Below are 72,089 nucleotides of genomic sequence, written 5' to 3'. Positions count from 1 at the left end.
ATAAAGCCCCACTATCCTCAAAAAGGAACCTGAGGAAACAGTCGTACCAGAAGGAACAGAAGCCCTACTACAATCACAACCAAGTTACTGTTAACGTCCCTTTGTTTGTGACAGTAGAGGCTTTTAACCCCCAGACACTCAGTCTTTACTCACCCTTTATGGAGCAATCCTACTTATGTCAGGAGTGCTAGAACAAGGTAATCAGTGGCTGCAGCCAGAGTGACCTGTCGTTAAAGATGGGACAAATAAAAACAGGGGGAACTGGAGAATGGGGCTAATCAGGAGGGATAGGTAGCAACATTGGCAGGTGTCTGGCCGGTTAGGATGAGCAGGGAAAAATGTGTGTAGGGTGGGTGTTGGAGGTTGGATGTGGGTACGGGAAAAGCATTTCAATTAAATTAGGCATTGGAACAAAATTATTAAGTAGGCCTAATCAGAAATGCATACCCTTACACACACACAGACACAGACAGATACAAACACACACACACACAAAGACACACACACACAAAGACACAAAGACACAGTCAGCCACACACACACACACACACACACACACACACACACACACACACACACACACACACACACACACACACACACACACACACACACACACACACACTTGTGTTTCAGTGGGTACGACAGATGCCGTATGGACTGTTGTATTCTCAGCAGTAAAGGAGGGCCCTGAGGGTCTCTGCTGTCTGACAGTACACAAGGGATCAGCTGTGATACAGTGACACAGATCATTCATGTCACACACAATGCTGTCCTAACACCACTGTGCGTGCGTGTGTGTGTGTGTGTGTGTGTGTGTGTGTGTGTGTGTGTGAGAGTTGTGGGATTTCATTATCAAATACTCAAAATACTACAGGAGACTTGGTTATGTCATTAGTATGACGTTTTCATGTCCGCCTTCACAGTGAAACACACTAATATCTTTTCTTTTTTTTTAGTTTTAAAAAAAAATAAGAGTTCTAAGAAATGAATACATCAAAAGTATATTTTTGTTTCACACTGCTTGGTCAGTGTCTGTACAAAGAGGGAAAGCTGGGATGTGCTGTGGGTTGTACTGCTCATGTTTGGCCAGTTGAGGCCATGCTTTCCTCAGGGTAAGCAGAGTGTGACTCCAGCCTCAGCATATATATACCTTCACTCTGGCCCACTTCTTTCCTTACAGCTGTATATATGGGTCATGCAATTGGACGCATTTTCATAATCATCTTGCAGTTTATACTCTTTGCGCAGCAGTGGAAAGAAGAAAGTATACATTTACTCATGTTGTGTATGAAATTTTGAGGTGCTGACTCTTTTAAATTAATATTACCAGTGTGTTCTTTTACTCCATTACAACACTTGTTTATAGTTTCTACTTTAGGGTTTTATCTGCAAAACATTTTCTTGGCCAGGCTCAGACAATAAGATGTTTTGTACCTTAAAATGCCTCTCTTTAATCATTCAAGAATATATGTGTACATTTACTTGTACTTTACTGGAAATATGTTTAGATTTAAATTACCTTTAAACAATACTTACAAATCTGAACAATCTCCACATTTGAACGAGAACTGCAGAGTTTATGATCTTTTGCTATTTAAATTTCTAACCTCTTAGAATTCCGTCTTTAGTACTGTTTTTAACTCCATGGTCATTTAAGTGTACCTAAGGAAATAATACTAACTTGGTATTGGAATTTGAAATTTCTCAAAGCACATACACTTGTTATGCATACGTCTACCTATATGTGGGATGCTGATGTGTTTCTGCTTTCTTCCTCTCCTAAAGGCAATGGTGGTCCATGTGCTGGGTTGGTCAGCCTCTTTCCAGGTGCAGACCTTCTACCCTGAAAACCACCATGAACCTGTCAAAAAGGTAAAGCCAGGGAGATGTGTGCCCTGTGAAAGGGATATGCTCACTCTGCTAGTGGGTGCAGAGACGATCCTTTGTTTTCTGGCATGTCTCACATACTTTTAGAGCCCAGATAAGCCCCAGCACCATGAAACACTACTTTATGTTTGGCCTTGGTAACGTACCAGAGAGGGCAGAGTGGACTCAGAGGAGAGACCAGTCAGTGAGCAAGTAATATGTCCTCAGTGTCGCACCATATTAAAGGGCCAGATAGGCTACATATGGAGCTCTGGTTATGTAATCTTGAAGTATTTAAGTATCTGCTGAAAATTACTCCAATAACCAAACTCCTAGTTTAAATGTTTCTCCCTTCAACTCTTTCATTGTCACTTATTTTTCTGTTATTTCCTTTCCTCTCTAAGGAGAAGGGGTAAGCTGGGATGGTGAAAGGCAAGGGGGGGATTGGTGGGTAGGGAGGTGGGGGCTTGGCTGTTTCCTGAAATCGGATTAGCAGCTACTCTACTCTTAGATTGCAGCGACTGGGGCTTTAGTTTAGCCCAGCTCAAGACCACCCAACAGGTAAACAGGTACATTACTGTGGAGCAAAAAAGAAAGTGAGTGGTGAGGGGATATAGGATAAAAAATACTCATGAGAGATGGATACAGAGTGAGTGAATTAAATACGAGACTAGCTGGCAGACTGGTGAAAATGGATTCCTCGGTTCTGTTAATCTGAAATTAATTCTAAAACCTGCTTGATAAAATTGTGGTAATTTGCAATGAAACAAACCATAAAGTTGAAAAAAATAGCTTAACTTACTGTTACTTACTTTTGAAAATTATTCTGAACTACCAATTTGGGAACTTCCTCTTTTTTTTTTTTTTAACCAACTCTCTGGACCTTCACAAAAGACCTACATATCTCACCCCCAGCCCTCCCCGCTCACCAAGATATCTAAACCTCACACTGTCATGCTGTTGCCACTGCATCCCACAGAAAACCTCCTGAAAATTAGTTTTTGGCAAACGGCTCGCAAACACACTCTCCTGTCTGCTGCAAGCCACCAAGGCTTTGTTAGGCAGGCCTGCTCTGAGCCCAGAGCCTTCAAGACCCCCATTATGCAGCAGGACTCAGCGGGGCAGAAAGAGCAGGAGTGTTTTCGCCAGTCATGTGGGCACACAGGCATTATACACTCTTCAGTGGCACTGTAGATATTTTGTAAGTACCCAAATCCTCACAGGAGGATTTTAAGTTTTTTCTCCTCCTTTTCCCCTATTGTGTTTTGAAAAGCTGTGTGTGAAGGCCCCACTGCGAAGGTGACAAATCCTTTGACATAAATCATTGTGTAAAGGTTAAAGGAATACAGTCAAGTGCTCAGGAAGAAGAGCCTCTAATTGCCTGCTTTGCTCCAGCTTTGCTGAGCAGTGTTTTACAAATTAAACAACAGCTCCTGCGCACTGAAGAACATTTGTCTATGTGTGCATGCGCCTCAAGCATGTGTGTTTGTGTATCTTTGTTTACATGCGCCCTTGTGTGTGTCCACTTGTCTTATTGTTAAAATAAGCTTGTTCAGAGCTTGTGTCAAGATCCACAGATGCGCATATCAGCTGCAGCTGGGCAGGAAGAGCTGGAGTTTTTACTAATCAGTGATAGACAAACTCAGGGCTCCCTGCATCTCAAACATCACTGCTTCTGTCAGGGGCCCCGAGTGCAGAGCAGGCGGGCTGAGCAGCTCTGATCAGCAGCATTGTGTTATTTTTTTTCCTGTTGAATCACACCGGGGAACATGTGTGTGTGTTTGAGATGCAGGGATGCATGGTGCTAACCCTCCCCTGAGTAGTAATGCATGAACTGTTAGCAAAACATTGTTGCTGCTGCTGTTGCCTTCTATGTTAATAAGACGTGGATTGGGGTGGGGGGTGGGGAGTGGGGGGTGGACAGATGTAATTCAAGGTTGACATCACAAGATTCATATTACACCTATAGTGAAGGATATCATGCATTTGGCAGACCTTAGGCAAAGTTTCAAAGTCAATAGTTAATAGTACAGACACCCCTGCAGCCACTTACAGATGATCTTACCATTAGGCAGTCAATGTCAAACGTTTGAAGTTATATTCTTAAACATGGTATTTTGTAGATTCTTTTTTTTTTATATAAAAAAACATATATATTCAATAATATTTTGATACAGAACCTTTGCAGCTCATTACAAGGCCCCTGTATATATAATTACTGTGCCTTTTATGCAGCATTTCAAGCTGTCAAGTCGCTCACTTCTATGTCACTCAGTTATGTCTTGTAGAGAGAAGAGTTCAGGATGTGTAAATGTATTTATGAATGCATGGTTTTGTGAAAGTGTGTACTTGGCTCTCTCCTCTTGCTGTCTAATAACTGGTAACCCCAGCTGTGAGTGAATGTGTGTGTGTGTGTGTGTGTGTGTGTGTGTGTGTGTGTGTGTGTGTGTGTGTGTGTGTGTGTGTGTGTGTGTGTGTGTGTGTGTGTGTGTGTGTGTGTGTGTGTGTGTGTGTGTGTGTGTGTGTGTGTGTGTGTGTGTGTGTATTTGTCTGTCTGTATAAAGCTGAGGCTTGCCGGGGCACTGAGGCGAAACTTGGCCCCAGTCAGGCCAGTGCGCAGAGGGCAGAGACCAAAAAGCCTCCAGCCGTGCTTTCTCTCTCTCTCTCTTTCAATCTCTCCCTCTTCCACTGGGATTTGGAAATAGGTAGCCCGGAAGATCTAACATGTATTTATTTTGTACACAACACTTGGGGATTTTTTTGCCCTTTTGTAAATGCAATACATGCAGCAGTAAATTTTTACTCACCGTGCAGCGGCCGGCAAAAAATAACACATCAACTAAGGTTTGTCTAACTAAGATCACAATATTCAAGGAAGCTTCCTACTTTAATGACTCTTTTTCCCAACAAGTCATTGAAATTAAATTAAAAACTGTTTGTAGCTGCCCTTCAGAACGACACAGTAGCCTTTTCTGATCTTAGATGCATACCAGCAGGACAATGTCATTTATCTGAACCTTCCAAAACAGTTACAAATCACCGCAGCAAAAATGTCTTAAAAGGTTTAAGGTTTAGATACAAAATCAACCTGGTTATTGTCAGGAATAATTACATTTTGGTTTATAATTACAGTTTTGAAAATATCTGCAATTACTGCTTATCTGTTTGGGATAAGCAGTAATTGCAGGTGTGGTTTTGGATCTCACTTCCCAGAGATCCAAACTGTGTGATGTCGGTCAGTTGGCAGTTGCCTTCTTCTGAAGGTTTGCACTTTTTAGAAGAGTCTTCATCTGCAGTTATCGCTCTTTTCTTTGTTTGTTCGGTCGGTCATAGTAACAGTTTATTCGTAACACTAGCAGAGACCGAAAAATTCACACACAAGTGAGTTAATGAGCGAGTCAGTTGTGTTATCTCAGCCTACCCTCTCCGATGGCCAAGCCACTGCTGAGTGATAGGAAACAGTCATTAACTGTATGTTGCTTGGGATTTTTCCCAGGAATGTCCACAGACACCTAGCGCGTAATACTGCAAATGCAAGAACTTAAGGCCAAATCGCCATTGTCTTACCTCATTGGATGATAGAAAGTGCCTTAACAGACATTCATTTTAATTTAAATGAAACTCTTCAACATTATCACTTGAAGATTAGTGGATGACTGTAGTCATGGTTAAAATAAAGCAATGTTGACTATTGGAAGGAAACAGGAAACAAACAGTTCAAAGTCTGAACCCTGACCACCTCCCTCTGCGGCTCTATAATCATATTACACTTTTTTCTGCTTTGCTCCTGACGAACAAGAGTCATCATTCCTATGGTCTCTAGAGGGTTTTGTTACTTGAACGTAAACAAATTGTTTTCTGGGCATTTGCTGAAATGACTGATGCTGTTTCTTTGGAGGGCGGCCTCCTTTTTCTTTCATCTCAGTGAACAGACATTTGTATGTCCCCACTCTGTGTCGCCTCCTCATCTCCTTCCTCTCAGGACCTTTCAGTAGCCTGAAGAGGAAAACCAGCATGGAGCCAGGGCCACTGGTTAAGCATTTTCATGCTGGATTTGAAATCAGATTATATATGGGCCTGCTCAATTGACTTAATGGATTTAAAGAGACTAGATCCTATTAATAAAGGAATAAAAGAGATGGAGGAAAGGCGAAAAAAGGGGTGACTTTGTCCCCTGAGGCTGTGGCCCCACCAGTGGGACTAGAAGGCTAATCTGCCATGCAAATTAAATCCTGCCTCTATGCACTGGCCCCTCTAATGTCCTCCATTATACACCTTTTATTTGTTGTGGTCTGATATTGCAGATATGGTTCCAGCAACAGTCAGGGACATCAGACTGATATGGGAGTGATTACTGAGGGAGATGGAATTCGTGTCCTTTCTCATCCTGGCAAAGTGCTCTGTGCCTCGGAGGAAAAAGCATTGGGAATAATCCAAAATGGTCTTCAGATTGGGACTGACACTTGTTTGGTATCAACTTTTTTTCACCGCCTAAAGAATCCGCCTTCATGAGTTCCAGGCAGGATTATGAAGCAGTTGAGACAGAGAGGTTTAATCAGTGAGAGTGGCAGTATTTGGGCCATAACAGAGCTTACCGCACCATTTTCTCTTTTGTCTTAATGAGGTTGTACTTTGCTTCATTCCTTGGAAGTCTAACCTCTCACACTGTGTTCCTGTCGGGCTGTCAAAAGTAGCTGTAAAAACACATATATGTCACATAATGCTAATCCGATTTTGCACAGGGATCATGACAAGGATTATATTGTACATACAGTAGCCACAAAGCTGTGAAACTTCCAGTGTTCTTTTTGTGTTTTCCTGCAGCAAAGTTCACCTCACTCTGAGTCTGGCACACTGTATGTTTCCAGGGCAGACAATTTCTCTCTGATTAGGAATTAAAGCTAAACAAGGCTCAGTGAAGAAAAATCCTAAGAACTCGTTCATAAGTAGCTTTCAAGGCTTTTCTTTGAATAATCGCCGCAAATGAGTAGATGAAATACTGGCTCAAGTGTTTGTTTGTGCATTGACTAGTTGGTGGGAAAGTCTGTTTTCTTTGCTTGAAACAGAGTAGTTGTACATTCACATTCACTCCAAACTCCTCACATACAGCCGCTTGATCTGGGCCACTTTGGGTCATGTTTTCAATGCACTGGGGATCACTTTGGCTTCATTTTTCTATTTTCAGGGTATTGTTAGGTTTAGGCAACAAAACTACTTAGGAAAATATTGTAGTTTGGGTTAAAATAAGTGAGGGTGCACAGTAACTCACCTGGTAGACCAGGCGCCCCATAAACAGGGGCTAAATCCCCACCACAGCGACCTGGCTTCGATTCCAACCCGTGACCCTGCGCTTTATGCTCTCTCCCCCATTTTCCATCAACCTTCAGCTGTAATTTCAAATATAAGCCCCAAAAAAATCCTTGAAAAAAGTATGCTTGTTGCATAATTCATGTATGTGACTGTAGTCAAGTGTTACATGACATAAGCCAGCGTTTTTTTTAAATGAGGTCTCGTTAGTGAAAGTCGTGTGTTTGTTTGACCCATCCTTCCACCGCAACCTCCCTATGTGGACTTTTTTGGACTTGGCTTTTTACTTTTATCATCCATATACTGCCTGGAGCATCTCATACAGACACTAAATAGTGCCTTTTGCGGCTGAAGGCCACTGACCAAGCAGCAGTATTTGAAGACTTGGGAGTGAGAATGGGTTGAATAGATACCACTAATTTCTTCTGTCTGGCACTATAAATAATACAGGTTTAAAAAACACAAATACAAATGAATATCTATATTAAAGTGTTCCATATAAAACAACATTTCATTAAACTTGTAAATAAAAGCAATGTTTGGCACACAAATACATGATAACATTTAACCCAAAATAATATATAATAAGCCCACAGTCCACAATAAATGCATACATGTGTCCTCATAAATATTTCATTATTGCAAAGTGTACAAAATATTAGGACCATATAAATTATCTTCAAATACTGCATGTTGCTGTGTCAGCACATAAAAGGTCTAGCCTCTCATCTTCTAGTCGCCATGACTGAAGTCAATACAAAATTATAACTTTCACTTAAACCCCCTCTCCCTCACACAAAACGAGAATTTGGACCTTGTATTTTCTACTGCATGGTGAAAAATATGTTCTCTTCTTTCTATTGGCTACTTTATAGGCATAGAATTAGCATTAAATCTGTCCAATCACAATTGAGAAAAACACACGACTGAAACTGAACGCTTCTTCAGCCTGTTAGAAGTGTTTGACTGTTTGACCAATCACTGCAAGAGAAACTGCTTCTGCAGGATAAACATAAACTAAATATAGAATATATCCTGTGTCTCTGATATCAGCATCCTGCCAAATAAAAATGAATATCCACCTTTCAAACAAAGGTATGCCTGGGAGTGTGGACCTCATTTCAAGCACAATTAACTTGAAATGGAGTGCTGCAAGATCAATAGTCCCCAGTTGATCCAGAGGGAGCTGTCAGTCTATGGAAATGGCACACATATGGTAATATCCCCAGCTTAACAACAACTTAGAGGATTTACTGTTGCTGTTTTCAGACCCACATGAATAACAAACAGTGGGCCACCCCCTGGGAACCATTTTGTTTTATCCCAGCTTCAATTAATCTTTAAGGAGGAGGATACCATTCGGGAGAAATGGCAGGGGGGATATGAAGAGGGCGTTAGGAGATGGGAAAGGTATACTGCTAATTATGAAAATTACCAATAGACGATCTACTCATGCAAATTCAATGATGTGTGCGTGTGTTCCAGTGTTCTCTTCACCTAACTAGCTCTTCATCATCTCTTTTTCTCTCCCTCCGTCACACAAACAGACAGATAAAGTGTGTTTGCACTTTCATTTTCTAATTAGGACACTTTTGTCTCAGTGAGAGCTGCTATTGACAGGCACGCAGACATTAGCAGGATTATATGAGTTCTTACACTGATGAGTGTGATGAGATCTCAGGAGATGTGTATGGATTTTACCTCCTACTGACTGCACTTTTCTCCTCTAAGCCTCAGGGCCAGAAACCTGTGGCATAAAAGACTCTCTGAAAATAAATGAGAGCGAAGATAGCTGGCAAGCCGGTAGTTATATGCTCCAGTGTGGTGTCATTAAGTCAGATTCGTTTAGCAGAGTTAGGTGCGGACAGACCAGCACGTATAGACAATGCGGTGTCACCTGAGAGCGCGCTGGGGCTTAGGTCAATTCAAAATTGATTTACCTCAACTCTGCGATTGATGAAGTCCGTTCAGGTTAAACTGCAGAGTTCTCGATTGGACATGCACTTTGGGGGAGTTGCTATTGGAATTGACTTCTCTGTGTCGCCCTCAGCTCAAGCCAGGTGGGAAATTGAGTTACAAAGCACAGTATGAGGGGGATAGATGACCTCTGTGACAGTTATACAGTTTGTGTCTGCCTTTCATAACTCCAGCTGAAGAAAGTCAGTTGATTGAACTGAAAAGGAGACTACGGTAAAAATCCATATTACTCCTTTCATAGTCTTGTAATCTTGCAGCAGGTTGAGTCCTCTTGAGAACAAGCACTATAGAAATGGTGCCATTCAAACACACGACTGGGGAAGCCCTGCTACTGGCAAATCACAACATGAAGGGGCAGCCAGAGGTATGTAAAACACTGGAGATGTAGGCGGAGACACGTGACAGGCGCAGAGGCAATTCCCAGTCCTGTTTTCCAGGGAGAGTGTAAAACTTAATTTAAATTGCTACTATGATTTTGTCACTCCCGATGAAGGAGAAGTGATGTTGGTAAAGAAATAAATTCATGAAAAAAAAAACATCACAGCCCGGGGCCTGTGGCTCTTCCTGACTCCAGCTTTTATCATGTAAATAAGGCGAATGGGACTGGGTTAGGGGGACAATTCCCCAGCCGCCACTTGAGCCAAATACAACTTTCCTGCGCTTTAGGCCTACAATGAGGAATGTATTTGGAGACCTCAGTTTTAATTTAACAAGAGTGGCAGCTGAGGGGGCACCAGGGACCTCATCTCATGACTGCTACGATCGCTCGGGTGGAAGGAGGGGAAACCTCAACCTGGTGCTGTACATTTCAATGTGCAAGATTTCTTCCACAGCTCCATCATGTGTGTGTGTGTTTGTGCATGTGTGTGTGTGTTGCAGCTGACTGTTGCACTCTCTCTGTAACACCTCCTTGGTTTCCCAGGGAGGAAACACGCTTCTTGCTCCACTGTAACATTTGATTCATTACGATCTGAAACAGCACATCAGTTCGCTTATTATGTCTTAAAAAATCCTCCCAGCATCCCAAAGAGCAAGGGGGGAAAATCCACCAAAGAGGCACTGCCTTGAAATTGACAGCTGTTATTGTGCTGTGCCATCTGGTGCATTTGCCAGGGAACAGAAAAGGGTTAATATTCTATGATGTGTGGTAGCAGTGGCACAGCCTCTTTTGCACCGCCAGAGTGAAATACCGGGTGCCAGTAGTCTGTGCACCCGATGGAAAGAAACCCTCAACATTAGCATGGCACCATATCAACCAATGTGGCTAGTTTAATGGGTCAAATACGGTTGGGAGGGTGCCAAAATAACAGACGTACCAGCAGAATCTCTAACAGGGTGGAGAATCACAAAGAAGAGTTACAGCTCCGCTTGGCATTATGCAGCTTTTAATCAGAATTCTCCACAGATAAAGCAGAGCAAACCGGGAAATGTTATTTTTCTTTTCTGTTAACCCTACGACTGGGGAATCTTTGTCTATTTGTGCCTCTGTGCAAGTATGTGTTTTGCTGTGTTGGAGCTGTCATTATTCATTGACCACAGATGTAAATGGATCTAAACAATGGGACGCGCGTGCTGTGGGTAGCGATCGCCCCTGGAGAGGACAGGGCCTGCTGAAATTAATAGGCCTCCCGTGGCTAAATAAGCAATGGCGAAATAAGCTTAAATGTCCCCCAATCGCATGACAGACAGGGCCCAAGAATCCGAACAGCAGGTAGTTATTATATGAATTGCTGGAGAGGGACATATTGCAGACCCAACATGCCACATCAAAACCATCACACTGCACTTGATTTGAATCATTGTGTGTGCGTAAGAAAAAAGCTCATTTGCTTAACAATGTTTCCTGCTATTTTTGCTTTTTGTTTTTAAATATCACAACTAATTCTTTCACAGCACACAAGCATTACTGTGGAATGCCAAAGCATTATCTGACATTATGCAATCAAATGTTTTTGGGGGGGAACAGAGGTAAATCATGAAACATCAACTGTCTTACTATTAGAAAACACCACATATTTACACAAAAAATAACACATTACAACAACATTATTTGCCTGAAGCCCTAATATTGAAAAGGCGCTTAGGAATATGGGTATAAATATGCTCCTTAGCTGGAAGACACACTTCTTTTAGCTATCAGCTCATTTCTAATTCCGAGTGCTGGTTCACAAAACGATCCAACATTTAAAGTGACTGGCAGGGGGTAAATTAGTGCTCCAAGATGAATTATCATACAATTAAGGACTCCAGAATGTGCCAAAACACAAACCACACAATATGGAGAAAAGACCTACTTTCCCCCTAATTCATCAGAGACAGACCAGTGTCCCATTTTTAAAGGAGCAGGCTTTGCCTTTTACACTCATGCTTGTTTGCTTTTCTTCTGTTCAGCAATGCAGAGATGAAAAGCTGTCTAATTTTCCTGTATGTGGTGACAGTTTTATGTTATTTGATATTGTGACGCAATATTTCACATGCATGTAATATAACACTGACGTTTCAGCTTTTCATTCATCATAACACATGTTCCTCATACTGTTGCTCTCTGTCTTCTGGCTTCTGTGTGGCGATAAAGGTGGCTGTATTGGGGATCTGAGCTGTGTGGAGTGATGGGAATGCTGAGGTGGTCAATAATCTATTACGGCACACAGCCCTCAGCAAAGTGACAAATGTCTGTCAGAGAAATGGGCCCAGAGAGGTCAGAGCTGGGCTACTGACCTCCGCCCCCCCCTCCCTCCCACAAGAGGTCTGTTTTTGTGTCGACCCATCTTTATCAAAACTTACCAACACAGACTTTAAAAAGAATTCAGACAAATACAAACCAGCAGTTCATCCTGTAGTTTAGACCTTGAGGGCACAGCTGCACTCAGACGATCAGAAACATGGATCCTTTTTTGAAACACATACAGAGATATGAATACCCAGGTTTCTCATCTCATGTTCCATGTAAACGTAACGCCCTGATTAAGATCAAAGCTGTCATATTAATGTAAATGTAAATGTACTAAGTGATAGCACTGAAAGTTCCATGACTATGAAATAGATCAAATTATAATCTAGAGGCAGTTCTTCTCACAGTTGAATATACTTGATGTGTATGAGTCCTAATAGAAATATCTGGAGCAAATCCTTTTGGACTAGTAATAATTGAAGCTTGGATCCAGTCTATGATTTGGGTTTTTTGGCTTCTGTTCGAGTCTTATCGTTTTCCTGCCTCCTGCACATTTCTGCACAATATTTTATATTGAAATGTATAGATGTGTTACGTTTTCACATAGCTGGCGACATTGTTTTATTTCATATGGTATTGTATTTGAACCGGCACGTGACTTAGCACGTTAGATTCCGGGAATTTGGTGCTGAGTATATAAAAACTCCCTCACAGCCTTTTGGAGTCACCCTGAGAGGAGTCAGTAGTCTTTGTGTATTGGCAGCCCTGCTTCCATGTTATAATGATAGGAATGGACGTAGACCATTTAAGTATCAAATCAATAGCAAATTAAATTTTTTAGCAGTGCAAGCTGCACTCAGAATCACCTGTAATTATCCTTGACAGACTGGTTACACTGCTCTCGTGTCACTTTGCTCCCAATAACACACAGACCTACGAACAGCAGTTGCTGATTATAATTCATATCTAATTAAAATAGTGTCATTTCTATTATTGTTTTTTTCCTGTAGGGTCATCAGCATACTTCATTCAAATATGTGCTCTATATATGTTCTTTATACTGTACGTGCAGATAAACAGCACATATATTCAAAACGCTACCTGAACACCTGAAGTAGGTTATGCAGAAACGCTTGCTTCTAGCCTGGTGGTGTGGTTTGGAAAATGGGCTGGGACCTGATTTAGATAAAAACATGATGACCCACAGGCGCTCTTATAATGAATAGTGTGTCCTCTGAGCCTTTCGTTTTCCTCCAGCTTACTACATTTGTCATCTTCATATGAATAAACAGGCCTATTTAATCTCTCGGTCCTTTCATGGGATTTTATGGCACATATACGCTAACAGCAGGCTACGCGTAGCCTACAAACATGCTTGTTTTATCTTGTTTCCATTGAATGGTTATCAACAGAATCTCCATTGCAAATGAACTGCAGAGGGACGCGGTAGCGATCCGTCATTTTCTGGATTTATGTGGAAACTTGTGACAGTGTTTGGAATTAGATCAGACCTCTACACGTGATCAGTAACATAGTTTTTGTAACACAAACTTCAGTAGCAGTTGTAGCTTAAGCATAGAAATACCTTAAAGGTTCACCCAAAGCTGCTAAGAGAGGCAGGAACCTGGCAGTTGTGTTGATGCTGACCTGTCAGCTTCCCTGCGCTCACTTCTGCAACACATCTACTGTTCATCAAGTGGAAATTAACTGCACCTGAATGACATGCCATGCTGGAAATCTACACATTGGCTCTGCCTTTTTAATAGACTTCCACCTCATTTGGCCTCTAAAGCCTGTGAAGCCTCCCGTGGGATGGCCTGAGGCAAGACCCACACACTCACACACAAATGCATGCACATCCCGAAAGCCAGAAGTAGGTGTGTGTGTATGCCAGAGGGATAGACTTTCTAGAAAAAGAAAGACAAATGTAAAAAGGAGACACAGACAGAAAGAAAGATTTCTTGCAGAAAAATAGTGGAGATGTAGAGGCATAAACGGAGACAGGAACAGACAAAGAGACAATGGTAGATAAAGGAGAAAGCAAAGAATGAGCTTGTGCTGTCCATGTCAGGCAGCAGCGACAAAGCCTGATTAGGCCATCGCTGCGCAGCAAAGCAGGGAGTGAGGGCTGAACAATGCAGCCTGCTTCTCCTTCATAACAACAGACCTTCCTGTCTGACCCTCTAACCTCTGTCACCGGCAATACGTGTCACAGCCGCGACAACACCCTGTCAGACCCACACCTCCCACCGTCCCTCCCTCCAACCTCAAGTCCGTCAGTCCAACCTTGTCAGCTGATGAACCCCAAATCATTTACTTTTTAAACAGCAGTTATGATAAAAGGAGCTCTTGTGTTTATGGCTTTACATTTGTCTTACACTTACAATGTTGCAGAAGTGTTTCAAGTTTTGTTGTTGCTATGGTCGTTATTATTTTGATCAGTATCTAAGGGTTGGAACTAATTTGAATTCAAGAATAAACTAAAATGTATTTATTTACATTTATGACTTTGTATCCCTAAAACACCCGTATACATATATAACATTATTAGAGCTGAAACAATTATTCCATGTTAGTTGGTTGAGAAAAAAATGTTATTTTGTTAATCAGAAACCATTTAATACATTTTTCGAGCAAATATGCCAAACTATAATTCTCTGGTACCAACTCCAAATTTTTTTTAAATTTTTTTTACCTTTATTTGATCAGGGAGTTTGAGTAAAAATCTCTTTTTCAGGCACACAGACATATAGCAATTAAATGGAAACAAAAACCTAATTCAACATTCAAAACATCTACAGCCAGATGTGACGGCTTAGCATCGCTTTAAATGTGTCCACTGCAACCAGCTCCCGGAGATTCAGGTGGTTTTGTAACGGGTTCAAATCAGACGGAGCAGCAAACTTGAGTGCTTGCTGCTTTTATCTGAGTTATATCATCATATATTTAATAGATTTTGCATTCAGACTGTTGGTTGGACTTTTTTGCTGCAATGTAATATACTGTATAATGCTAAAAATGACAGAAGATGGAGATTGGTGATATTGTTGAAGGAGCATGGGAACAGTGGAGATGCTGTCTTCACCACTATTGCCGTCATTGCTGTCAGCTTTTCCCGGTTAGAATTTCTTCAGTATTCATAATGTTATTAATCCAAAGAGGTCTCCTCTCTCTACCAAATAAATAGACCAGGTGATTAAAACTGGTAAAAACTCTGAATAATGCTGTTTCACGTTGAAAATCAGTGTTTCTCCGACACTGTTCGGTTCGTCGTGAAGGGGCTGTCAGCTGCAGCTAGTTTGCTCAGCTTGTTTCTCTGATATCTTAAGATCCAGATGTCTGATAACTAAAATTCTCTATCCAGTTAAAATAAATAGTTAAAAACAACCAAGATCTAAAAGGTATATTGTAAAAATGTGGATTACAACAAGATAAAAAGTCAAGTACGGATTTCTCTGGGTTTAAACATTGTTGGAAATATTTGGGATCATGTAGTACACAACTAAACCAATGTATAACATAGGTCTAGTTGTATTTGGACATTTTAATGTGTAAATTTCCCTTTCCCTAAATATGCTTTGTGATACATGATGTGCTTTTGTAAATGGACTACTTTTAATGTATAGTCCACTGGTGTCCTTGGTGGTGATGCTGTATTTACTGATAGTGTTACTAAATATAACAGGAACACACACAAATAAGTGTAGTTTTTTACCATTTAGATTGTGGAAAACAAAGAAGCCAATAAGGTTATCTAGAAACTAGTTTAGTATACTACTAGTTTGGAATATGATTATCACCTCTTGCCATTGTTTTGAACCATAAACGAGTCGTAGTGAAGTGGGTGGTTAGTGGGTGTACGAAGCTCAGGATAGTGGAGACCAGGGTTCCCTAATCATGTGTGCAGGTGGGTTAAGCCAACAAAATCAGCTTTGTTAACTTTAAAAAAAAAAATAACATGGTTAAATTTAATAAAGGAAACAGGTCCTGTCTCATCCTTTAAGTCCCTTTTGACTTTTCCTAAAATTTTTACCAAGACCATGATCTTTTCCTAAACGTATCTAAGTACCTAACATACCAAAGCATAGGAAAAACAAATTATATACCCTGTCACTGAACTAAAAATTGTCACTGAATTTTTTGCATTCCTTGTGAACATTTTGTGACTTGGAAGATACAAACATTAAAGCACTTCATTAGTGACAAAAACTGTCATTTGGACCCCATTGCATATCTCTCGAAACACATTTCCTAAAGCAAATTCGTAACTTGTACAGTAAATGTAATTTCTGGGAAAATACATTAAACAAAGTCCATTCAATTCTTAAGGAAACCTCCATAGATAACATACTAATGCTCGTTCGTTTCCACCGTTTTGTTTTGTATTCATTCTATGTAGTTTGATGTAATTCTAGCAGATGGTTACAGCAGAGTTAAAAATCTGCCGCAAAATGGCATTCCTCTATCAGAAGTTAACAGTTAACGATTAAAGCGATTCTCCAGTTAAACCAGATCTAATTAGCTTTTGCCAATTTCCCCCCTCTCGTTCCCCTAAACACTCCATCTGCTGTGTTGGAGCTTCTGATAGTGAACTCCACTTCGAGGAAGAGGAGCCTCTGCAAAGCTCTCTCTCTCTGTTTTTTTTTTTTTTTCAGAGGCTGGTTTGAAGTCATCTTTTGTCTCTTGTTGGGGGGTTATTGTCTACATATTAAGTGAGGTTCTGTGAGGGTTTCAGCAGCATCTTGACTCCCCTAAGCTGAAGAGCAGCTGAGGTTAAGTGGTCTCCTCGCTCATGGCACCCATCTTCTTCTTCACTATGACAGCTGGGGACCAGACCGTTGCCATAGATACACTCTCCACCCCCAGTCGACTGCTCATTTGAAGTTAACACACACACATAAATACATATCTTTTTTTCTGGCCCTTTGATCAATTTCACGTGATCTTCCTCTCTTTATATTCTCCTTAAGCAACTAAACTAAAACGTGAACAACACTGAATCTGAAAGCAGAAAGATATTTTCCTTTCATGCACTCTAAGGTTTAATTGTTATCTATTAGAACTGATTATGAAAAATGGAAAGTCAGTTTTTGGAACAGTAAAAATAAATTTCAGTCACTGTACATGAGTGCTTTCTGTTTGTTTTGCTCAAATTGAAGAACTTTTCACTGAAGGTGGAAGAATTCCAAGAGATAAACCAGTGATCAGGAAAATAATTTCAAATATTATTTTCCAATAACACACTCCACAGGGCAATTCTTGTGTGCCAGGCTACAAAAGACACAGGTCCTGTTCACTGATTGAACAGACTGGAATTTGCTTTGTATGCAGGAACTTCTCTGAGTGATAAATTAAGTTTGAAAATGTATGAATACTATAGGATCATTTATTGCCAAAGCCAGCGTCATTTATGTTTTTTCAACTGTATCAAATACATTTAATTACTAATTAGTATAAAAGATGGTGAATTAAAAACAAACATATGAGTGATAAGATGACACAGGAAGTAACCATTTATTATTCTTTAAATAACACTTATAGCAGTGGCATATTTAAACTGCAAACACTGTAGTTGCAGACGCATATTTAGTCTTAAATGCATGGGTAAACTCATTAATATATTAAAGTAACAATATAGCAGGTTTGTTTATTATAAAAAGCCTTACTGGGCCATTATGGGTTCCTTAATTCAATATCTCATACCTCAAAAAAGTCTAAATTACTGTTAATGTACTGTTTTATGTAATGTTTTTATTTGAAACCCCCCCCCCCCCCCCAAAAAAAAAAAAAACAACATAACATCTAACAAAAAGAAAACTAGAAATGTCAGAAACTAATTAAGGTTGCGGAATAGACTTATAATCACATATATGGACCAAACGCCTGTGACATCAGCGTACATTAGACTTTACACATGGTAGGCACAAAACTATGTTATTTTTGTGTCATAATTCAGTCTAAACTGAACCTGGTAGATTTAGCCACTTAATCTAGATTTTTCTCAACATTTTGACTTAGAGTTTAGCCACAATTTTCGTTTTCTGATTTACAAAGCCAGCTTCCAGTGATGTATAAAACGAGCCAGCATGGACTATGGACAATATATGAGAAAATGATTCATGAAATGATGTCAATATTTCCTTACCCAGCATGCATCTCTTTGTCAGGGTGAACATAGACACAAACTGTGTTACATTTTTTTCAATCCTGAAGGCTGTATGTTGGTTGTATAAATGCCATGGGAAAATGTGAAACAATCATTGCACTATACTTCCAATGACAGTGACTGTTGTCCGAGCAGTGAACGTCATCTACATGGGTAAATGAATGTATTAATATGCAAAAGTGAGAATGGACATCAAGTTCACAGTAGATAAAAGATTGAAATCTGTAAATATTCTCTTCAAAACTCTTGCAATACACCAATTCTACCTTTCTACAAAAAATATGATTTAAAACTTTCTTACAAAATATATTTGATTGATTAATAACTAGTTCAAAAGTCATCACCCTGCCTGAAAGGATTTGCAAAGGTAACATTTCAATGTAACATTACCCTTATGCTTTGTAAGATCTCCTATATAAATGATCATGTTAACAAACTGCAATGTGTTAATGCTTTTACAAAAATGGGCTTAAGTCCTTCGAATTATTCATTATGAGTTTAATTCAACAATATAATATGGTATGCACATATTTATACCAGCACATTGGCAGCCCATTACTGCCGCTCTCTATAAAAGGTCCCATACAGTCGGAGCTGCTGGATCCTGATACTAGACGTGTCCTCTGACTGTTTATTCATTACAATAACACTGTCCCATGTGACTGCATCCAGGGTCAGACTGTAAGAGCAAAAAGCAAACTGTTTGGATGGAACAACAAGGAGGCCCCACCCAGGACCCCAGACCAGCAGGCTGAGATTAGGGGACATTTGTTCCACAATATTGCTGCCTCCTGGTTTTCCTAAGGCTGGTGCGTTTGCACAGAAGGTGCAGGCAGATATTTGGGCAGCGGCCAAAGCCTTTACTCGCTAGCGGGCCACCTCGCTAGAGCTGCAGGTGCTGAAAAGGATTCCCCGCTGCTTCCTAGTGTCGTCTGCGACCCTACAGGCTGATGGAACAAATGCTGGTCTAGGGAAAATAAACTTATCTCATTTGGATGACAACACATAGCCGCGGGTTGCTGTGTTGTGTTGCACCAGTTTTGAGAAAAAAGTCAGTTGGGGTCAGTGGCTCATCTTGCGTTGTGAAGCAGAGAGAGCAGTCCTGATGCAATTCAGTTTATCTCAAGATTTGCTCTTCATATTGATATGTGAACTTTAAAAAAAAAAATATATATATATATATATATATATATTGTTACCGATTGCTAATGCAACAAGAGTAATCAAATGGGAAATAGTAATGATTTTACCCTGCACTTTGGGAGCCTTTGGTAGGTAACTGGGAATGTTGGAGGTTTTCTCTCTGGAGAGGCTCTCTCCTGGCTGACCTGGCCCTGACCCCTGAGGTGAACCCCATCACACAGAGGTGTTAGTGTGGCACCCAGCGTGATGGATCACCCCTCGGATCCCTGTGATCTAACAATTGCGGCCAATCATCAGGACTCTCACTGTTACTATAATGATCGGCAATGATTCGAGCCGGGAGTATTCAGATGATGGATGGAGGCTCATGCCGGGTCCTGAGAGAGGACGAGTCAGGCTGGATAAAACCAGGACTCAATGTCTATTGACAGCGTTTGGTAGGATGGGTAGTTGTTCACATCTATATCATAATGAAGTGGAGATACTTAACCCTGGAGTACGTGGGGGTCTCTTGGTGCCTTAGCACTGATGTTTAAGGTGACCCCCCTCAGGGAGACGCCCACACACTGGCTAACCCTTTTTGCCAGATGATGTGCTAATTTTCATGACCTTAGATTGAGCTGGGTTACTCCCACCACTGCTGAAAAAAACTAAGATGATGAGCTCAGCACGGCATATAAGGGATTGAGAATGTATTTACATGTCTTTAACTTGAATTTCAAATTGATGATTTGAGTCATTAACCAGAAACAAATCCATCCCGCACTGTAAATGAAATCCATGCAATGATTTTCTAGTACAATCCTTTCTCTACAGAAGATCAAAGTAACACAAACGCTAATGTATACAGCATGAGCTACATTTGTGTGAAGAAAAGGCCTTTCTGCAGCGATAAAATGTTTGAAGCCGGTTTCTCTACTGTATCTTTATATAATACATGCAGCGTCTATGTCTGGCCTTGGATTTGCGTAAAGGCTGTCACAAGCTCACATGAGTGCATGCATCACGGAGCAGGGGTACTCATCCAAACCCCACCCAAAAACCCACTCCCCCGGTGCGGGGAATTACTGGGCCTCTCCTAGCTCCTGGTAACCCCTTCATTATCCACACACCAATGGGTCCGGATCAGATTCAGCCTTTCTGCAGGGGAGAAAGAAATGGAAATTGGGAGGCTAGGGCTGCAGTCCATGCATGTGAACAATGCCTCAATGTTTAAGAAACGGCCTCATGGATGGGAAGTGATATAGGGTTCTGTTGTGCTTGGTCCAGAGCAGGCTTCCTCGTTTTTCATTTGGTCATTTTTGAGAATCTGCTTAAATGGTTCCTCTGGATCTTCGGCTATTCAGTTATCACATGCGCAAACAGCAGCATTGCATCACAGAGGAATAAATATTTCTACATGCTCTATTTATTTTTTTCCATGATCGGCATGGTCTGTGCTCAGCCATCTTCCTCTCTCTGTCTACATCTCCTTTTCTCTCTCTATGTCCTCTATTCATTTTAGAATTAACCTCCTAATGGACCTCATCTGTCCAGAGAGAGCCTATTAACTAAAGCCCCACTCTCTTCCAGGGTGACTGCCGCAGAGGGCTGCAGACTTCACCTTCATGAACCTGTCCCCTTACTGCCCATCAAATGAACAGCCTCACACATCAGGAAACAAAAATCAAATGTGGAGAAGAGGTAACAAAAGGATTTCATTATATATAATTAATTACCTACTGGCCCCTTCCGAACCAAAGAATTAGAGGGCTTTAATTGCTTTATCACCTGGGCCTTGTGAGCTCAGCAACTCGGCAATCAGCCTGATTTGTTTTAAATGAGCTGCCATGGGATGGGGTGGAAGCTTGATGCTCTTTATCTGCCCTCTAACACCTATAGGTGAAGTGCTGGACTGAAGGGGTGTAGAGTGAGGCTCCTGAATGGCAAATTGAATGTCTGTAAATGGATGGAAATCAACAGCCTCAATCCCTGATGCTCCCTAACATTTTCTGCTGGCCAAAACAGTCATCAAGACACAGTATGTTAAAGGGCCCCCCTTTTTTGAACAGAGGTTTCCAAACACCCAAACAACACACAAACTCCCTCAGGATGTGGCAGTAGCCCTGGGATTTGAGCACCAGTGTTACTGAAGCAATTAGCATATTCCTGTATTAAAGGAGGGGAGCGTGACAGTGTTTTCCAGGATGTCAGTATGTATCATTAAAAGGCATATTTTAATTAGGGACATGTTAGTTCGTTACACTAAATGGATTAACATTGCTTGTCAAGGGTAGAGATATGTTTTACATTTAAGTCCACTGGGGAACAAGGTCTCAATTTAACAAGACATCTTAAGTTGAGATGGGTCTTCTTGTTAGTGGGATTCAAAAATGGCACTTAGACAGTTTAATATTTTGAAAATGTGTGAAGATGCCGTATCGCTGGGTGGCTGTTTGTGTGTAACTGAGTGTAAGAAGTCAATTATTATATTGCAAAAGTCTGCAGGCTGTGATCTGGAAACAATGCATTCAAAGGGCAGACAGTCTGTTGTCATTTGCATTGTATATCATTAACAAAAGACTCAAATTGGTTTAGTTTTACATTGTAATTTGTAAAACAAATCATCTCAAAGCATATTTGTCCCTTTCAAAGTTTATGAGGAGAGATTTTAAAGCGAAGAGGTCGACAGTACGCTTTTCTGACGATGCAGCGAGTATAGGTTCTGCATGACCGTTTGGATCAAAGAGTGGTTATCTCTCCTATTGAGCTGTTCTCACCTCTGTCTTCTTTCATTATAGGTTGGACAACAAGAATTTCCTTCCATTAATCAGGACCTAATTCCCGGGTCAGCCATCACAGAACTCCTAACGAGCCAAAATGCAAAAAGAAGTGTGGAAATCAGTAAAATAAGAACAAGACAAGCATCTCCTGAATGTCATAGATGCCCGAGAATTGATTTCTTCCCTGTTAGTGGGGGGAAAAATGGGTGAGAAACTACTGCTTAGCCAGAGGTTCTACTAAATTAGATTCACTTTTGTGTGTGCAGTCAGCAATCAGTCAGCAAAGTCAACTTGAACTGGTTGTGAAGTAAGCACATATTCATACAAATTGGCTTTTTTTTTTTTTTTGCAGTGAATGAAATAATCCCCGACCTGACCACAGTGGATCACACTGCATACATTTAGGCAAGTTGTTTCCATCCATATATGAATAATTCCTTGTGTATTTCAAGAGTTTCCATAAAGAGAGCATCAAAGGATTTTCGAGACTATCAGGATATTATTGAGATCTGAACCCTGCAGCTGTGTTTTTACATTTCTTACACACCTGCTGTGCTAACAACACCCCTGCAAGGATTATAGTCAGAGGATTTGCAGCAGGGAGGTGTAAAAGAAAACCAAAACAAAGTGCCTCAATGCTTGACATGTGCTGTACACATTCACAAAATGCACACTAAAAGACACGATTAATTCAGACTTGTACGAATGTCGACAGGATGTCAAATACTGACAAAAATGGAGCATTTAAAAATCAAATTAATAACAAATATACATCCAGAACTTACAGACCTCTGTGCTGTGCCATTTTCTATGAGTAAAAGATTATCTTCAGTAGAATATCATCACTCCTCTCTTCTGACTGTCACTTAGGCCTGTCTAGGTATAATGTCCTGCCCTACTTTGCCAGTTCTTGATTAAAATGTTGACTTTTTGCTGGGTAATAACCTGATTAATGTAATTGAATGTAAAAGGGCGTAGCTCAGCAGCACTGCTGATCACTGGAGATGGATTAGGAGAGAAGGCTTTCAAATTGAATACAGTTCTCCCTCCTCAGCTTGTTAATTGTGCCGTTTACCACTACCTGAGTCAGTGACCACTGCTATTTAGTCTCTCTAATGATGATGCACAGTCCGACTCAACCACAGATAATTAAAAAAGCCTTCCCCACACCAACCCCCCATCTCTCTCCGTCTTGAGTTTGGTATTGCATTGACAAGCCGCACTAAGGCTAGATATTGAGCTGTCCGCATCGCAGAGTCTTGGCTGCAGGACCACGTAGCCTTCTAAATGCTCTCGTGTTGTGTGTTTTCTAGAGAGAAAGTTAGGTATAGATCCGTGGTGTTTGGCTGTGATTGTCGGTAGAAAAGTCTGAAGTTTCATCATGTTCGTCCTGTCAAGATGGTTTTCCCTCTTTGTCTCGCGCAAGCTAAAACAACTGCTTTTGTGCGATCATTAATTCTAACATGAAAAAGAGAGGAATTGTGCTTTTGTTAAGCTTTAGAAATCATTGCTTCCAGTTGGACTTGTTTAAGAAATTGTGATTTATTAAATCCCCCTAATACAGTACCTTGTTTGTAATATGTACCTGGACAAATTTTGAAGAAAAAAAACAACCTGATGTTGTTCATGAAACATGTCCACATTAATCTGGGTCAAATGTGTTTTTCTGTGCAGTGCAGGAGCTCGCACACTTTGTAAATCTTTCAATAAGTTGCTTTGGAAGCATTACAAGCAGCACGTTGACATGGGCTTCTAGTTGGCGGGGACAGGTGACATTTTCATTTGTGGCACCGTGCAAAGAAATACTTAACCTCATTGTCACGACCAGGCAGTGAAGAGCAAGTACAAGCTCTTTTCATCTCTGCACGGTGTTGGTGTTTTTACTTCTTCTCTCTGAAAGAACCCAGCGGTGAAGAAAACGGACAATGCTAAACGCTAGTTGCTCCTGCACTATGTAATCTTTCTAGCACCAACTTTCGTAACTTCACTTTCTATGTTTAGGGCTACAACAAAAGATTATTTTCATCATTGTGTCATGTACAGATTCTTTTTTTGCATTTAATTAATTAATCATGTAGTCTGTGAAATCTTAAAAAACAGTAAAATGATTACAATTACTGAGGCGATATCTGCTTTAGTCCGACCAAAGAGATTCAGGGATATAAAATACAGAACCAGCAATATCTGAGAAGCTGGCAAGAGAAAATATTTGACTATTTTTTTTAGCTATAAAAATGTATCAATGATCAAAATGGCAGATAGTGGAATAATATTCTATCAATCAACTGTTTCACACCTAATTCACTTTATCCTCAGTTCGATGAAACACAAACCACATCAATTCATATGAACTGTTAGTTCATTACAATGATGCAAATTAAAATATTTGGCCCATAATGAGATTTCTGCCACATCTATTTCACTTTCACACAGGGGTTAAGATCAACATTTAAAAATCAAGAACGCCTTATGTGTCTTTTGTCAACATTCACTTTGATTAGCAAACTAACTGGATCTTAATCTTAAATGTACTCTGTTGCAGCAGCTCTAGAATGAGGAGCTTTTTTGGGGGGGATTGAGGATAAAGAAAAGCAGTCTGTGACTTTACACTGCCTGCCGTCTGGAGCAAGTGCTGAAATAATTAGGGGAGAGAAATCTTTGGCTTGTGCAAACTTCTTTCCACCATTGCAGAACAAAATAATAAAGAGAATGTGTGTGAGACAAAGGCAAGAGACCCCCACGGTGCCTGGGTCTCTGCTTCCTGTCAGGAGTATTCCTGCGGGGTTTCACATGACAAAACGCAGAAAGTTATTTTGTCCCTGTGCCTGTCACGATACACCCTCATAACCGCAGCTGTGTGATTGTGTGCATATGTGTGTATGTTTGTTTGGTTGTGCGCTTGTGTATGTTTGTGTGTGTGTGTGTGTGTGTGTGTGGGGGGGGGGGGGCTGTGCTTTTCTTTTTTTGTGCTGGCATGTTGTCTCGCTGTCTTCCCTGTCAGCTTATAGCCTGGCACCTGCTCTCATGTTCCTAATTAGTCTCATTTAATTAATTATATTCTACAGCACATCTCCTTTCTGTTCATATGCAGTGTCTTTCTGTAGGTCTCACTCCTGTCCCTCTTATTCCTTACACTTTATATGCAGAAAAACATAATGGTCTTTCTATGTTGTCCATTTAAGTGGTATGGGAGTTTGACGAGAAGCAGCAGAGTTTGTGTTAAAGCTAAAGTTGTCTTCTGGTTAAATCGAGCACTTGTTAAATACTGAATACCATATCCTTTTCGGTTAAAAAAGAAAATACTTCCTTTTTGTTGACCATGTTATAATACTCTCTCAAAAACCTGCACCTGGTAACTATTTCCACCAATTTCTGAATGTGATGCTAAATGAGCGTTTTTGCCTGCGAGACAAGCTGACAACCAGCTGACTCACAGACAGAATCTCTTCAGTAAGCTGCAGGAAAACAAGTCAAGTTTCAAGCGTGGTGAGTAAACAGAAATCAGGAAAGCACTTTACCTGTGACAGTCGGCCTAAGCACCTCTTTCTTCTCTGTTAGCTTTTCTGTTCCATTTGTCAGGTTCACTTGGCTTGTATGCCAGTGTTGTCTATTAGGTGTATTTTCACCGTGCTTAGCACTACAGTAAAGGACTGAATTGAGAGGAATGAGAGAGTGAGAGAAATGAGTGTATTAGCCCCCAGAGTCCCTGGAGTAATTACTTATCACTTGGCCACAACAAATGCTTAGTTAGCAGTGGGGCATATTTGTAGTTTTAATGATTTAATTAAATATACTTAAATACACTAAATATACTAAAACACCTATCCTAAAATCACCTTTGTGTTGCACGAGGTGTGATAAAAACCAAGTTACTTTAAGAAGGGGGCATCCAAGGTACACAAGCCCATCAATGAACGACAGTGGAAACAGCGTTGAATTTCACTTCCTGATGTCAGAGAAAAGGTGCAGGCAGCCTCCCAGCTGCCCCTCATCCTGTGTTTTCCACTACAGGATCCCGGGCTTAAAGAAAAGATGCTGTTAATAATTCAGAGCCTTGATGAACACCACCCAACACCGCCACAAAAGACAAGATCAAACTTTTGGCAAAGCCAGAGCCGCAGCGGGCCGATAGTGTTTCCCTGCGTATCACACTGTACGTTGACCATATGGACATCATAATCACCCGTGGGATGAATCAGCAGATTCTTGATCTGGAGCCCAAAATCACACGACACCTTAATTAGCTGGTGTTGATATCGCCCTTCACAGTGCTAATTTGTCACCGCCAACAAAACAGCTTCTGGCAAGCACGGTACTGCTGAATTTTTGTCGGCACCGCTAAGGAAACAGAGATGGAGCACTTGAGGTGACAAATATGCCTACTCTGTAAAGTGTCCTGAGATAACTTTTGTTATGATTTGGCACTATAAATAAAATTGAATTGAATTGAAATATTTGGGAGTAAAATCCCCTCTGTCAGGAAGCTCTACTTGGCAAAGCATTTCTTTTATCAACAAAGATTTCATATTGCATCATGTTCCATATCAACAGCCAATTATGAGGAAATAAGCACGAGTTTGTCTTGGTTATATATCCTGAATAATAATATGTAGCTGTCATTAAATTATTTGGAACTGTGTTTATTCCCAATGACATACGGTCCTCAATAAGGTGTAAATAATTGCTGCCCTCCTTGGGAGGCATAGCCACCATGAAGCAGTGAGTTGAAAAGGTCAGACGTGTTCTGCACGCCAGCTCTAAACTGGTTTATTAGCATCCCAACGACATATTCAGGAGATCGTCTGAGACATAATTACCTGGATAAGGTACAGATGAATACTGTATTTGGGGGAGAAGGCAAGGTTGGTTGGATATTGGCTTTGTCTCCATTAACCTGGAGCGCGGTGTTAAAGGATCTGTTTGTGGAAAGAAAATGACAGGGAGTCAGGCTGACGGGGCTGGACTGAGACAGTTAAAGGCCCCTCGCTGCATAGGATAATTAATAAATAAAATACCAGGGGAGCCCCTGCCATGCCTTCCTCTATGACAGGGGCTGTCTCCAGTGCGCTAAAGCATTAAATGACCAATTTCTGTCAGACTAACTTCCACCACGCTCTCTCTCCGTCTCCTTTTCTTTCTCCCTCTCTCTTTTGCTTGCCCTCTCGTCTCCACTACGCTCACCCCTCTCGCCCTCATTCCCTCCCTCGCTTCCTCGTTTTCTGAAGTGGGGCTACTTTGCTCTCTTTGCACTGAGTTTTTCAGCGACTGATGGCTCTAGTTCATTTCTGCTGAATTAATTGGTCCCTGAATGAATTCTGTTGACAGGGCAATTCATCATGTGTTTGGCCTGACAGTGACTGGGTGCCGGGTAGGGGAGGGGGTTTAGGCGTCGGGGATATGTGTGTGTGTGTGTGTGTGTGTGTGTGTGTGTGTGTGTGTGTTAGGGGGGTGAAGCGGTGTGGGGAGCCAGTCAGAGGTGGTGGGGGTCGGTGATTGTAGCCTCCCACTTTTCTTTCTCCCCTCTTTCGTCTTTTCTTCTTCCTCCTCCGTCCTGCTGGAGCTGCAGAACGCTGGGCACTCTTGTTGCACTGTTTTACCAAAACAGTTGGGACTCAAACAACGCCCCCACCCCCCCACCCCTCCCGCCCCCCCAACTGGGCTTCTGTCAGACAGAAGACCCTCTCTCAGCTTGAAGGGGGCACGCAGGTCAGTGCTACCCCATTTTACACATTTTGGCCTTTTGTTAGGCCCCTACACACTTCCTCCCCAAACTCAAATCCCTCCTCACCGCTTGATGTGCACTATCTCTCGCCCCACAGCTCCTCAGCCCTTTTGGAGAGTGACATAATCAGGTAGCGAAGCATATTTAGTGCTTAATTACACAATGTGTTGCACAATGGCCATTCAAAACGATAATTTAGCTCCTGAAGGGAGATCGCTCTGCACTGCTGACTGATCTAACTGGGATGGGAATGGTATAATAGCATATAGTTGGCAGATGAGGCCTGGGTTGAGAAACGCAGCAATTGCATTTCTCCAGACAGCTCTCCGGCTGCTCATTATTCTAATTGCGAACTATGCTACAGTACGCGATGCATACAGTGCCCGAGCATCCTTTGAGCTTCAACATGGAGGAAAGCTCTTTAGGCTGTGTTGAGTCAATCAATGCTCACTCATTACAAACATCACAAAGTCATGTTCTTGTCGCCTGGATGGTCTCACCCGCCAACAGTGAAAATAACCTCATAATCATTGTTCTGTCAGGATCAGGATCATCAGAGACCGGGCTTGAACTCTCTGACTCCCCTGCCACACTGAAATATTCTTAGAATGAGATGATGATTTATTTCCACAAGGACATTTTCACAAACTGTGTATTTTAATTTTCAATGCCGTTCATCCTTGGACCAGGATAATATACATGCAGGCGCTTCTTCAGGGACACTTCAGGACTTTTATATCTATTTCAGACATATTCACTTATCAAGATAAGAAGCAACTATTTTCAACACATAAAGTAGCTTCACGTTCTACCTCTGGACTGCTGTAGTGCTGCCTCTTCTCAACCCAAATTCATTTGGGATTAACAGAGTTAACGAAGGCTGCACTGTGAACAATACACATGTGCCTGTGAAGCTCACTAATTAACGCCGCTTCTAATGAGGGCTTGTTGATTGACACAGCAGGGTTGGCCTCTCCCCTCGCCAGCATCAACTATGACAGCCACATGATGAGGCTGATGACAGGCTCCCATGCAGGCAGATGACGGGACGTCCCTGCTAGACCACCACCACTCCTTGTCTCTGAACAATACCACGCTTGTGTCGTGCCTCGAGATTCCTGCTCTCTGGTCATCTCGTTGACATTTATACAAAGAGAAATCATTATGTATTGAATTTTGGGTGTTTTCACTGGACTTTGTCATCGTCACCTGTCGACCACTGGTGGAAAAAGTAATACAACAATCTAGGTAATACTCAATTACAAGTAAAAGTCCAGCATTCAAAAGTTAAGTTAAGGTACATATTCATCAGCAAAACTAAAAGTCCACATTATTGGATTTTAATATCAATGTACAGTTAGTAGCATTTTACTGTTATAGCTGGTCCAGGTGCAGCTAGATTTAACTGCTTTATATACGGTTTGGCACTTTTGTGTAGTGGTTCCCAATCTAAAGGCAAATCTGGTAAAGAAGAAAAAATAATGTTCTGCTACAGAAATTTGAATTCATTTGGGGATTGTTTTTCTCTAATCTGTACTGCTGGTGAAATATTGGATTTGACTTTGAACAGTTATTTGAATGAAATCATCTGAGAAGGGGGCCCTGCTTTTTTAAAAGGGGTTTATTGTATTTTATGAGCCTATCATGTTTTTTTGAGCAGAAAATCTTCATGAAAGGTAACTAGGAGCTACAGTGATTAGATCAATTCAGAGGAGTAGAAATATAAAGTAGCATAAAAGGGAAATACTCAAGTAAAACACATCAAAATTGTACTTAAGTTGAGTAAAGGTACTTTGTACCACTGATGTCCACCATCAAATTTGAGATGCTTATAAAGAAGTGAAATAAAAAAATATATAATGCAATAAGTTGATGTCTGAATAAAACTTTTAACAAGGGATTGATTCAGACTCCATCTACCAGCTCCTTACAATGGGCTTATTTCACTGTATATATTATCAGTGACAGACATGAATCATGCCAAAGAGGCCTTGCTGTAGGGCATCACCAAGCCACGTTGACAATGAGGGTGAAGTGTTTGAGTAAATCTTGCGCGAGACCCATTGGCCCCCGTGGCAGGGCCTCTCTGTGCGGGGTTTGAGAAGCCCTGAGGATGACAGGTGCTTTTCGTAATGCCTAACTGATGAGAGCCAATCAGTGCTCCCCATTCTGCTGGTGTGTGTCTCTTCTCCTGTTGTTGTCATCTGGCCCACTAAAGTAAAGATGAGCTTGACTGACAGATGCATCCGGGTTCACAGTTTATTGGTTTCTACGAGAGAGCCAGATATGCCAATTTAGACAGGGTAGTGACAAAAAAAGTTCCCATCTAAATGGAATAATTTTACCACTGGGAATTCTCAGCTGGGAGAGGAAAGGAGTGTTAGTGTGTATGTGTGTGCGTTTTATCTTTTAACAAGGCCTGAATGACAAACACATAGGACAGTTAGGGGGCTGACAGAAACAGCAGCTTTTGATGCTTCACAGGGGATCCATGAAATAAACAATAGGCAGAGGAAGCAGGGAAAATGAATTACAACAATTGTGTGTTTCAGAGTAGAGAGTGCAGAGAGGAGGTGAGGCAGCAGTAGTGTGGTATAGCAGGATGAAACGATGCATCATTAAATATACTGTAGTCAGAAGCCGGTGCAACGCTCTCCTGCCTTCCCAACTGTCCTACTACTTCTTTGTTTGACCCTCTTCTTTTTTTTTAGCTTTCCTTCTTTCTCCCTCTGTTCTTCACAAACAAACGCATCAACATTATGCAATTGTTTTCCTTTTATGGTAGGCTACTTTTAACAGGAATCATAATGTATATGATTTCTACACACAAACAACGTGCTCTGCATCTATCATGTGTTTCATATTTGAGAGCTGTAACCAGTATGAGTGCCTCCTGTAGTCGTGACTGTTCATAAAACCAAACATCAATATACCCGCAGCAGGAACGCTCCCCGGGAACCTTGAACTCTGAATCATTTTCTTATGGGGTTAATAATGAGGGGACACCGAGTCAACGACTGACATATAAAAGAATTTATTTCTCATGTGCACAAAAAGAATCGGAACAGAACTGAAACAGAACAATGATTGAGGCCACAAGGCTTTCTGTATAGATTTTCATCAGAAATCCTTTTTTATGCCCATGACACATCTCCTGTATCATCTTTACAACAGCAGAAGACCCATTCCTTTAGAGGTGCTCTGCTTCCTAAAGCAAAGACTTTGCCTGAATGACGGTGGCTTGCACTCTGCGCCAATGTTTCATTTTCAGATATGCCAAGCTACATGTAGACAGAAATAGGCAAATCCCAAGTGCAATTTGTAGAGGATAGCTTCTCCTGAAGAGCAGGACTGTTTCTCCACTATCTGGTGCCCTCAGCAACAATAGTTAACCCTGGTACCAGATGATGTATTTGCTTTGTGGGGAATTAAAGTGAACTTTATCTTGGATGCTGGACACTTAAGAGTTGTATTTGTAGAGAGAGTGAAGGGGGAAGGAGGGAGGGAGGAGAGATGGGTGACTGGTAATAAGTGTGGTGTGTTTCTATACATGGAGGCACAGATGACTGTAATTTGGATTAACATAATGATCACAACATCTACATAACAGCAAACAGGACGATATCTTTGATTGTTGCCAAGGACTTCAGTTTGATCAAATCTTCTTTTAGGAGAGTAAAAGTAAAATGAGAGAGAAACCATTTCACACTGGAGGTCTTTTGTACGTGTTAACTTTTATGCTGTTCTCCATGGGGATTACTTCATCTGAGCCCAACAACAAAAGATGATACAGAAAGCCATTTAACTCATTGCATAGTGACATAAAACATCATCATGACATTATCATGAAAACAAAATAAAATGACAAAGACAACCTATGTGATGTTAGCATCTGAAACCCGCTACTACAGTGTATGTAGCCACAGGTTAAACAGTAGTTGTGCCTTTCCTCAGAGCACAACATTACATTAAGACACAAATGTAATGCATGTCATTTTCAGTCTGTATATCTACAAAGGGAGCCAGTACATTAGTATGATACTGCAATGGTGTGTGTGATATTATTTACAGAGAAGAATTGTCTTCACATTATTCACAAATCATTCTACAAAGCAGCATTTTGTTGCAACTGATGTATTGTATTGAGTCACTTTTTCACCTTGTTCATTACAGTCATCGCCTGTTGAAAGTCACGACATACATGTTCAGTGTCGACTACTTATTCGAAAGATAATACTGCTTTATTTATGCATACATATACTGTAAATAAAATATTAAATATCAAACTAAGTCTTTGGCAAATGTAGTTAAAAGTACATTCACAAAATATTTTTTCCAAAAAGCAAACTGAATCAGTCTTTCCTTTCAGTCCCTATGGAGAGTAAATCAAGGAGGGCGGTGAATATGTGTGTACGTAAAGGCAATTAATTTTGTTGAACAGGCATGGATTTACGTTGAAAAAACAGGTTTGTAAGGCAATTGTTGAAGCTAATTTACAGTTGGTTCGCTCAACTGCGTACAGCTTTCTAAACTGTGTAGGCATCTAGTGGTATGACTAAGTAGCTGAATGGATTATAACCCAGGAGGATTGAATTTGTTCACGTACAAACTCCTCCAAAACTTTACTCAGAAAAAGATGTCCCCACCAAAACACATCTGTCTGCTTTGTTTTTTTTACGCCTACACTATCCAACATAAAAAAGTATTAACATTTGTCAAAAATTTGTAGGTTAATTAAACTTAATTTTATGAATGTACCAATAAATTAAATAAGCTGAGGTTATAGTGCAAAAAAAGAGCAAAGGACGATCATGCATGGACATGGACATGGCTGGAAAATGAGGGAAATGCGACTGAAGGAATCTTTGACAGCCTTTTTTTACGTTAAAAAATAGTGACAGAAAAAAATAATTTAAAGTATTTAAAAGTCTGGCGAGCACATTTTGTTGTCACCATGTTTTTAATACTTTGGAAAATGATTTACATTTTTACATCTGATTGTTTGCCACAGGGAGTGTGATGTTGCCATTGGTCTATGTAGGGTCAGTAAACATTGTAAGACATGCTGTGTTTATTTGACAATGTATGTAAGACAGGAGAAATGGGAGCAGGAGACGTAGTCAAAGCACCAGAGTAAAGCTCTCCCTACAGTGTGGAGCCAGGATCTCATCAAGTGTCAAAGGGGCCTCGCAACACTGGTTCAAGTCGCTGCATCATCAAGCTATGAAACCATTGTCATCTCCCCTGGACTTTCTCTTTAGAGCAGAAAAATACTGCAGTTCATCACATATAAGGAATGTGAGGATCCATGAATAAAATAACAACAACAACAACAGCAACAAAGAAAAAATAAAAACCCACAACATTTTTTTCCACATGGTATTCTTCACACTTTTTTTCTTCAATTTATATTTTATAATATATATATTTATATAATCTCTTAAAGTCATTCTGGAAATGTCCGGGCCTGTGACAGAGAGTGAGGGCATGATGGGTGAGTTCTGAACGCCCGCGGGCCCTTTTGACCCAAAGTGTGTGACGCTGAAGCTGGGCTAGATGCGCCGGCGTCGACCTCGCCGATCCTTTCCTCCACATCGCGTAACATCACGGGGCTTTCCTTTAGGATTCCACCTCCCTTCCCTTTGACCTCTGTGTTTCTCAGACGGGGACAATATGGAGGCCAAAGCCCTGGCCCTGCAGTTTGAGCTGGTCTCCATGGTAACTAGTGGCGGTCGTAGGCAGTGGCAGCAGTGGGTGCGGAGCCACGGGATGCGGCACTATAATAATAAGGGGAACCTGAAAGTTAACAGAAGAACGAGCCGTTGGAAACCACGAGGTCAAACACGTAAGACATGTGTGTAAAACTCCAAGGACAGTCAATACATGGAGCCTGGAGATTTTTACCATTGTTTTTAATTATTATTTTCAATTTAAAGTGGATTAATGTCACAGTACATTTGACAGAAAATCGCTTACTTAGTAATGCTGGATTGCTGAACCGCCATGCTTCATTGTAAGTGGTGTATTGTGGATGAGAGTAAGGGTTTCCAGAAAAGTCCCCTCCTAGAGAACAAATCAATAAACACAAACATTGGCAAAGAGCTAACAGACTGAAATGACTGACAGCTTTTGTAAAATATAAAATCTGTAAAAAAAAAAAAAAGCCTTTACACCAAGTTACATTGCGGTTACATCAAACAACAATGTTTCCGCTGTATTTTGATCCCGTCTGATTGTGTAGCTTGTCTCCAAAGTCCTTCAGTTGAATTGATTGTTTTATTAATCTTATGTTAGTCTTTAGGATTTCCTCTTTTCTCTCCTTAAGTAAGGACTTCAGTGTGATTTTTTTCCTCCTGCTTTTAAGTGATGATACTTCGCTTCAAAACTCCCTAATAGGTTCTCTGAGACTCTCATTCGCTCTTTGTCCTCCCTGTGCAGGTCGTGAGTGGAAAGGACGGGAGGCTGAGGGGATGTCAGCGAGCGATGCTGTGGGTCCACAGGTTTCCTTCTTTTATGAGACTATAAAGGCTGGGTTTTATATGAAGCTGCTGAAGAATGGCCTTTGCTTTAACAGTGTTTGGGGCCAGTCACTAAATCTTAGTCATTCACTACCAGATAAAATAAAAAATAAAAACTACAGCCTCTGGATAAAGAAGGTAGCTGTGCCTGTGTGCTTGTATGAGTACATCCATGGTGGCATATAATCCAATGAAGCATTAGTAATTTTCTTAACTTCAGATATCAGCTTTTACCTCCTTATATATCTTAAAATGTTACCCTGATGCACACTGAGCTCACTTGTAAATACTGCACGCCTGCTTTAATTATTGGTCAGTGTGAGAGGTACATGTCTCGGAGCAATAAAGGGAATTGTGTTTTCAGTTGTTTGGAGGAGAGATCTACACATGCTGGCAGCTATAGCATCCCACCGCTGGTGGTGTAACTCAAGCTCATCCCTGAGAGAGATAGTGATTTAAATATTTACAGGCCCTCCACGCCTCTGTGTTTTGACCCTTAACTGTTTGCTGTGAACCTGAACTGCAGGTTAAGTAGAGGGGAAAGAGATACGCTCTGCAGCCCTAGGTGTCCGGGGAGGCGAGGAGAGGAGCAAAAGCAGTGTTTATCGACGGAGCTGGTGAGAGTGCACTGTGTGGACACGGTGAGGGTAATGAGCGCTGGGAGTTGGAGTGTAACTGAGAGGAACTGTCCTATCACACGGCCACTGATTGTGGTGATCGCCTATCGAGTTCATCTAATGTCCTCGTCCGCAGACGCTAACCACACGCTAACCGCAGTCTAACAAAGGTATAACAAGCTTGCTTCAATCCTTTGGTTCAAGAGAAACGCTTCAAGGTTTCTTCAGCATCTCGAATAGTAAAAGTGCTTTTGTATGTGTTACATGCATACTGTTAGAGACACTACAGAAGAGCATTAGCACTTGTTTAGCTTAAAGTGACCTCAACAAGATCAACTGAAGGGGACTACCCGCTTAAAATAAAACCTGTAAAAGTAAAATTAATGGCATCATAAAAAGGGAGTACTGCCACATACCAGGAACCATTCCAGCGAGTGTGGAGGTGGGGTAGCTGCCTTGTCCTGTGGGGGGGACATGGGGCGGGTAGCCAGGTAAGGTGGTACTGGCCATGTCTCGACCTGCAGGCACACAGGAGGAAAAGTCTTACAAAGGATGCTTGAACACAGAAAAAGTTGAATATGAATAGAAATAGTCATTTTTTTAATGAAGAGAAATAGTTAAAAATGCTAAAAAAAAAATGTTTTAAAAAAAGACCACAAACATGCAAGATGTTGCAGCATGTTCCATGAAGTTGGTTGTTATCCTCTCATCCAGTCTGGGACTGTAGTGTGGGTGAAAGGTGCACCCTGGACAGGTCACCAGCCCGGACCACAGGGTAATTTGCATGTTATTTTGAGGAAAGTTACTATATATATACTAAATTGTTTTTATGAAATGATCTAATCATATACTACAACTTCCGTAACATTAATATACTAACACCCTAAGAAGCTTCTAAAACTGACGGCCCAATGAGAGCTGTCTCTGCTCCATGTTCAGTCCTGTAATTAACAGTGACCGTATCAGGCCTGGCTGGATGAAGGGTGCACACAGGACAGGGTCAAACGGGTCCAAATCAGCATCAGTCCTATGTCTCTGCCTCTGCACCCGCCCCCACCCTCACTTTTTGGCCTTCAGACCGTGGGCCTGTCACGAGGCGGGAGAGACCTGGAGCCCTATTGTTAACCCAAGAGACAAGCAAAGGGGTCAGAGCTGAAGAAAAGCCGGGTGGAGAAGGGGAGAGAGCAGCCACTGTTAATGAGGGGCAAACAGTCAGTTTTGCTCCTGTTTACAAAACAGTAGGGTCCACAAAGCATGATGGAATTGATGGCTTTGCAACGTTAGAGGCGGACGGTTTAATTTGGTGTAAATTTGAGAATTACTCAATGATTAAAAAAAGAACACTGAGGTAAATCAACTGAAAAGAGTGGGCTTGATTGGGTTTTGATGTGGCTGCAGGGCCTTATGGGTAAAGTTGTACCTGCTATAAAGGGCTGGCTGGCATACTGGCTGTAGCAGGGGCCTTGGGCATGGACAGGGTAGCTGGGAGTAGAGGCATCTACAGAGAGGCTGGACGGGTGGGGCAAGATGTCGGCTAGAGCAGAGTCCCCAACAGAGGAGGGGGTGAAGGGGGCAAAGGATGCCTCATGGGGCTCTCGCTTTACACACATGGAAGGTGGATATGATGAGTGAGAGTCTGCCGGATGGAAAAAAGAAAAAGAAAAAAAAACTAGATATAATGTAGACATGCAACCCCACACAAACTGTACATACATTCACTTCAGTCACTCATATGTATGGTGAGATGGATGTATTGCTTTCTAAATGTCCAAATAACCAAAAAAGAACATGTTAGACTCCAAATCCTGAGCAGATTTGTGGTATGAATTAAAGGTCTCTCTTATGAGAGTCTAAAGCATGAGGAACACTACAAGAAGTCGCGACTGTACATTAACTTCCTATCTTTTGCCAATTCAGGACCAGACATTTCATATGAATTCTGAATAGATAAACAGTCCTAAGCAGTTTATTTGTTTATTTATTGCCATTTACATGGCATATAATAATAATCTCATATGCACCCAGCAGTAATTCATTCGACTAAGTGGAAACATACACCAGTGAAATGTTGCAACAACACATCGCGCCTGATCAATCAAGCTCAAATGCGTAAAAAAAAAATTTCCCTCAAGGTTTCGGGGGAAAACAAACAACATAATCTCACGGCTGCTTTCTCACAACAAAATCACTCCCACAAATAACCAAACAATCGGCTCGCAGACAGTTCAAAACTCTACACTTGGATCTAATTTGGCTGATGAGTCTTGGCATCTTTCATTTCACTGGCTCTGCCTCTTGAACCTATGCAATCAATGTGAGTTCTGTCTCCGGCCTCTCCACGTCTGCCGCAGAGCATGTTCTGTTCGCTGGGGCCTGTAGGGAAAGATGGCTCTTTCCCGACACCATGATAGCCTCATTAGCTGCTTGCCCCATCATTGTTACTTTACAACAGGACTGTGTGTTGGGAATCCTCATTAAGATAAGGGCTGTTCTATGGAAGGGGGATGCAACCCTGTCAGCCCTATGAACCTAATACTAGGGAACATAACTGACTGCTTTTCCCATAGAAATCTATAGCAGGTTCTCCAGATTCCTTTGTCTTTGTGACAGCTGTAGATTTAGACAGAGGTACTGCAATTACATAAAATACTCTCATCTTATTGAGACAGATAGCGTCATTATGGAGGGAACAACACAATGTTTAACTGTGTAAGTTTTCAACTTATGATCAAATCATTAAAAAGACGGTTGCCCCGAATATCCGGAATGAACAGAAATATTCTAATGAGTGGGCTCTGCACTTAATTGGATGGACATAAAAGTTTGTCACATGCACTGAATAGGAAACCAGATCCGCATGTAGGAATGATTGCAAACGGCTGATGCTCAGTTCTGTTCTTCAGTTAATTATATCTAACATGTACTCTGTTAAAGTTGTTAAAGTTAAAACAGCTGTCAAAAGTATGGGTTGATTTGGGTGCACAACAAGTCCAATCCACCCCCAGAAAACAGCTGTTCATTGACGCAAGATACGACAGCCCATAAAGTTAGCGGTTAGCCCAAAAGGACTATATTAAACGTACATCAGCTGCATTACGCTTTTAACCCATGTCCCAACTATATTATATGTAGGTAGAAAGTGCTGTTACAGTGCTGTTACAGTTATTCCCAGCTGCAATGACGGTGCAGAGATTGAAGAGAAGATACGGAAGACCTGGAAACATTGACCAACCAGAGCAGACTGGCCCTTTTCAGGATCAACTTAAAGAGACAGGCGCTAAAACTGAACGTTTCAGACCGAGGGTGAATACAAGTATATTCAGACAGGAAGTATGATCAAATAAATAATGTGAACATTAAAGCATGTAAACATGTTCCAGTAGAAAACCCAAAATACAAGTATGACCCTGAAATTAATGTATGGAAGTATAATATTATTTAACAAAACATAAACCAATCATTGTGTCACAACTTAGAAAAGTGGATTGTGTGTTTGTTACGTTAATCATTGTTCTAAAGAGCACTTACTTCGCTATAAGGGTGTAACTGCAAGGCCCACATTAACTTTGGGACAATAATCTGAACTTAAGTAAAAGACTGAGGGAGCCAAGCATGACGCCAAAGGCCAGGTCTGTTTACACCGTATCTCAGACTTCCTGCCTACTACTGTAGGCTTCTGTTTTCTCTGCACCTGAGCAACCATTGTCAAACAGACAGCGGTTACAACGCAACAACAACTGATACAAACGCTGCGTTCAAGACCACTGAACTCTGAAACTAATCAGACATGGTGTTGCTTATTGTCCTGGAGACGAGGCAGAGCCTGGGTAAAGGGAGCCTGTCAAATCACAGGCCCTGATGATGGAGATGGAAGATAAACTCAGGGTCCTTGGGGACTCTTCTCCCCAGCAAACACATCTCTGAGAGAGTGGAAACGTTCTCCAACATCAGCGTCTGCTTCACCACTGATACCACGTCTACAGACCCCATCAACCATAGAAATGAACTGTAAAGAACCCACAATGGTCTTCAGGGTGAGGTGTCCAGATATAGCTACAACAGCCTTCTCTCAAGTGAGCATTTCATTTTTTAACGTGCACTGTGGAACTTTGGCGTGCAAACCATTTACTGGCAAAACTCTGGTCTTCAAAGGGCTGATACTCAATCGACAGAGAACTTTTTCATTCCTACAGTATGTTCAAGATTACAGCAAAACTTCTGTCTCGTGACGGTAGGACAAAGTCATCTGGAGAAGATTCTACAGATAATTAAATGTTAATTTTACCTTGACAGGGACACATTTATGTCGGCTTCAAGTACAGCCTTCGCTCACCTGCACTGTGGAGATGGTCATTCATGACCACTCGCACCAGAAAGGAACAAAAGAACGAAGGGTGCATCCAGTTGTGAGTAAAGAATATTTGCTGGGCCGAATAGCTTGAATTCCCCATCCACGGATTTAAAGTAATTCATTATCAAATGTGTGCTCAAAGGTTAGTGTGCAGTTGCGGGGGGTGGTGGGGGGAGGGTATAAACATTAATTTTTGAGCTCGGGGCTGCAGGCATTAACTGAGCTGAGACACACCGTTTGTCACCAGGCCACACACCAGGCACCGCAGGTTAGGTGGCTGCTTGTTGTTTGCCACCCAGCAGGGTCATATGCCAAGTCATAAAAGGGGCTTAGAGTGTGGTGTACATTTCAGCTGAAATGAATCTGAAATAAATAATAACTCACCTCATTAGTACTAGGGAGCGAGAACAACAGATAGCTATATAGGTATAAAGAGAGACAGGAAAAGCACTGGATCTTCACATCTGCTGGAGTTTAAGTAGGTCAGAGGGGTGCCCATTTACACCCAGCCTCCCCACAGGCTCTGGTGAGAGTGATCATGGAGCTCAGCCTTCACAGAGACAACTGTACTCTCATTGGGCGTAACCCTTTTTAACTACTGATAAGTAGCTACAATATTATACTATCATTTGTCCCACATTTAAACGCAGAGATTTAGGATAACTACAGCCAAGATGCACGGGATCTGCAGAATACTTCATGCTGCATATTCTGTTCATGTATCAATAAAAAAAACTGTGCGGTCAGATAAATGCCGGACCAAGCCGGAGATCAGTTACTCATGACATGTTGTTCTATTCATGGACGCAATGAACAGCTCACAGTGTGCTTCCACTGAACATACAACAAACACAAGGACAACTGTTTCTCTACGACTTGTACACACGTGTTTACATTTTACCCAGTCGGGTAATGCACAGTACTGATGTAAACATGGTAATTAGTAAATATGTGACATTTGATATAATCTACTTGCCTTATTAGCATTTAAGAGAATCATTTCTGTTCAAAGAATTATCAACAAATTTAGTCTTTTTAAAAATCTTTTATAATGATTTTCATCAACGTGTTAAACATCTAAAGATAGTCACTGTGCCGGAGTGGATATCATTTGTAATTGATTGGTGCTTCTTACTAAATCCCAACGGTAAATCTCTCTGTGATTTGGCTGCCGCCCTCCTTCCTAGGTAACCGTCTCTTTCACACATCAGGGTAAACAGAGGACACAAAAGATGGCCGACGTTGCTTTCACTAGCGCCCTTGGAGCACGAAACTGAGCACTTAATTAATCATTCATCTTTAATAGATTATGCAAATTTCAGGACATAAAAATCAACAAGATCAATAACTGTATGAATTTTAATTGGGAGCAGAAAACATTTAAAGAATGAATATAATCTCATAGCACCATCCAGTATGAGAGCATAATTTATTGATAATTGGATCCCAGCCTAAGTGAGGAAGGTAATTTAGCATTTTTCAGCCTTGGCATACATTCCTATTTACAGGGTTTGCTAATGACAGAAAAAATAATATTACGCGGTAACAACCTAGACCAAATCAAATGCTTCATGCATTACTTTACATAGTCGTTAAAATTAAGTAATAAAAGCTAACTGGATATTACTTCTGACTTTAATTTGCTGCTCAAAATACTAATTTTCCTATGCTTGTGCTAAAGTATGTTGTCATGTTCCAAGAAAAGAAAAGTTTTCCTAGTTCGCCTCCCCGTTACGCAATCTGTGGCCCTCACATTGCTTTAAGAGCCCCCCCCGGCCCCCAGGTGGCTCGAGGCCACCTGCTATGAGTGTGCTCCCCAGTGCGAGACCGCTTTCATAGGAGGAGCCCAGCATAAAAGACAAAAACACACCTTTCTTCTCATGAGGCCCAACTTTCTGGGGCAAATCTACCTCCCACATATTCAGGAATAAAAAAGGGGTCTTTCTTTTCCCACAGCTCTGTGTCTGGGGCTGGACTGTAGGGATCATTTGAGAAGGGCCACTGCAATTTTCAATCATGTTGTCCTCCTCTTTACTTCCTTACTATCTCTCTCTCGCTCTCTCTCTCTCTCTCTCTCACACACACACACACACACACACACACACACACACACACACACACACACACACACACACACACACACACACACACACTGGACTCATTGACTTTGATGCCCACTGCATAATTATGCGTGTTTTATTAAAAGACTGGCATATTACTTTGGACTCAGTGTGGCCATCAGTAAACCTAACCTCTCCTGGGAAAGAGCCTCAGAAGCCACAATGAAACAACATTTCAATTAACCAGGTGGCCATCAACCTCGACAGCAGAGCAAAATAAGCCATAGAGCAATACAGGGTGGGTCAGTGTGGGTTATATGATACAGATAGTTAATACTATAATAAGATATTCAATACACTGCACCTGCCATTACCTGTTGGCTCTCAGTGGACGTATCTATTAAAAACAGCAGCAGTTGGAAAAAAAACCTGTAATTTCAGTCTCATCTGTATCTGTGTGTGTGTCTCTCTCTCTCTCTCTCTCTCTCGCTCTCTCTCTCTCTCTCTCTCTCTCTCTCTCTCTCTCTCTCCCTCCCTCTCTCTCTCTCTCTCTCTCTTTCTCTCTTTCTCATCCTCTCTCTCTCTCTTTCTCCACAGCATGAGGCAGCCAGCCAGCCGCGGTGCTATTCCAGCCTCTGTCAATCAACAGGCTATCATAGCCTTTGATGACAACGTCGTGTCGCGGCGAGAACAGCAGCTGTCTCTTATGAGAAGTACTCCCAGTCAATCTGTTAGCGGGCCAATCCGGGCTAACACAATAGCCAGTTAGGAGCAGCGTGTGAAAGGCCTGTAGGATTTAATGGGCTCAGATGATATATCGCCTCGGTCTGTCCCTCAGAAATAAATACACAGAGTGCCTCAAAAAGTGGCTGGAAGTGATAAGAATTTAATATCACTGGCAAATGTGCACGCCATCAGGAAGTGGCAGTCAAAATCTTGATTAGGCGGGGATGATGCAATATCAGGATGATTTTTTACAATGCACAGTCGATGTTGACGCAACATTATAAAAAGTCAATTTCATCAGTGGAGTTTTAATACTTTAATCCATGAGGAAAACAGCTTATAAGTGAAAGCCCAAACAACTGACTGATTATCAGTAATATCAGTTTGTATTATTAAGTGACAAAGTGTAATCTGGGTGTAAAATGACAGTATGTATTGCAATATCAGTATGTTCAGGTGTATTATAGTCTCATTTGTCAGTTGCTCCAGTCTTCAACAGCTGCATTAGTGTGCACATGTGGCCTCTGGTGATTATGGGATTTAATTAGACTGATTTATTTTATATCAGGGGAACAAAGAATGAGTAAACTTGGCTGGTGTGAGGGGCGGAGATGAATTTGGAAAACAAATGGGAAACAGTCTATTAAAACTGACTATGATCATGAGTACGACATGCTTGGTTTTACTTAAGATAAACATTTGGAGAATAATCAGAAGAAGATGCCATGAAACAAAAGACAAAGTCACAGCAGCAGGCAGAGCTGAATACACTGTATGACCACCTTGCTGCAGATGTTTTTGACCTGCTGCAGCTGTGTGTATTCTTTTAGGGATCGATGTAGCGTGAGTCAGATTGTACCTGTCACAACAGAGTAGCTCTGGGAGACACTGGAGGCAAGGTCGGAGCTGGCGCTGGTGGAAAGGCTTGGCTTCACGTCATCCAGGCCAGCGTTCAGGGATGGGAGTGAGTACTCATTCGCCTGTAGACAAATACACAACACATGCAAAATTATGTCAAAGGAGAAATGCACATGTGAGTAAAGGTATTCACACTTTTTATATAAAATAATTTAACATTCCATCAGACTATGCATTATCTGGTTAATATCGCTTATGCACTGCATGCAAGCCCAATTTGCGTACGAGATTTAGAGCAGCTTTTCCAGTTATATGGGAAAAACGTCTGAAGGAAACCCCTGGTGTATCTGAGGAAGCTGTCTGTGATCCTCTCACCGTGTTTCCTTCTGAATATTTCCTGTGAATTCTGTGAGCACCCCCCCTCACCCCTTCACCAACCCGTCCCGACCCTGCTCCCCATGCTTTAGCAAGACCTATGATGTATGCATGCATTAGGGCTTGTCTGAGGAGAAGGCAGAAAGGGAGAGAGGGATGAGAGAGGGATTGGGAGAGGAGTGAAAGGACGGGGTGTCAGCTGGCTCTTTGTGCTCCACTGCAGTCATCCCTGTGACCAGTCAAGGGAGGAGACATTCAGGGCTTTGTTACAGGAGAGACATGTGGTGTGGTTTTTTAAAGGGGAGTACAACCTCAAAATGTTGTTTCGCCTCTAGGATGGACATATAAAACTGGATAAATAAAATGATAAAATAGCGTGTATTGTTTTTTGCCTTTCACACTTTTATTAGTATTTTTTACTTGTCAACTGTGATAAAACCTACTGTGCAGCCGCAGACATCTTTCACGTTTTACAATTTTTTATTCAAAAAAATGCAACACTGCTGTGCTGCTCCAGAAAACTTGTGTAAGGATCAACCACCAACTAGTCTCTAAGTATTTATTCACTTTAATCTCAGGTTAAGACTCTGCTAGCAGCTGGGATGAATCCTGTTAGTTAATGAGATGACACTTCCTGACCTGACTCTTCTTCTTTGAAAGGATAAGTGTGTGAGCACACATTTGTGGTTGCGAGTGTTTGTGTCGGAGTGCGTGTGTGCATCTGTTTGTCTCAATGGGACAGGGGTCCCACAGGGGCGAGCTGGTGACCCCAGTCTTGTCTGCTTCTATCCCAGATAAACTCTAATTGTCTGCTTACAACTGTTCCCTGGCACTAGGCTAGATGTTCCTCTCTATTCCGTGGGGCCTCAGCAGCACAAGAGCCATTTTGTCATGCAGATGGGCTGTGGGCAGGGCTGGGCAGGGCTGGGCGGAGGGCGAGTGGCACGCACAGAGGGGCCTGAATGACCTGACCACATGGCTGCCAGAAGTGTGGGAGGGATGAGGCCTATTCAGGCTAGCCTCTTCAAAATGGCTTTTTAATGCCCTGACGCAGACACCAGACAAGCCCCTAATAGCCTAATATCCCACCTTTTCACCAGTTTAAGAAAAGGAGGGGGTGTTGGAAACAGGGAGAAAAAAGGAGGTGCGCAGAAAGAGTGGAAAGCGGCCTGATTAATATTACATTAAATTAAAACTGATTTTTCTGGACCATTCTGATGCCGTTTTTCTCCCCCCTCCTCCACCTTTCTCTCGCCTTTTTAATACCTACTCCTCCACTCTTTGTGATTGCAAGTCATTTCCAATTCGTTTTGGTATTGATCTTGCCGTAGAAATCACTTTGGTAATTAGCTGCATTAGGGGGCTGTATAGCAGGCTGAGGGGCTGTCCCTCTGATTTATCGCCGCTGTAATTCCCCACGATCGCACTGAGATGAAAATGAACTCAATTAGGGCACTGCTAAGACTGCATGGGCACCCACATAGAGTTCCAATGGAAAAATTAATAGTCTCTTGTTGTTTAACAGTCTAATGGATGTAAATAAAGGTTATCCGTTGTAATAGGCTGTAGGCTTGTAGGTTGCTTGGAGGAAGAAGTTGCATAAAGCTTTTTGTCACCTGTGTACCAGTTTATACTCTTTGTAATCTTAAAAAAACCCAATGTAAATTATTTTACTGGGCTACAACTTAAAGAGAGACAGAAAGATAGAAACCAGGCTGTCAGTGCAGGGCTGTAACTTTCAATATGTAGAAAGAAACCTGTGGCCAACCTGTTCAGGTTTGATGTGTTCTGAAGTGGGGAAGACATCAGGGTAAGAAGGGCGTTCAAACACACGGTCCAGGGCCTCCAGCTGCTGCTGGGTGAAGGCGTCCGCTCTCAAGTGCTTCCTTAAACTCTCCACACTGCCCTGAGAGTCGCTGCCCGGGCCTGAGCCATCAGAGCCATCTAGAGAAAGAGGGAGAGGAAGAATGGAAGGGGGACAACAAGCTATATGAGGGCACAGCTCCAGTCTTTTTCCTGTTATTATTCTAGCAGGTTAGCAATGTTAGATAAGCATAAGGAGATTTATTTATTTATTTATTTTTTTTTTAGCTCAGTGGGTGTGAGAGTGATGGCACGAGGAGCAGTAGTTAATTCTGGGAGACCCACCATGATGTCTGCCTTTTATCTCCCTCTCTGTTTTTCACTGTCGCTCTCCCTTCCTCTCACACACTCACTCAAGCAGCTCTCTGCCTACCCCCACCTCTCCTCATGCCGTGGCCACCATCAGCACGGTCATCATGTGATAGGTCTATGGTAATTGATGGATTACCTTCAGTGCAAATATATACTTGTAAGGGAGAGCGTGTATTTCAGGAGGAGAAAGTAGGGCTGGCGATTACATACAGAGCCTCTCATTCTGCCAGCGGGAAATGGAGGGCCATTATTTAACTGTACTATTTCCTCCTGAACATATTACCCTTCCCTCTCTCTCTCTCTCTCTCTCTCTCTCTCTTGCTCTCTCGCTCTCCCTCTCTCTATCTATCTCTCTGTCTCCCTTTTTCTCCCTCCATCCCCCACATATTGCCTGTCTTCTGGAAAACAGAATGGAGTGGGGATGGTACTGAGGACGGGGTGTCGAGGGCAAGCGTATGCATTTCCTCACTCGGTCACACTCTGTATAAACAAATGAGCCTATGCTTCCCTCATTCTTCTGATCTCTGACCCTATCAACTCGGCCAGGGAGCCCGCCGCTGCAACTGCAGCCCTCCTTCTGCTCACTCATCAAGTCCTGAACACTAAAAGAAGAAGAAAAAAATATCTGCAGCTAAAACCTCCAGCCAGCATCCCAGGAACCTCCACTCCACGCCTGCCTCCCGCCACCCTCCCTTCCTCCCTATACCCCGCCGCCAACAGCGGATGAGGGCTTTAGTTCCCATACAAATCTGTCATTCTAAATTTGCAGCAGATTATGTTCTCTCCTGGGCGAGCCAGCGGTGATATATGATATGCAAGGCCGCTATTGATTGCCTGATCCGCCAGCAGAGGAGGGAGGCGAAATGAACTTGGAATGAACATCATGCCTCAACTCATTGTGCGTATAATACTCTACTTAATCCCACATTTTTCTGTGCTATGGAATTCAATTGATCAATCATGTTCCACTGATGGTACCATTTCAGGGGCGTTATTGCCATTCTGCTCGGCTGCTTGACCTTTTTTCAATGGCTGAGGCCAGCGGATGAACCCGAATCGCACCAAAGAAATAGATCCATGGAGAGAATGGAATAGAGGGCTGCTATTGAGTATGAGTGTGTGTATGTATAGATGGGAGGGTGTGTGTATATGTGTGTTTTTCTGCTAAAATATATTGACTTTAGCTTTGTGTAACATTAAGGAAGAAATCTGCCATCAGTTCACCAAATAGTTTAGCACAAACTCTTTTTATTTTATTTTGTTTTACAAACTGCTCTCTTGGGTGGAGGGTTGGGGTTGCATCATTATTGCTGCTGTATGAAACTCACTTGTTCTGTTGTACAGAAGAAAATGGAGTCATTAATTACCTCGTATCAGCTGGTCTGAGAAAAGAGGCAAGTTCGATCAATAGCATGTGTTTGTCATTCACAATGGAGGAGCATGCTTATACTCAGCACCCCCTCACATATAATCAGGGCTCCTGAACCAGCTGCAAAAGGACAAACATTCGCATTATAGGATACTCTTTGGTGCAGTTTCTTGATTAGCAACACTTTCTGGTGTTGTTAAAAGGTTTGTTAAAGGTTTGTTTACATCGGTAATGGTTAAGAAATTGGAGTGAAACGGACCTAATTTTTGAATCATGTTCAGTTAAGACAAAACACTGTTTTCATCTCTAACTCATCACTTATTTATGTGTATATATTTCATATTCATGTGGTCAAATAATAACTGATTTGGCCTTTAAATAGAAATAATACTAAATCATTTATTTTCAGGAATCACCATTACAGCTTCATGTTTGACATATATCATAAGATAGCTGCAATAAATCAGATTCATCCTTTGACAGTCAGCGTGTCAAGTGGAGTGTGAAGCCCGACTGTCAGACTGTGTGTGTGTGTGTGTGTGTGTGTGTGTGTGTGTGTGTGTGTGTGTGTGAGAGAGAGTGTCTCATTGACTGGCTTCATTTTCTCAGTGTTTCTTCAACCCCTTTGGGTGTCTCAGCAGGTATTCTCTTATCACTCCCACAACACCAGCAGACTGCATCTCCTCATTTTAACACCAAAGTGTTAGGAGACGAACCGAGATAAAAACGAGACTCTCCAATGGTGACATTCACACATCCACCCTAAAGCAATGCACTCTCTGGTAAATACTTTCTTTGATCAGCTTGAACGGGTGGACACTGTTTGACCTTGTTGTGTCCAAAACTTTGAGATTTCATAATGATGTATTGAAACATCTTAAGCAGACTTTTTACCAAGTCAAAGCCCCGAAGACAAACTCAACCAATGGAACTGTGATAAAGGACTCCTTTTGGAACTAATATTCACACTTGTGCACTGTTTCTATACACACACATACAGCATTAACTAATACTGTTAGACGAACCACAATGGTATCAAAAGCTGTTCTGTTTTGCCTTGTCTCTAAGGGGGATGTTAGCGTCCTGCGGTGGCGTGGTGGCACTTTATGTTCTCCTTTCATCTCCCCTGTCCCTGTGATAAGATAACTCAGCAGAGAGTAGAGGTGGGGGCTTGTTTGAAAGTCAAATGAATTCCTACACACCGCCCGGCTCTCTCTGTAAATCAATGACACAGGGTTTCCTAGATCAGAGGCTGCGAGTCCTCTGCTGATGGGTGAAATGATGCTCTCGCAAATTGTGGATCATTTGTTGATGTTTTTTTTTAAAAATGCAGTTATGCTTGAAAAAAAGAGAGAGAACACAAACAAACTGGTATACCCAGAGGGTGAACACTCCTTCCCTGTAAGCTAGCTATATTTATGAAAGCTCTGAAGCGGAAAGGAGAGAGGTGGGTGGGGTGGGGGAGAAAGAGGGAGAGAGGCAGAAGCACTGCCATGGCTGTTAAGATCCTGTTATGTTGTGGCGTGTTTAAGAGCTTTATTAATTCGATTTAGCACCACCAACCAGTGTACTGACTGTCAGCAGGCATAGTGATGCTTATTTGATTTTTGCACTCACTGCCAGCGCTGAGGCTGCGCTGATAGTATTTTTGGAGCACTCTAGTTATTTTATTTACTTTGATTTAAATTCTTACATCCAAGCCAAAGCAGAAGGTTTATGATAAATAAATAAAATGATTTGGATACAGTTTTGAAAGTTTATAACATTAATAGGCGAGTGGATGCAGATGAGGTGGTAGAGCGATTTGGCCTTTAAATTTAGGTTGCTGATTTGATTCCTGGCCACTGGAAGGGAAGATTTGGACAAAAAAAACGTTCTGCCAAATGAATGTAAAGTTATATTTTTTCTCAGTGTGGGGAACTATTTAAAAATATGGCACTGCAGTGAGTCTATTGCACTATATTATTGAAATAAGCCTTTAAACAAGAAAGGATAAGGCACACTGCCTCACCACAAACTAGAAAAATTAAACTTTATTTAAAAAAATACTTAAAACACTTTGGTTTACATTGGAAATGAGTTTAAATGATCTTTTAACCCCAATGTTTTTTTTTTTTAAAAAAGAGTAATTTAAAACATCTCTAGAGTAACATAAAAATGATAAGAAAGATATTTTGCAGTCTCCCTCTTTAGCGTGACTCCATTCCCATCTCTTGTTTTTCTTTGTCCTCCTCCCGCTTTCATCTCTTCCCTACTCTGGACCAGTCTGCCGTTTAGCGTTGCCACCCTGTGTGGCGAGTATTTGTGGAAATGCAATTAACGTACCCTCTCTTTTCTCTTGCCTTTTCTCCCTCCTCAAGCTGAGTAATGCATCGCTCCATTAATTCTCGGCATCGCTGCCCGTAATTGACTTTTCTCTGACATGATTCCTCTCCACTGAGTGAATTCCCTCTCCTTATATTTTTTGTGACGGATCTCATTGTATATTGTTTACAACTATGCGTGGGGTCTCACGCAGCCAAGTTGCTGAATGCAAATGGTTAACCCGCAAGACTCGGAAGGAAGAGGCGGATGATAAGAGGAGAAATGAAATGTGGAAGAGAAAGAACGACAGATATATAGCAGAGAAGGAGGAGGGGGAGAAATGTGGACCCTTTTGTGTCCTCCTCTACTGTCGGGGCCCTAACAGCTTCTTGTCTCTATGTTACGCTCTGCGGCCCCTCTCAAACCTGGGCTTTTCTCTCTCACACACACCCCATCAGGGCCATCATGGTGCTCATGATTCCATTTATTTCTGTCTCGCTCTGGATGCATTTATTTTCTAAAGTGATCCTCTATTGACTCATTGTCATGGACTGGCTTGACTAGCCAACCAGTATAGGCCAGGTTCAAATCCATACACTAACTGATTCAAACTCCACAAATAGGTCATATGTGTTAAAAGATACACACCGGAGAATCTCCAAAAGGGCCAAATATCACATTTGAACAAATCAAAACAGCGACTGTATTCATTTTTCCCCAAGCTATTGAACAAGGTGGATATGACTCTGGCTACTGCGTGCGATCGTCCTTTCGTGTCATGAATGAACAACCTGCTAGGCTATATTTTCTTCTCCCCGCTCACACGCTCATCAGCTCCTTCTACACTCATCCCACACCCACGCTACAATCACAAGTTATGACCTTTGCTTTCTCCATGTAATTTATCACTGTAGCTCCCTACTGCCTGTCCTCCCCGGGAGCTGCACTGCGCTCCGTCCAGGACGTGGTGAGCCAGCTATGAGACAAGCATACAGTTAGGTCACATCAACCTGCGTGCATACAGCAGCAAGGTCAGGAGTAACCTGTCAGGATGTGCTAAGACTAGGAAACACTGAATTTACATAAAAGCTGCAGCTCTAATAAAAACAGCATTACCTTTGAAAAAGAGAGCAAATTAGAGCAGGCATATCTCACATAGTAATCATCGTCGAGAAAGGCCCAAAACTTTAGAAATGAGTGCATGAACTTTCTAGCACTGTGGTACACATTTGACAATTACACAGTAGTTGTTACCAAAACCTCTCCTGTCTTTTCTTAGCTTTCACTTCTACTATGTTTAAATGGCTGAGTGAGAGCATGTTGTACAACAGGCTAATTTCCCCACTTCCCTATTAATGGATTTGGCAGGAACAACATCGCATTTCCTGTAATGGGATACACAAATAAATCTGGCTATGGATAGATTTGTGGGGTGGGGGTGTGAGGTGGTGGTAGGAAGAGGAGGGAAGGGGAGGTGGGGGTGGTGGGGGAGCGGGTGCGCATTGAGACGCATTCTCCCAGCACTGGCATAATTGGTATCGCTGCTTGCAGACATGCAAACCAATCTCTCCACAGATAGGGCTGAGACTCTCTCTTTTCCCCCCTTAAGGCTATTTCTTTTGTCTTTTCGATAGCTTGCACATCCAAGATAGAGGGTGTGTGTGTGTGTGTGTGTGTGTGTGTGTGTGTGTGTGTGTGTGGGGGGGGGGGGGGGGTTAATTTCTGAATTAATAGCTTTTCTCTGCAGAATTGCAAATTCTTTTAAATGTCACTATGTTCACTGTGTGACGAGCATCCGAAGCCACAGAGTTATAAACAGACACACACATTTCAGTGCATAGGTGTGTGTGTATATATACATGCACAAATCCTAAAAACTCATTCTTACTCAACTCTCATTTAAGCTGCCTGGACCTCCTTCTTCCCTCCTTTCCAAAGGAAATGACTTTTTTTTCTCCCATTCCACTGCTCCTCTATCTCTCTTTTCCCTCCTCCCATCTTCACTTGAAGCCGTCCAGTGTAACATGCTACTTTTAATTTGCAATAACACATGACAAGGACAGATTAATGGCTCTTATGGCACCTATGTCCCTGAAGCTCGTCTTACGGGGACCCGGTGTACATAACGCGTGTCACACTACATTATCTCTACAGCCCTCCAGTAATGGGGACCTTTTTCTTCCTCAAAGGGCAACCGCTGACTTCAGCCACACCGGGATCCCACGCCACCACCATCACAACACTAGCAGTACAAGGACTGTGCAATGCTTGTTTTTCATGTTCAACAAATGATCACAATGTAGGCACAAATGACACGCTTTCAAGCTTAAAATCTTTGATTGGTTTACAGACATGCGACAGAGTCCAGTAAGTCATTTGTAGAATACTCTAAACATCATGAAATGTATTTACTGTCTTATGTATCTGCTAATTTATGTATTTGCTGAGTTTTCTACAAAATAACATGTTAACATTTTAGCAGGTAACTTCTGCTGCTACATAGTCTAAGATCGCTCAGGTAGATGGTCCGCTGCAGTTTTGCTTCGCAAAATAACAACAAAGCTGAAATAAATTAACATTTAACATGTAGGCAATAGAAAATGGTCATGAATAAGTCTCTTGACATAGCAGGCCAAATTAAGGGGAAATGTCAAGTTTAGACTTATAGAAAAAATTATTTAGTTTACAATAAACTGCATCTTGTTGAAAACCCAAAGCTATGTTTGCCTGATGACAATTCTAAATAACCTACACTCTGCATTACTGTATATTGAACTGCATGCCATTACATGGAAAATATGATTTTCCACAGTCACTTTAGCTTCATTCATTTTAATTTCTCAGGAGATTATTTATTGGCAAAATCTTCACCCCCCACCTCCTCCCCACAAACTCATAACCCTGGAAGAGCAAAAACAGCAATTGAGAGGAAAGTGTTGTGTTCTGATTGACCAAAAGCAAAAGAGAAGGTTGTCTAACTTCAACTTACAATGTCCTATTTTCCTTCCATCCAAGTGGTTTCCACTCCAGAGAACTAAAGAGAAACATAAAAGAAGGAAGTGGCCTGTTTTGATGAATGCTCTTAGAGATCATTTTCAACCATTTCATCCCATCAGCCACTTGAAAGCAGTACCACAGAATCAAACACGTGCATGCACACACACACACACACACACACACACACACACGCACACACACACGCACACACACACACACACACACACACACACACACACACACACACACACACACACACACACACACACACACACACACACACACACACACACACACACACACACACACACACACACACAGGCAGCCCCCTCCCTGCCTCCACCGGTCTGTTCCTACACCTGTTCAGGCCTCCACCGGGGACATGTTAATTCATAGGCATTAAAAAAGCCAATTGTTTGCAAAACCGATAATCTATTAGCCCTCAGGCAGTGTGTGTCCACTCTCTTGCCTTACCTAGGAATGAGACATTCTGGCTTAGAGTGGATAGGCTTCCACTTAATCTTTGAGCATATCTAGGTCTATTTTTTTGCCCTGGTAGTGTAAAGTCTATTATAAAAAAATACACTATTAATGAATGTTTCACAGCTGTTCAAAAAAATATAATTAGATTAAAAAAAATGTATATATATAGTACAGATAAAATAAGTATCTGATAGTATCAAGGCAGAGCTTCTCTTTTTGCCTTTTGTTACATTATAGAGAAGCAGCAGCCCTGATGCCTTGCCAAGGGGGATTAGAGTTGTATGACAGCTATATGGGATATCTACAGTACGTCTGAGCATGGTATAAAATTGAGATGCAGCTCTGTAGGCGTATGGTAAAACGCAGGGCATCAAAAAGCTGATTGAATCGCAACACTCTCTCAACACTCGCCCTGCCTGATATACAACATAACAAGTCACTGGAGACAGCACACAGAAACACACTTGGCTGCAGCGCTGTCATAAATGCCATCTTCTTCACACACAGGAAAAAAACATAAAAAAGTAGGAGACGAGTGATGGAGAGAATTAAAAGGATGAAAAAACAAAGGGATCTTGTGTCTCCCTTACCTTCGTCTCGTTTCCTCTTCTCGCCGTTGGTGCGAGGGATACCAAGAATGCCGTTGATGGAGTAGGATCCTACGGGATCGTTGGAGGCGCTGGTCACAGGGGGCGAGGCTGTGCTGGGCACTGATGGGGAAATCTGAGTTAGTGTGTGTCTCATTTTTGTGTGTATATTAAGGGGCGAGTGTATGTGAAAATGTATCATGTTTGAGTGTTTCTCTCCTATGTCAGCCGTCCTGATTGGCTCATTTGACTGTACTTTAAACTGTGTTTAGCCTCCTTCGCGCTTACCTATGGTGTGGCCGGGCGTGGAGAGCGGCGTAACGGATCCGTCAGGGGATGGGTGGAATTGCTGCTGGACTTTGGTGCGGATAATCCTGGTAAAGTGAACAACAGACACGGATCAATCAATACCGCTCCCGGTGCATGGAGATTTCACACCAGCCCAGCCACCCCGGGACACTTAAACACGGCACATCACGTCCACTTACACCCGTGCATGTACAAGTGCTCCAACGTTTGGGTCCACATATTCAGGCCCCTGTCACAAATAGCCAATCTCGGGGCTTTAGGGGCAATCTCTCTGCTCCTGTGTGAGGCTGAATAGGGGCTGCCCCCTGAGATTGTGGATTCAATCTCGCTGGATTCTGAGGTTAGAAATATGATAAAGTCCCTCTACCAGTAAGATGTGATGTGGCGGGAAAGTCTTCATTGCACTTTGGTCTGAATGATCTTGCAAACAAAGCATGAAATCACATCAATTCACCTCAATGATCAGCTTCACTGGCTCTACCTGGCCAACTCTAATAATCTCCCTCTCCTGCTCCCCACTCCTTCTTTCCTCCTCGCTCTCTCTTTACTCTCTCCATCTCTCAAACCTGATCTTTCACTCCTCTCTCTCCCAACCTCATCCCCTTTTCTCATTTCGACTCCACTGTCCAATGTGCTCTCCGTTTTGCTGTACTTTACAATGTCTTTCTTTCAAACCCCCTCATCTCTTTCTTTCCCTCTTTCTGTCTTCACTCTTTTTCATGGAATTTCTTTAGTCCTCCCCTGTACTCTCTCTGTCACCATTGTCTGTTGGAGTTTTTGGTATTTCTGTTGCTCATTGTAGCAAATAGGAATCCTCCAGGCTCACTGAGGATCACAGCCTATTGATTGGGACTCCGGGATAGAAAAGTTGACGGCGAATGGCGGAGAGGAACAGCAAATGCAAATGGTGATCTATAAATTATATGTGACAGGAAAGCAATAGCGTCTTATTGGCCCAACCTGAGACCACCGGCACATCCGATGTCTTTTATAATCTGCGGTGCACTTTGGAATAAATAAAAATAAAACAAAGCATCACAATAATCTGAAAGCTTTGAAGATGACAAAAATAAGAGGCCTAAGAGATGTTACATTTGTAAAAATTGAGGATTGTTGTAAAGGTACAGTAGGATTTACACAAGCTCAGCTTTAGCTCTTATGGGATATGATCGCATTACATTAAACCATGACTATGGTAATCTTTTGATTGACAGGTGAACGTGAGATCATTGAATAACAGGCAGCGTTGTGTACAGACAGAAATCACACATGGAGCCCTCTCACTCGAGAGGTGTGACAAACACAGACTTTTACAGACTGCAGATGAGGCGAACGACGCTCACATGTGCATGCAGCATCCAGCAATGAGCTATCAATTCTGAATCAGGCGTCTATGGGGTTAAGTTCCTCGAGGGCAAAAATGTACATCAGACTCTTTTCATTCCCCTCACTATCTCATGTGTCCTCCATACTCTCTCCTTCAGGCAGGGCAACAAAGGCTAGCAGCCTCCTCCAGAAAGCACACATCAATATTTTATTTGAATTTCTAACATCTCACCAACAGTTATCTGACCTCACGACTCCAGGGAGCCTCATAAATTCAAGGACTTGGTCTCAAGTCTGTGTTGTTGATATTGAATAAGCAATTTGGACGGGTGAATTAACGACTTTGGTGTTTGAGTTGGGTGTTGTAAAAAAAAAAAAAAAAAAAAAAAATCCCCAAAGAAAGATTAAAATGTGGATCAATATGATTGAAAGCCGCTTGGGACCTTATGGGCACACCTCTGTCCGCAGGGCATGTTGTAGGTGGAAACTCCTCTCTGCAGCAACAAAACAAAATGCAACCCAGTCTCTGTGTAATCTTTAATAATTCATGCAGGAAAAATGTGTTTAAAGCCAGGACATCCTCTTTAGTCAACAGAGCAGAGGTCAGGCCCTTAACCACAGAGACCACCAGGGGTCCACTGTGTCTTTCTCTCTCCCTTTCTCTCTTCCTGCCTCTTCCTCACTTTCTTCCTCCTCCACATTTTTCCCAATCCGACCAACAGTGAGATACAAAAACAACCATGGACATTTATGGAATGTTAAAATTAATAATTAACTATTACATCAGTTAAGGTTAAATTTGACAAACATGTAAAAATGTATTTCAATACTCGTGCATTTTTTTAATGTGCTGTAAAATAAATATTAATTGACCTTCCTTTAATGCTGAAATACAGTTTTGTGAATAAAACCTACTGATTGTTAGGGTGTGATCTGTGAGGCTGTGCTCTAAGAATGAAAAATTATGTTTTGTGCATTGCCACATGCTCTGTTAATTATTAATGTGCAGGCCAACTTAGTTTCAAAGGACATTTCTCCTAATAGTGCTGTTGCACACAGCTCAAGCAGATGGCCAGGAATGTTTTCTAATAGTAACACATAAAACATTCCCTCCACACACATTTCAATTTGGTTTTAGGAACAACAGGTGAAAACAGAGAAAGATCTGTTGAAACCATCACATCCACAAGAGCCTGATTTTTATAATATTTCTTTTTTCTTTTTTTTGTAAAGTTTTATCCATTTCCTGCATTTAGCTGGATGTGTTATGAGACTCTCTTCAGCTCATTAAAATGTAATGCCGATGACCAGCTCTCTGGAACAGTGCCTCCTAACCAAAGTTCATCACTCGCAGGCACTATGGGGCTTTTCCCCCCACTTTGCACACATGCACTGGGGCTTTTCACCAGCGTCCTCTGTCTAAAGATACTTTGTCCACTGCTGTCCCGCTTCATGTGGAAAGGTGAAGGTGTAGGGTGTCTGCTGCTTTAGCTCCTCCGGTGGAACAGAAACTCTTTTATAGTCCATTTTACCCATAGATCAACACTGTTGGACGGGGATTTAATGTGGTTTAGAATTCTCTAGAAGCATTATACTGAAATTAAAACGAATAATAATAATAATTATTATTATATTTTCTTTATTTTTTTTAAAAGTGGGATTAAATTTAGAATTGTCCAACCAATCTGTTGTCGCTCCACATTAACCACGGTGTTGGAAAACAAAACACTTGGTTGGCAATAAAGACGCTGCTGCCGCCTCTGTCGCAGTGTGGTCCGCGTATTGAACGACTTTGTTGGGGTATTTCCCTTCGCCTCTAGATCTGGTTACGCGGTATTGATCGGTTTTTATCGAGACAGATGTGATTCTCCGTGGCCCCAGCCTCAGCTCCCCGTGCTGGCTGTGTCGTGGAGGGCCGCACAGGAGATTGAATTGCACGTTGCGAGACCACCCCGGATAGGCTCGGCTGAGACCGACTACGGTTCAGCCTTGTATGTGAAGATACAATAGCGATCTGCCTATTTCAGCGCGGATTTGTCCAATTCACGCGTGTGTTTTTTCTCTCGTTCTCTCATCTGTTTTTTCTTTTTGTATTTGACTCAAACACTGTCTCTCACATGCATGCACGCACACATTTAGAAATAGATAATAAAAAAGAAGCTTAGTTTTCAGAGAGATTTTACGCGCTTTGGAACAATTCGGTATGCTGATAATTCATTATTTGCACCTACCTGTTGATGGACGAAACGCTGGGGACGGTGTCGTTGTCGCAGACGCCCTCGGCCAGTAGTCGGTCCCTTATCTCCCAAGCGAACATGGTTGGATTCTGGCGCTTATAGTCAGCGATTTTATCCACCACTTTCGGAGTTGCAACCTTTGGTTTGGAGCCACCAATGACTCCGGGTTTAATACTGCCGGTTTCATAGTACCTGCATGGGGACAGAGTGAGTGTTCCTGAATGGATCCCTCCTTTAATTCAACAGTCCAGGCTGATTGATGGGAAAAGGTGACTTAAATATCGTTTGTGTGGCAACAAATCTCCGCCGACCGTCTGCAGTTACAAAAAAAACATTACCTACAAATATGAAGACGGTTTTAATCTAATAATTGGTGTGGAAGTGCTGTTATATGGACCTAATTGAGTGTCAGCTGGAAGGTGAACTGAGCGGATTTTCAACGAAAAACAAGTGTAATTAAAATCACACAATATAAGCAGTGAGACGGACAGGACAAATGACAGTTTAGCTGTAAACGCACAATTTAGACCTCATTTTCAGTTCCCACGAGCTTACAGTAGCATGCACGACATGCCACCATGACCTATTGGTAAATGTTGGTGACAAACATTCAGTGTGTGTGAAATGAAATACCTCTGAAATGCCTTCTGATAGCTGAAAAAAATATATTTCAAAATATTATCTCACAGCATTTGTGCTCTGAAGCTTTTTTAAAAAAATGACGTAGACCTAATTTATCAGGTTTGAAGTAGATTCTGCACTGATGGAAAATATAGGAACGTAAAGTGTGCATTTATCGTATTTTTCTACTGGATTATGAGACTCAAAGGTGAGTATATAGTGGCTGCAGATTGGGCTGTTTTCTTAATCTGCTAGTGATATTCCACTTTGTGTCTGTAGACCTAAAAAAGTCAGTCTTCAAGTGACCTCACGCTTCTGTATACACTTTCTTTATCACCTACAGTCTCCTAGAATATTAATACAGCCTCGTATTCTTCTGAGAAATGTTTTATCCTCAATGCTTAGCTGTAAACTCTCCTCCTTAAAATTTATGTCATGATTATGATGCTTTTCTCTTGCGTGGCTGCAGGTGATGGATAGAAAATCTCGGACGCAGAACTGCTGTGTTCAAGCAAAAAAAAAGAAAAAGGGGAGAGAAAGAATAAAAAAAATGACCTGCCTATATAACCGATGACTGAGGCTGAAATAGAGCTGGGTGCGCATATACGAGCTATAGAAGATTGATGTTTGACACACATAGGGCTCTGTTGGTAGTGGATCCCCCCTTTTACCTGCCGAGGATTTTGCTGACACAGCCGTGACTGACCCGTAGCTGTCTGGAGATGTCGCAGGGCCGGACGCCCTGGTGGGCCAGCTCCACGATCCGCTGCCTCACCACGTCCGGGAGGGGTCTGCCGTTCACAAACACCCCGCCGAGCTGGTTCACACCGCCGTGCCCTGCGTGGGACACAACAGCAGCACAGGGGAACATAACATTACATACCTGCAGGAGACACGGCTTCTCCTCATGCGGATACATTTTGGTGTCTTTTATTTCATTAGATGTTTTATTGTTAGGCTAAAATATTAAACCACATTAATATACACACATAAAGTATACTGCACAGTGTAGGCTATATATAAACGCACACACACACATACGCACACACACACACGCACACACACGCACACACACACACACACACACACACAGAGGGACACACGCACGCCAACAGTCTTTGGTGCTGCATGAATTCTTAAATATATTTAAAAAGTAATGGGATTTTATATTATAATAATAATCATTATTATTATCTATATGTTATTAATGTTGTTGTAGTAATAATAATTATTGGTGTTTATTATTATTATTATTATTATTATTATTATTATCATCATCCTCATGTTAGAAATTGAAGCATGTAAGGATTGTGTTACTGTTTAAATATAGAAAATATAAAAATAAAACAAAACAAAAAATATTAAAATATATAAATACACCTCACTGGCTCTTTTGGTGCCATATAAATAAAAATGCAAAACTACCCTCACCTTGTACCTTGGCAACTGGCAATATTTTCCAGGAGCACCTCCTCCACTGCAGCCTAACACATGTCGCAGATATTATGTTTCAACCTGTTTAATTTTCCTCGCACAATTATTGTAAATAATTAAAATGAGCTTTGATAACTCATATTACAAACGCGGATGGTGCGAATGAGGAGGAATAAATAATTTACACTCAGCCCGGGTCTTCTTTACCCATATCGTATGGAGAAGAAAACATGAAGAAAATGAACAGTTATAACTGCGTTTTATTCTTGAAAACCTAAATCTAAACTGAGAGACAAATAAAGTGCCATCCATTTACACACAACGTGCCCTTGTCTCTCTGAAGTCATTTCACAGGCAATAAAAGCTTTGTATTTAAATCAAGGAGTTTCTTTTTTTTGGTCGCCCAAAAGTAAATGTAGCGCAAACCAGCCAACATTTTCTCATTTAGTTCAAACTCTGAATCATTTAAGGTTTACACAACAAATACAAAATATAAACAAAACTCCCCAGTGACCCATGTGCTCTTACAAATAAGCCAGAATTTATTATTTTTTTAACAGCGTCTTATTCTAATTTTTATTATAAGGGTACCACAATTCACGTATAGATCTGTTTTAAATTACTCTTCTGGGAAAACTTTGCCAGTGTTTTTAAGCGCTGTGTGGTAACATAACTAACATGTTTAATATATGAGAGCTGTGTTAATCTTCATTATAGCAGACTAATAAAACGTCGGCAAACCAACATTATTTGGCTGATATATATTATAGCGTATTATAAAATGTCTAACTGCATGATTTCTAAATTACACTCCAATCATTTCAAACATCTCGGATCTTATTTGTGCAGGGGTTAAAGTCACAACACGTTGTATTGTATTGTTGTGTGTAAACTAATTCAGTATACTCACGGTGCATCGCCGAGAAGGGGTCTGCTTTGCAGTGAATATCCATTGGATAGCAAAGGAAAGAAAGGTAATCGACTGAGGTCGCCGTTTCGCCTCTGTGATGCAGCTTTATAAGAGTAAAAAAACAAAACAAAGGTGTATAATTTGGGGAACAACAGTCCGTGTGCGAAGAGTCCGCAGCAGTGGACAACTTCTTTGAGGGGGGACGATGCTTAAGTTTTCCTCCTGTTCAAGTCTAAACTCAAAAGTCTTGCAGAATGGATGTCAGGTGCTGAGCATGACCCACGCGTGTGCAGAGCGCACCGGTCGCAGCAACATTGATTCAAACCGGGTCACTGTTTGTGTTTAAAGGACATCATGAGGAACAGAAAAGACGAAAAAGAATAGTCGAGTCTCCACGGGTCCGCTCGGAGTATCTGCAACCGAAAAATCCCTCTCCTCTGACGGCGTGGAGCACAGGCGGGCTCTGTGGTTTAATCAGATAGGGGCGGAGATGACAACAACATGGACACGGCGACGTACAGAGCAGTGCGTCCCCTCTCCTCCGGAATGGGCTGTGCCTGAGCGAAGCTTTGGGCTGAGAATGAAACCCCTCTCCTTGTGTGTCTGTTTCTAAAAGCTGCAGTCCCACAGATCACCCCCCCCCCCCCCCCCTCTTCCTACCTCCATCCCACAGATCCCCTCGCATAGAGATGGATGACTTGTCAGACAAAGGCAATAGATTCCAACACTTTGTGATTCGCCCACGTAAAAACCTGCAGCTCCAAATGAGGAGGTCCCTGCATCCGACAGCCAGGAAGGGGAGGGAGACGAAATGGGAAATGATGAGACTTTGGGGGTGAAGAATCAAGGAAATTAAAGGCAGGGGGTAGAAGAGAAGTAAAGCACTGTCAAGATGGTGTATATGTTGTTTAAAGCCCCAAATGTTTTCATATGAAGGACTAATAGAAGCATATGGCGAGACTGGGACTCACATGGGAGGATTTTTTGTTGTTGGCAATATGTTTTAAAAAGTGATATTTAAGAACCTTAAAACAAAGATATTTAAAACAATCGGAATGATAAGTTCACAAACATTTCTCATTATTTAAATCGTATTAAAATTAAACTATTTTCCTTTTATAAACCCCCCTGGCGGCCCAGGAACCAACTTTGTGAAGCTTGGAGTGTAAAAGCTCAAATGTCCTCGTTATTTCTTGCAAATATGAAACATAAATATGATGAGATTTCTAATAAAATCTCTTTTATTTTGGAAAACGTCTTGTGTTTTTACAGCTGCTTCACGTTGCTTTCTCTAGCTCCCTTGTTCTTAAATCACTCATAAAAAAAACACTCTTTAGCAAAGAAGTGTCTGCATGTTGTGAGCTCAGCTTAATGATGCAAAACCAATTTCCAGTGTCTCAAAAAATATGCTGTGCTTCATGTAGTGAATGTATTTATCCGCGTGTGTGGTCAGACAGGATGTGTGCAAGGTGAGCTCGCAGCCCGCAGAGGGAGAGTCAGCCAGGAGGCCACCAACACCACCACCATCCTCAGCATGCACTCACCGCCTGTGTGCAGCATCGCTCTGTAGATGGCGCTCATACAGTGGGTTACACAGCCCGCTGTGGCAGGTATGCTGTGGGGCTGGTGCTGCTGGGGCCGGCCGGGTCAAAGGTTGGGGGGAAACCTACTGTAGCTGTATAATGCTCTTAATCTCTTCCGGTAGAACTCAATCTGAAAGGAAACAAAAGAGAAAAACATCCAGTCAAAGAAGATTCATAGATGCTAAAAGAGGTCATTTTAACAGTCTGTAGCACGAGCTTAACGTTAACTTCTGTATATCTATAACTTACTGCTGCTGAGTCAAAGTAGCTTCAGTCTTTCCAGCAAAATAATCTCAACATTATTTCAATGCAGTGATGATAGCAGTGTGTGTACAGTGTTTTACTGTGGCAGAGTATCAACGTGATGTATAAAACGGTCATTTACTTGTATTAATGTATTTGTTGAAAGACACAGTAAATATAATAATAATAACAATAAAAATAATAATAATAATAATAATAATAACAATAATAATAATAATAATAACAATAATAATATAGTTATTTAAGGAGTTTGTGGACTTAATGGCAGAGGACTCCATGTTGCATCCAGCTGCCCTCTGGACAAGTTTGAGGACGATTTCTCTTTTTGTTTCTGTGGGTTTTTTTTCTTTTTGGGGAGGGAGCTTCTGGTACAATATGTAGCACCATGGGCTGTAATTTCACACGTCAGTGCACTTTTGCCCTAAAGCTGCTGCTATTTCCCCCACAACACCCCGATTTGCCGCCCGTACCTCTCTGCGCCGCTACGATGACGTCCCCGTGTCACAGTACTACAGCAAAAACAAACGGGTGATAATTAAGAAACTGTTAGTCCTGACTTCACCCCCTTCAAAAAAACACAGCCACCAAGGACCTATGCGATTATTGTTTTCGATTTTGCCCCCCCCCCCCTGCATTATACAATAAAGAGCCTCGGCAGCCGGCACAGTTGTCACACACTATACAACAGTTGACTCGAATATATTTCAGACACTTAAAGTCAATCCAAAAACAGATTTCTAAACATAGTGTTGTTGTTTTTAATTGATATCAGCAGAGGTTACATTTTAGGCCTCCTCATTATAGGCTAAATATGTAATAGTAATAAGTAATAAAAGTAGGGTCTAACTAATAATAATAATAATAATAATAATGATAATAATTATTATTATTATTATAAATCTGTTGTTTTTTATATCTTAATAAGAATATTGAGATGGAAAGACAGCAGACAGCAGGAGGGGAGGATGAATTTCCTCGGAGGACAAAACAAATCCCTTTCTTCCGTTTTGTGAAACATATGGCCTGTCCACATCAACAATCGATATTGCTGTTTTTATCTCCCCGTTGTGTCTTTACTGTGTTTGAGGCACACATTTTCATGGCAGGGTGCCTTGATCACGTGATTAACACAAATATTTGATATTAACTGCAAAAAAATCTGTTTCTAGACGAGGAAGTTGCGAGTAGAAAGAACAGATAAAAAGAATATTTGCTTTTTTTCTTCTTTTTTTTTAAAACATGAACTAGAATTGTTTTTGAGGTCCCCTGACCCCAGATTGGGAGCCACTGTAACAATGTAGCCCAAAGCAAGTTCAACGTTGGACTTTGAGTGTGTCAAGCTTTTAAACTAAAAAAAAACAAAACTAAAAAGTCTCATCCTGTGCAAACATCTGTGTATAAACGTTGGTTTATTGAGGTGTCATTTTAATCACATCGGCTGATTTTAATTTATTTATTCTCACCAGTACGAACCTTCTAAAAATGTAAGCAATCTCAATCTGTGTGAGCGCCATTGAATGAACGCAATTATGTCATTAAGGACAGCCAGGTGTCAGTGAGTGCTCCCTCAAAACTCTCCTGTGTGATGCATCTAATACTTCCACTCTCAACTCCTGTATTCAAGAGTACACTTAACAAAACTGTAAATAAACACTTCCCTTAGATCTATTTCCCCCTATTAGTCAAGACATCCGCATCATATCGGGAGTCACTTGTAATACTCCACAATGATTTGGTGTCTCCTGACACCTAAAGCCATATGGGTAGGCTATGCCAAACTGCAGGATATCAGCTGCGTCCTTAGATTGCTTATTCATGTGCTTTATAACGGGAGCAGATGGATATCAATTTGACTCTATCCTCGACACCGTCACAGATTGATTTTGTACTTGCTTTTAATTTTGCCATAATTAATTAGATCATTACAACTGTTTTCCATTGATCTTCCTATCTAAATCCAAAATTGAGAGGTGAATTAGATTGTGATCTGTTTTTCAATTACAGCCCAGAGCTTAGTGGATGTTAATAGACTATTAAGCAATTATTTTTAGCAATGACAATAATGATTATAATACTAATAATAACCGTATAAAATAATTTATTGATCTTCATTTCTGACATTATACAATAGCAAAACACAAAGTTGAAACACTAAAAAATGAAGTCACGACACAATACGAAAAAAAGGAAATACAAATCCAGACATGGAGCCTCCTCACAGTTTTGTCCCACACAGTGCGACCAACATACCTGTAAACAAACACTGACATTAGTATGAGGCAGAGGGAGAAATCCTTACCTGGTCGACCAGCGCTGTGAGGCATGGCTCTCCCCTTGTCTAATGGTGCGTCTCCCCGATGCAGCCCAGTAGATCTGTCCGGCCTCCTGCGCTCCCTCTCCGGCTGGGCGTCGGGCTTCTCCCCGCTGGTTGTCAGAATCTTTGACCGATCATCCAAAACTAAACGGTTTAGACGACAACAAAAAGAGGAAGCAACCCTGCTCCAATGAACTAGGAATTGATAAAGGCAGAAGAAGAAGAAGAAGAAGAAGAAGAAGAAGGAAATCAGATATAACACATTGCAGATGCTGAATTAAAAGGAACTGTAAAACTTGCTTATGTTTTTACAAACTGGATTCAAACAGCTGGAGCTGTTAGACTGAGCACGATCGACATACAGTAAAACTATGCTAATAATAATAATAATAGGAAATCATATTTTGCACCCACTGGAATTTATTTAATTTCTTTTTTTTTAAATGTTGATATCAAGTACTTACTATTTATCTGAAAACTCTAAAGTTCATTAACAGGAAATGTACTGAGTTGGTTGGTGGTCTTTTAAACGCTTATATTGACTTTGAAATTATTGAAATTAACTGAAATAATACATGCACGGAAATGATCAGTGAACAGACGACATGGGGTTTAAAATGTCCCATCCTCCTGAACACTGACAATCGATGATAAACATTTATTAAAACGAGATTCATTTATTTGTATGGTTAACTAAGTTATGACACGTTCATGTGCAGGCTCATGACACCACTGAATACTGGTAAACATTTACGAAATTACAATTAGTCCTCACACACACACACACACACACACACACACACACACACACACACACACACACACACACACACACACACACACACACACACACACACACACACACACACACACACACACACACACACACACACACACACACACACACACACACCTTTCTGCAAAGAAAGTGACATAGAAAAACTAACCCATTTATCCAATATAGACTGGTGTTGCTTCTGCTCAAACAGCCATGGTGTATTTTTTATAATTCAATTACTACTTATTAATTCATTTTCAGAAGTTAATTCAAGTGTACTCTGTTATTTAAGTTGTATGTTCTGCAGAAGTTTATTTTTTCTTATCAAACCCTTTGACCATTGGCTATAAAACACTCTTTCTAAAAGTGCTCCTCTCAGTCAGATATCACAGATACATAAACCTCCCAGAGGAAACTTTCTGTGTGTTTAACAGTGTGAGGGAATACAAAAAAAAAAGTATAAGGGAGAGTATAAAACTTAGTAACTGGAACATTAACAGATGAATAACCAGTAAAAATGCAATATTACAATATCCACACGAACGACAGAGCGTGGTAAAGCTATAAAATTCAACATTAAAAGATTATAGCTTCTCTATCGGCTATTTAACAAACATTTTGTATTATAAGACTCTTTACAGTGCTTGAAGTTCAGAAATGGTAATAAGGCTGCCACTGGACCAAGGACCAGTAATGGATATTATGGGACACTTTATATCTAAGATACTCAGCTTAAAAAGACCCGCTCCTTACTTACTCCTTATATAATGCCATTTAAACAGTAGCTTACTTGGCAACTCTCACTGCTGTCCATTTTAAAACATCATATTGTCATGAGAGGTGCACATTTATATCAATTTGAGTGATTTAAATGCATAATCTTGTATATAAACCATATTATTTCACCTAGAATGTGACTTCAAAACATATATTTGAAGTTAAGGCATACATATGGTTAAAACAGTGAGCTCTAAATTTGTATAGAATGAAAAAACAGACATCTGGCGCACAACTTTTCTTTAATAATCCGCAACCAGGAACAGCCAACATGTTTAACTGATGCTAATTGACAAACACTGACATGCTATGGTTTTGTTTTTACAGTGTTACTGTTGTGAGTATTAAAACACATTTCCAGCAGCAAGAGCTGAGTCTGCCTTGGTAATCTCAACATTAATGATCTTAATAAGCGTTTTTTCCCCTCTATCTGTTCAGGCGACACACTGGGGGTCTGCAGGAACATCCGAATGGGAGGAACCAAAATCGAGGAGCTTAAATGGCCATAAAGCTGTGTGGGCTGTCAGTAATGGAACCTAAGCTCTTCTGAGAGCCACACACCACATTTACGGGTTATGACCGGAGTCTGCAGGAGAGGCAGATTGAAAATTGAGGGAGAGGAGTGATTTCGGTTGCACGGCGTTGTGGGGGTAGAGAGATCTTATGGCATAGTCCATTAGACTGGTCAGTGGTATCTACTTTGTCCAAGATTGCCAGAGGAGCTGAAAGGGAGTGAGTGTGTGTGTGTGTGTGTGTGCGGGTGGGAGGGTCAGGTTAATGTTGAAGTATGTATCTTCAGAACCCTCTCTTCCTGTCTCCTCTCCACGGGCAGCTAAAGTTCTCACCTACACTTCCACCCTTCATCCATTTACCTTCCTCCCCTCCACTCCCATTTTTTTTTAAAATAGTGTCCCACTTGCTCATGGAATGAACATTAAATAACCCCCCTCCCCCCTATCTATCCCTGGCACCACCCCCCTGTTCACTCAAAGGCCAATGTAACTTGGCTATGCCCATCATTTATCACATCGACTGAAGTCAGATGTTTGTGCTTAATTTCCTGACAAATTCCACAAATCTGTTAATATTACATATACCATCACATTATTCTTACTGTTCAATGTAGTTTATATCACATTTCTTTACCTCTGATAAATGGCCAGCCGAGCTAAGACAATAACGGGACAATATGTTTCCTGCCTGGTGTCTGGATGGTTTGTTGGAAATCTGGGCTGAGCGACAGCCAGTATCATCATCATCAACTCTTGCCAGCTTTTCATATTTAAAGCCAGTGAGGGTTTAATTACCAAATGATGACAGTGTCATATGGTACCATGATGGCACAGAATGAGGGTATGTAATGTGAGTGTGTGTGTGTGTGTGTGTGTGTGTCTCCCTGTCTCTGTTGTTCACATTTGTTTGTGGGAAACGTGAGACAATGAACACCTTTGTGTGTCAACAATCAGGATAGTAACTGAAGGGGCCCGAACAGGGGGACAGACAGCGGGCAGGAGGAGTTGTGGGAGGAACAAAAAACACACACAGTAAAACATCTGTAATTTATAATTCTCAAGTATTCAATGGCTGCTCATGGATTAAAGATTACAATCTATTGTCTTGACAGATGGGAGGAAGAGGGAGAGAGAGGGAGAGAGAGGGTAAAGAGAGGGGGACACTCATGCACATCCCATTTCCATTTGTATATGAGCGGCACAGTTTGGCTAATCACAGTGGAAAAATAAGCTGTCTGCTTGCCTCACTCTGGGCAATGCCACCATGAGCCTTCATTCCAGCTGTGGCGACATTAGAGACAGAGGACTTGTTCTGTTGTGATGGGACTGCGTCAGTCTGTAAAGATTATTTGTTTATTAATATTCCAGTGGGGGAAAAAGCACGGAGACGCACTGTGATCAGGAGATAGGAATGGCATTACAATACAATAACTCCCGTCTTCCCAAAACATTAAACCAACTATGAGGAAATGAGCTACCAACGTGCTGTGGATTACACCTAAAGAAAGCACCTTAGTCAGATCTTAAGGCCCAGCAGTGCAGCAAGTAAGGTGACCATCAAACTGTGGGTTGTTAAAATATGACACACATTTTTATTTATAAAAAAAAAAATGTGTCATTAGCTTGTTTGAAATGTTGATTTTTTAGCACAGAAAGAGCACACTATGCTGCATGGATGAATTTCTTGTTTAGTCTGTGTGGTCTGCAAAGAGGGCTGTGTGTGTGTGTGTGTGTGTGTGTGTGTGTGTGTGTGTGTGTGTGTGTGTAGTGGGTAATGGTCTGGTCAGTGGAGTGAAGCAGACCACCTGAGAGTTGTTTTTGGGCATTAGTGTGTTCTTTTTGTGTGTGTGTGTGTGTGTGTGTGTGTGTGTATGTGTGTGTGTGTGTGATATATGACACCGGCCATCTGAAGGAGGTGCCTTGCTCTCCCTCTCCAAGCTGCATGAAAGGGAGCTGAGAAGCCTGATGAATTAAAGCCTCTCTTCAATAAAACATCAGAGTCTTTCAGTAACACACGCTTGAGATGCCCCAGTAATTGACTTTTGGACTTTAGGATTTACATGAACCCTCCAAAAGCAGCTTACCTGTGCAGTGATGCCCCTTGAGTCCGCATCCATTCCCTGCTGATGTGGATTTCCATAAACTCATGCAATCTTTTTTTATTATTATTTTTTTACCCCATCTCTGATAAATGCAAAACTACCCACTGTAGATAATTTAAGGGGATTTGAGTGTTTGAATTTATTCATCTTGAATAAGAAATCTTGCCAAATAAATCTTAATCCATCAATACTTGACACAGTTGCATTCTAATGTAGTCAGCCTACAGATATCACTTAGTGGCTGTTTTTAAGTATTAAAGTATTAACATTGCTCTGATTTTTTGAAGCTACAGTCAGTTCAATTGTTTGTATATTAATGTTAAAATCACATTTGGCTGAATACAACCTGCCTAATTTGACACAAGAAAAATGTCTCATGAAAACATCTTAGTGGACCATAAAATAAGACATGCACTCAGAGTGGACAAGTACAGTGTATTGGATGTCAAACACACACATTTGTGACTGTCTGTCAGACCAAACATTATTCATTGCAGTCGGTCAAAGTAGCCCAAGAGGCTTTGGTACCTTTTTGTTCTCTCACAGCCAGAACCCAGAAGCTATTAAAGAGGGCAGGGCTGGTGCGATGTACGATTTATTGGTCCATTCCTCACAAGTGCCAAGTAACATTTGCTCCTAATATCTTTCACTGTATATGAAATGTGAATTCTGAGCTGGAATGGGAGACTAGAATTACAATATTACACATCCGATCACAGTTAGAAATCTGTGTGTGGAGAGATGTCACTGGGCAAAGTTGTGAATTAACTCCTCATCTCACGCAGCACATAATAAACTCTTTAACAAGATGGGGAAAGTAAGAATGAAGAGAGATCTATGGGAGGGGCAGAGAAGCTTGGCAGATTTAATTAATTACTGCATATTAAAATGTTTGTTTACAGAAGTGAGCAGCTACAAGAGGTCCGATGTTAATTAATTTAAGGCGTACTTCCCCCCAGCCTCAGCGATGTGTCACAAGCTGCAAAGTTACTCCCGTTGGCAGGGACTCTGCGTCTCATTGGATATCCATCAATTGCTGTGAGGTGTGTAAGAAACAAAGTGGCACGCTGCACAAATTAGACCCAATGTTAACATTATTGCATATTAATATTTCTAGTTAGCAAGCAAGAGGAAAAGGTGAAGTGAGGAGTATGTGGTACATGGGTGGCCATTCAGGAAACACAGCAGCTGAGGCATGGATGTTTGTCTCCGGACGAGCATCTACATTATTTTCTGTTTCATTATTGACATTATTGGCCCAGACTGAATGAATGAATAAATGAATGAATGAAATCTTTATTACCCCAAGGGGAATTTGCTTTGCACAATAAGCACAAAAGAATATCAAAAGAAGATCAACGACTATACATGACAGCATACACATGACTGTGTAACATAATACATGAGCAAAAATCATCATAAAAAAAGCAATCGATAAAAGACATCAAGTGCAAATTCAAGAAAGCGCCAAATTCATGCTGAGCAGCCCAGACGCTTGTGTCCAAAGCATTTGTTGAGGGATTCAATGGCTGGACAAAGTCAGACTGCTTAACACATGTGCTGCTTCTGTCTGGTCTCCAGAGGTTCCTCCTCGGACAATGATGTATCTGACTCCCCTTCGAGGTCAGCTGGACTGAGTCCAGAACATCACCTGCAATCAATAGTGTGGGTAAAGCAGGCCCAACTGAATGCATGTGAGGGCAAAGACTCTACTCAGAAAGCCCACTGTGGGGAAAAAAGGCCTGCATGGCCCATTGCCTTGCTAAAACCAACCCACAACTAGGTTTGGGCGCCTGACACACTGGTGTCTTTAGGAGAGAGGTGGAAAGATGGTGAAAATAGAGACAGAATAACAGGTAAGAAGCGAAAAAACAAACTACACTCCAAACCATTAAAGTCTCAGAGATAGCATGTTTGTGCTAAATAAATACTGTCAAAGTGTGAAAACGCTCAATCCACCATGCGTCCAAAGAAATGCTCACAAACCGTATTCAGAAACTGGGCCTTTGAATGAGCCATCAGGACTTCTGTAGAGTGATGTCACAGTCATTTTCTGGCTGCAATGATCGTGCAGAGATGCCGAGGACGTTAATGCGGAAGACCCGAAAACACAGACCAATCAGAACAGACTAACCTTTTTTCAGGCGGGAGACTTAAAGAGACAGGCCTGAAAATGGAGCATTTCATACAGAGGGTGAATACAGGTATATTCAGACAGACAGTATGAGAAAAAATATGTTTTTTGAATATCAAAGCATTTAAAAGTGTTCTAGTAGAAACCTCAAATAAAAGTATGAACCTGAAAATTAGTATAATATGAGACCTTTAAACACTGCCTATTAAAATGTCAGCAGCTAAAAACAGTGAGCGTCTATTTGTTGCTGTGGGCCACATGAGGACACGTCAAGCACACCATGAGAGAGAGAGAGAGAGACCAAGAGAGGGCTGTTCATTGAGGTGAAGAATGGCTGTATTTGTGGGGATGCGTGTAATTATTTCACTTCTTAGAGTCATTATTGGCCCTGCTTGCTGTACTGTCAGCGGCTAAGAACCTCACATCTACATGCAGAGCACCAGTGTAATGTTCCACTGTGGCAATCTAACATGTGTTTCCCTCAAATTGCTCTCTTACCTCTGATCATGATTATCAGACCACAGCTCCAAATAAGGGCAAGCACCTCCTCCATCTTATACAAACAGGGAACAAGACAAAACATGGTTAGAAAGAGACATGATTTCAATTTCAATGATGAAGGCCCTGAAGATAATAGTGGAAGACCATGGACATTTGAAATGCATTTTCAATTACGTACATTATTATTTGTTATCCTTATTTGTATTTCGACTTGGCATATTTCTCAGAAGTTATGTATTTTATTTGATGTATTTTATGTAAAGGCATTTATTTTGATTGTAGGGAGTTGACATGAAATAAGGAGATAGAGAGAGGATGGGTAATGTGCAACAAAGATCCCTAGCTGGACTTGGACCAGGGATGTTACGATTACATGGTCAGCATCATAAACCGCTAGTCCCCTAACCTTCAATGCCAATATAGAAAATACTGTATCATGGTATTCTGTAGTTGAGAGGTCAAGTGTCCTTTTATTTGGAAGCGCATGAAACCCCAAATCAGTGGCTGACCAACTCTCCACTGAGAAGTTGAGCACTGACCTTTAGGATATAAAATGTCACACTATCGTTCTTAAATTTGTTTGGAATTTGTGTGAAATGTTTACATAGTTAGCGTTGGAATTCTTGAGTTATGGCCAAACATGCTTTTCGTGAGGTCACAGTGACCTTGACCTTTGACCTCCAAAATATAATCAGTTCATCCTTGAGTTCCAGTGGATATTTGTGCCAAATGTGAAGAAATTCGGATGGATGGACGGACAATCAAAACATCCTCGCATGTCTGTCCCCGGCACAGAGGCATAGAAGTCCAGCTAAGCAATTTAAAATTACTCTATATAACTATACCACCTCTTACTTGCACACACACACACACACACACACACGCGCACGCACACACACGCACACACACGCACACACACGCACACACACACACACACACACACACACACACACACACACACACACACACACACACATACACACACACACACACACACACACACACCTTTCTGCAAAGAAAGTGACATAGAAAAACTAACCCATTTATCCAATATAGACTGGTGTTGCTTCTGCTCAAACAGCCATGGTGTATTTTTTATTCTTAACTCTCAGCTGCCGACAGAGCTGCGACTGCTTCCTCAATCAAGACCTGTGCCAGTGCCACAGTGCAGACTCCACTGAAGACACTGACGCCTGGGACACACAGGCTGAGGAAAGTGGCAGATGCTCTGCTGTGCATGGTGTGTGTGT

The 72,089-nt window shown here is 41.5% G+C and overlaps 1 protein-coding gene across 4 annotated transcripts; it reads right to left on the bottom strand.

Annotated features, from left to right (window-relative positions):
* Positions 1-33,275: 33,275 nt before the first annotated feature.
* pax2a (paired box 2a) lies at positions 33,276-59,923 on the bottom strand (the record flags this gene model as incomplete). Of its 4 annotated transcripts, none has more annotated exons than XM_083923465.1 (10): positions 33,276-33,394; positions 33,594-33,680; positions 35,169-35,270; positions 42,749-42,869; positions 44,891-45,138; positions 53,041-53,160; positions 53,326-53,411; positions 56,904-57,101; positions 58,202-58,367; positions 59,875-59,917. In XM_083923465.1, 10 exons carry the CDS (start codon positions 59,915-59,917, stop codon positions 33,276-33,278), a joined length of 1,290 nt encoding a protein of 429 aa, XP_083779591.1. The 4 variants fall into 4 exon arrangements, with proteins under 4 accessions (XP_083779591.1, XP_083779593.1, XP_083779594.1 ...); XM_083923467.1 differs by having other exon boundaries at positions 44,891-45,066; XM_083923468.1 differs by having other exon boundaries at positions 33,340-33,413; positions 44,891-45,066; positions 59,875-59,923.
* Positions 59,924-72,089: the final 12,166 nt, after the last annotated feature.

Source organism: Echiichthys vipera, assembly GCF_963691815.1.
Source record: "Echiichthys vipera genome assembly, chromosome: 11".
Lineage (NCBI taxonomy): Eukaryota > Metazoa > Chordata > Actinopteri > Perciformes > Trachinidae > Echiichthys > Echiichthys vipera.
The sequence above is the reverse complement of the archived record's forward strand: the minus strand, read 5'-3'. Positions and strand labels throughout refer to the sequence as shown.